The sequence below is a fragment of the Pseudophryne corroboree genome, chromosome 6 (assembly GCF_028390025.1).
Source record: "Pseudophryne corroboree isolate aPseCor3 chromosome 6, aPseCor3.hap2, whole genome shotgun sequence".
NCBI lineage: Eukaryota > Metazoa > Chordata > Amphibia > Anura > Myobatrachidae > Pseudophryne > Pseudophryne corroboree.
In genome coordinates this window covers 84,346,609-84,418,697 of record NC_086449.1, presented here as the reverse complement: position 1 = coordinate 84,418,697, position 72,089 = coordinate 84,346,609, and the positions used below count along the sequence as shown (strand labels likewise).

General features: G+C 46.6%; 1 long non-coding RNA gene and 6 other non-coding genes across 7 annotated transcripts; 2 read left to right on the top strand and 5 right to left on the bottom strand.

The window, feature by feature from the left end:
• Positions 1–211: 211 nt before the first annotated feature.
• On the bottom strand, positions 212–284 carry TRNAK-UUU (transfer RNA lysine (anticodon UUU)). Its single transcript has one exon. It is a non-coding gene; the product is annotated as a tRNA-Lys (tRNA).
• A 4,625-nt stretch (positions 285–4,909) lies between these two features.
• Positions 4,910–10,199, top strand: LOC134934837 (uncharacterized). The gene is made up of 2 exons (XR_010179826.1): positions 4,910–5,208; positions 9,862–10,199. It is a non-coding gene; the product is annotated as an uncharacterized LOC134934837 (long non-coding RNA).
• On the bottom strand, positions 8,217–8,357 carry LOC134938465 (U4 spliceosomal RNA). The gene has a single exon (XR_010181014.1). It is a non-coding gene; the product is annotated as a U4 spliceosomal RNA (small nuclear RNA).
• Positions 10,200–31,216: 21,017 nt separating the features above from the next.
• TRNAK-UUU (transfer RNA lysine (anticodon UUU)) lies at positions 31,217–31,289 on the top strand. The gene has a single exon. It is a non-coding gene; the product is annotated as a tRNA-Lys (tRNA).
• Positions 31,290–37,146: 5,857 nt separating this feature from the next.
• LOC134938625 (U4 spliceosomal RNA) lies at positions 37,147–37,287 on the bottom strand. The gene has a single exon (XR_010181149.1). It is a non-coding gene; the product is annotated as a U4 spliceosomal RNA (small nuclear RNA).
• Positions 37,288–39,687: 2,400 nt separating this feature from the next.
• On the bottom strand, positions 39,688–39,828 carry LOC134938556 (U4 spliceosomal RNA). The gene has a single exon (XR_010181091.1). It is a non-coding gene; the product is annotated as a U4 spliceosomal RNA (small nuclear RNA).
• A 1,688-nt stretch (positions 39,829–41,516) lies between these two features.
• Positions 41,517–41,657, bottom strand: LOC134938475 (U4 spliceosomal RNA). The gene has a single exon (XR_010181022.1). It is a non-coding gene; the product is annotated as a U4 spliceosomal RNA (small nuclear RNA).
• Between the last annotated feature and the right edge of the window lie 30,432 nt (positions 41,658–72,089).

The following is a 72,089-nucleotide window of genomic DNA, read 5'->3' as shown; positions in this document are numbered from 1 at the left end:
TTATTAATGTCCTTATTACTGAACAGACTATGCTGGTGCTATATAAGTAACTGTTAATAAATATAAGCAACTAAATTATATAGGAAGAAGTTTGAAAAACCCACTTCCAAATACACTAGACTATTATTTGTGCATTTATCTGTGATTTAATAAATTGTACTGTATGATGGGAGGGTTTTGTAAATCCTGTTAAATATAAACTAAAGGCAAACGCCCGAACAGGGACTTGAACCCTGGACCCTCAGATTAAAAGTCTGATGCTCTACCGACTGAGCTATCCGGGCTCTGAGTAACTGAGAACAAGCAAACAACATCTGTTGGAAGGCGTCCATTTCTCTGTTATGACATCATTGTCTTTCATTAGCCTCATTTTCATAGTAAGTTTTTGGTTCTGGTTTGGTTGTGTCTATGTTGCCTTCGTGCAAAGGACCTGGACGTGACAAAACGAGTGGGCAGGAGACAACTTCCGCCCTTACAGCTCCTAAATGTTTCCTTCGTTCTCCGTTCGTTTAGGGTATTTTTTTTTTCTATGCAGCATTGGACCCCTCGCGGGCTCGGTGTCTCGCTTCGCTCGCCACACTTTTCTATTCCAAATAGATTGTGACATGGACCCAGGGGGTTATGGGAAAGGTCCTTAGCGCAAAGAGAATCTAGACGCAACCGTTCTGGTTTCCTCTGACATGCAGTGTAGGTATGGAATGATATGTTAGTGTGTACTGCCACCATGTGGTGACACTATACTATAGCATGAAAGAAAGATAAAGTTTTTTCTCTTGCTTTAAAAGACAAGTTAATGTAAAAGCTTACAAGATTAAAGTCCCAGTATCACAGGCGTGCGCAGAGACTGACTGGCGGGTGCCGCTCCGGACTTCCCCCCCTCCACGGCATTATAGTGTTCTCTCACCTCCCCTGTTCTGGATATAAACTGCTCACCTGGGCGGCCCAGGTGAGCGGACCAGGTGAGCAGTCTATATCCAGGACAGGGGAGGTGAGAGAACACTATAATGCCGTGGAGGGGGGGGGAGTCCGGAGCGGCACCCGCCAGTCAGTCTCTGCGCACGCCTGTGCCCAGTATGATAATTCTTTGTGCAGTGATCAGTCTGCAAAGCTAGTGACTAAGGCCGTGTACACACGGTGAGATTCGGACTTATCCGATTCTCACTGTGCGACGGGGGGCCGGGTCGGCACTTAGCCAGTATCGCAAGCACATAATGAGTGTGCTTGCGATCCTGGTTCTGTGCGATTTTGGCTAAGTGTCAATCCTGACTATCTCTTCTATAGAGATAGTCAGGATTGACTTGCCTGCACAGCCTATTTTTTCGGCCGATGCCGACCGCGCGGGGCCGCGCATCGGCATCGGATCGTGATCGCAAGGTGACTGTCACCTTGCGATCTGCACTATCTTTTCTTCCGATTCTGACTATATAGTCAGAATCGGACGAAAAGATCTTACCGTGTGTACACACCTTAAGGGAGTAATTCAGATCTGATCGCAGCAGCAAATTTGTTAGCTAATGGGCAAAACCATGTGCAGTGCAGGGAGGGGCAGATATAACGTGCAGAGAGAGATAGATTTGGGTGGGTTATATTGTTTCTGTGCAGGGTAAATACTGGCTGCTTTATGTTTACACTGTAATTTAGATTTCAGTTTGAACACACCCCACCCAAATCTAACTCTCTCTGCACATGTTATATCTGCCCCCCCCCCTTGCAGTGCACATGGATTTTCCCATTAGCTAACAGATTTTGCTGCTGTGATCAGATCTGAATTAAGACCTAGATTCCTGCTGCTGCTTGTACTGTTCTACCACTCCACCCCTCCTCCTTCATCTCCAGTCTGCACAGAGGTGTCACTGTGTCTAGTGACACCCGGTGCTCACTCTGGATCACCCTGCATGCCGAACATGGGAGGCAGCCTTACATAAAGGTGGGTATCCCGATGGCATCATTCTGGGGGCATGCCCAGCATCTCCAGAGACAGTCTGCCTGCGCTGTTGGCTCCTCCTCTATGGGAGGAGCTGAGTGCTGCGGGAGAATATCACAATGTAGCATCCAGCTCCTGTCACTGCAGAGGAGCCACCATTTTGATGTCACCCCCTCCAAGGGGGCCAGCACCTCCCTTGTGACGTCATTGAGTCTCCACCTCTGAGTTCCCTGTCACCAATGGAATATGCAGTATGATTCTTTGCAGAAGTAAATTGTACAAACAAGGGTATACAATTTGTTTGGGACCTCTATGTTGAGAGAGGTTCAGTAGGGAAAGTCGGCGCAAGGGATCCTGACCTTCAAAATAACGTCAGGATCCCAATTGTTGAAAAGCTGACAGAGATGAGCAAGGGGTGTTATCTTCTCTCCCCTACCACCCTAACTGCAGCCTAACCCTAACCTCCTCCCCTTAGTGCCTAATCCCCATCCCCGTTGCCTAAACCTAACCCTCCCCCCGCAGCCTATCCTTTGGAGGGGGGTGCCTAGCCCCTCCGGGGCACAGCCTAACCATAGCACTCCCCCCGCTGCCTGAACCTAACCTCGCCCCCCCCCCCCCCTCCCCCGCGGCTTACCTCTCCAGTGCCGCGTTGTCTGGACGTTTGGCATCCCAGCTGTTGGGAATCTAGAGCCGGGATGTGTACCTATTCGGTATGCCATTTTCGGCATTCCGAATCGTGTCAGGATTCCAACGTCGGTATGCCAACTGCTGGGATCCCAACGGGTGGGATTCTGACTGCGTCCCGTTGAGAGAGCACAGCACCCACAGCTGATTCTGAGGCTTCCACATACAGAATAAATGGGTCTTGTGGATGGGAATAACATTACTGGAGCAGTCTAGAACACCTTTTTGAGCTGACCGAAGGCATTTTGTGTTTGACCAGGTGCAGATGAAAGGTGAAAGCTGTGAAGGGCTGTACAGTCTTAGGGGAGATTTCCTATAATAATTGTCGGAGCCTATGAAGTGCTGAGTTTCCGTAACATCAGATGGAATCGGCCAATCTTCAACTGCACTGTTTTTTTTCTTTATCCGTTCAATTAAACTGTTACACATAGATTAAATGCATCTAAACCCTCAGTCAGATACAATCAGGGCCTGATTAAGGGTTCCGGCTGCCCTAGGCCAATACAGAAGTGGCTGTATTGGCCTAGGTTGATCAGGCCCTGGAGCCAATTTCACACCCTCAGTTCAACAAACAAAACCTTATATCAAGTACTTCAATCACAGAACCATAGATAATGATACAGAATGCGGAAATGTTCACCTGCAGTGGGTGTGGTTTGCCTGACAGCACATAGGCAGAGCCAGGATAGCTCAGTGGGTAGAGAATCAAGCTTTTAATCTGAGGGTCTAGGGTTCAAGTCCCTGTTTGGGCGTCGACTTTTAGGTTACATTTATAGGGAACAGAAGAACATTCCTCTATATTAAACTAAATGGGGGAGATTCAAATGTTTGAAAAGTCAGTTGGGAGTCTGTTTTTTCCTGTCTATTAGATAGGAAAAAAACAGACACCCAACCGACTTTTCAAACAATTGAATTCCACCCATTAAATCCCAATTAAATCAATAGACAAGAATATAGGGTTTTTAGGCACCAGATACTTATTCGAATAGCCTCATTCACTGAAATCAGTGCCAGGTCAGAAAAAAAACCTACCAGTGCCATTTTTACATAGATGAAACAGCCTGGATCAGCCATTTGAGAGTGCTTTAGCCCATTTGACTGCAGAGCCAGAACTCCATCATATGTTTTGGTAATAGCTTAGAGATGGACATTAATCGCCAATACAGCTCAGTGGTCACTTGCCAATACATTGTGATTTTGGATCGATTCTCAAGACATGATGTATAGGGGTACATTTACTTAGCAGTGATAAGAGCGGAGAAGTGAGCCAGTGGAGAAGTTGCCCATGGCAACCAATCAGCACTGAAGTAACATCTATAATTTGCATACTATAAAATGATACAGAGCTGCTGATTGGTTGATGGGGAAATGTCTCCACTGGCTCACTTCTCTGCTCTTATCACTGCTTAGTAAATGTTCCCCATAGATAGAATTGATCCAAAATCACGAATCCGCAGCAGCGATACATTTACCTGTTCCACAGTGTCCCTGTTCCACTGCACATTTTTTACTGCACATGAGCAATTTTAATGGCTGTGCTAACTGTGCATTCAGAAAAATGAATATCAATTTTAAGAAAGGACGACGTATGTGCAGCGGGAGGTGGCGGTGACCGTGTTTTGTGGATCGATTCTTTCAATACATTGTCTCCAGATTATTTGTATCTGGAATGAAGATTAATCTGTTTAAAAGATTGAATTCCTAATTGCGTTAACAAAAAATTTAATAATATTCCATATAATCCATCATAAAGATTGGCACAGTACATCATTTAGCATATGCCTAAAAAGTCTATAGATTGTAAGCTTGTGAGCAGGGCCTTCCTACCAGTGACATGCGGTGAGGCAGAGTTTTTCCTGTCATACTAACATATAAACCAGAGTTTTGACTGTATAAAGTAGGGATGGACATCGATGGTCGATGTTTCCGAACCATCAATGTTTTTGTTTCCATGGTAGTGGTTTTAGCATTTAATGGTGCCCCCCCCCGATGTTTTTCACCATCGAATGATAGTGATTCGATGGTCTTCCGATGGTGGCTTGTATTTTCTAATTCCCAATAGCTATGCCTCCCCTTGCTGCTGTGTCTGTATCAGGGAAAGCTCCTAAATTCGCTGGAGGCTGTCTGACACTCTCTCTGCTTCACACATGAGCCTGCTCAGCCAGTCCCCTCTCCCCCTCCCCTCTCTAGGCTGCTGCTTAGCAACAGGGCCCACTGCTAGCTCTGATTGGCTCTCACTGACTCAGAGAGCCAATCAGAGCACAGACCTCACCCTGCAGCAGCAGCAGCAGAAGCCACAGACATACGGAGCTGAGGAGGATTCAGGGGAGGAGACAGAGTGACCTCACTGATCTTTATATCACCCCAGCTATACACCACCGTTTTGGACTGTGGAAAGAACCAAGAGAAAACACAAAAAAATGGAAAGAACACACAAACTCCACACCATAATCATCAGAATTGGTCCCATGTGAGACAGCAAAGCAAACCGTGCCCTGAGCCAGCTGCCATCCACATTATTGTTAATGGGTACTGAGTCTGAACCTCATGTACCAAGCTCCAAAAAGGGTCCCAGGTTACCGACATCTGGCTCTGATGGTGTGAGTCGCTTTATGCCTATGAAGGAATTTTCAGAGGTGAAGGCTATTATGATTTCTCTCCTGCAGTCTTTGTCCAGCACTGAGGAGATGCACATGGCGCAGTGTCAGTCACTGTGCAGGAGTCTTGCTCAGCGCTGAAAGTATGGCGGTACGGGGCAGTACGGCGTACCAGTAAGAAATTCCCAGCCTGTACGCCGTACCATCCACCATACTGCAATGCTGCATCCCACTGGCTTCGTTCTGTGTGAGGGGAGGAGAGCGCAGCCCCTCTCCTGCCCCTCAATTCTCTTTGATGCCCGTTCTCACTCTCCATCGGCGGCGGCTAGGTCAATCTGAATAAGGCACCGGTTTGCTAGCCAATCAGAGCTCGCGGACCGGCAGCTGCGGCTCCTGATTGGCTGCCGGTCCGCGGACTCTTGATTGGCTAACGAACCGGCGCCTCATTACAGATTGACCCCGCCGCCGCTGCTGGAGAGTGAGACCAGGCATCAAAGAGAATTTAGGGGCAGGAGAGGCGTTGCGCTGTCCTCCCCTCACATAGAAGAACCAGCCAGCGGTAAGAGGTGGTGGGGGGGGGGGGGGGGGCAGGCAATGAGCACACAGTGGGGCAATGTATGTCTGGCACTGTTGGGGCATTGTATATCTGGTATAGGGGGGCATTGTATATCTGGTACAGTGGGGGCAATGTATAGCTGGCACAGGAGGGCATTGTAATTGTATATCTGGCACAGTGGGGGCATTGTATATCTGGCACAGTGGGGGCATTGTATATCTGGCACAGGGGGGCAATGTATATCTGGCCCTGTATCTGGCACCGTGGGGGCATTGTATATCTAGCACCGTGGAAGCATTGTATATCTGGCACTGTGGGGGCATTGTATATCTGGCACTGTATCTGGCACCGTGGGGGCATTGTGTATCTGGCAGCGTGGGGGGCATTGTATATCTGGCACAGTGGGGCATTGTATATCTGGCACAGGGGGGCATTGTATATCTGGCACAGGGGGGCATTGTATATCTGGCACAGTGGGGGCAATGTATATCTGGCACAGTGGGGGCAATGTATAGCTGGCACAGGAGGGCATTGTGATTGTATATCTGGCACAGTGGGGGCATTGAATATCTGGCACAGGGGGGCAATGTATATCTGGCCCTGTATCTGGCACCGTGGGGGCATTGTATATCTGGCACCGTGGAAGCATTGTATATCTGGCACAGGGGGGCAATGTATATCTGGCACTGTATCTGGCACCGTGGGGGCATTGTGTATCTGGCAGCGTGGGGGGGGCATTGTATATCTGGCACAGTGGGGCATTGTATATCTGGCACAGGGTGGCATTGTATATCTGGCACAGTGGGGGCAATGTATAGCTGGCACAGGAGGGCATTGTGATTGTATATCTGGCACAGTGGGGCATTGAATATCTGGCACAGGGGGGCATTGTATATCTGGCACAGGGGGGCAATGTATATCTGGCACAGTGGGGGCAATGTATATCTGGCACAGGAGGACATTGTATTTGTATAGCTGGGGGCATTGTGTATCTGGCATTGTATATCTGGCACAGTGGGGCATTGTATATCTGGCACAGTGGGGGCATTGTATATCTGGCACAGTGGGGGCATTGTATATCTGGCACAGGGGGGCAATGTATATCTGGCCCTGTATCTGGCACCGTGGGGGCATTGTATATCTGGCACCGTGGAAGCATTGTATATCTGGCACTGTGGGGGCATTGTATATCTGGCACTGTATCTGGCACCGTGGGGGCATTGTGTATCTGGCAGCGTGGGGGGCATTGTATATCTGGCACAGTGGGGCATTGTATATCTGGCACAGGGGGCATTGTATATCTGGCACAGGGGGGCATTGTATATCTGGCACAGTGGGGGCAATGTATATCTGGCACAGTGGGGGCAATGTATAGCTGGCACAGGAGGGCATTGTGATTGTATATCTGGCACAGTGGGGGCATTGAATATCTGGCACAGAGGGGCAATGTATATCTGGCCCTGTATCTGGCACCGTGGGGGCATTGTATATCTGGCACCGTGGAAGCATTGTATATCTGGCACAGGGGGGCAATGTATATCTGGCACTGTATCTGGCACCGTGGGGGCATTGTGTATCTGGCAGCGTGGGGGGGCATTGTATATCTGGCACAGTGGGGCATTGTATATCTGGCACAGGGGGGCATTGTATATCTGGCACAGTGGGGGCAATGTATATCTGGCACAGGAGGACATTGTGATTGTATATCTGGCACAGTGGGGCATTGAATATCTGGCACAGGGGGGCATTGTATATCTGGCACAGGGGGGCAATGTATATCTGGCACAGTGGGGGCAATGTATATCTGGCACAGGAGGACATTGTATTTGTATAGCTGGCACTGTGGGGGCATTGAATATCTGGCACAGTGGGGGCATTGTATATCTGGCACTGTGAGGGCATTGTATATCTGGCACCGTGGGGGCAATGTATAACTGGCACTGTGGGGGCATTGTACTGTATATCTGGCACTGTGGAGGAAATGTTACTTCATCATTGGGCATTGTGTGTGTATATTATATATGTATATTATACACACAATGTTCAGTGATAAAATATGTTGCCCAGAGTCTGGCCCTGCCCCCGATCCCAATTCCCATCTTGCAAAACGGAAATGCAAGCTTTTACGCATGCGCTAGTCATATAAATAGTTTTCACCATCGAATACTTTTGATGTGATGGTTATAACCATCGCATCGAAAGTTTCAATGGCGGAAGCATTGCCATCATATGTATAAAGTATATGAAAAATACAAGGAATATCTTATAAAAAATCTTCTTTGTATTGTTCTAATCATGGATTGATAAAAGGCTAATTTTAGATCTTAAAAATCCTCTGCCTAGCCTACAGTAACAATGAGTTCAATCAGATGTTTCTGTAAAAATTAACTACAGTATGTGGCGTGGCTCAATGATCTCCCCTATTTCATAATCTGTTATTAAACACGTTATTCAGTCTCCAGAGAGACTGTCAAAAATTGCCGATGCTGACTATATTTCAAATCATCATGGCGGGGTATTGGGAAAAGTTTTCAATAAGCAATAATCACGCCTCGGATAAACCTCATTGGCTATGATACTGCCACTGCGCAAAGCTAACTTTAGGCTTGTCAAGCAGGGATCACCTTTCATAGGATGCTGACTAGTATTATGGAGAGACACAGTCACCAGCTCATGTGGAGATGGGTAATGTGGGAGGGAATATGCTAATAAACCACTCCCCCCAAGCTCAAGCATTTCCTTTTATAGCACATGGTGCCTCGGGCCATTGACGAGGAGGTTGTGTCTATGTTACCTTCGTGATGAGGACCTGGAAGTGACATAACGAGAGGGCAGGAGAGAACTTCCGCCCTTACAGCACCTAAATGTTTTCTCCGTTTGTTTGAGGTTTATTTGCTTTTCTATGCATCACTGGACCCTCGGGGGCTCACTTCGCTCGCCACGCTTCCGGCTCGGTGTCTCGCTTCGCTCGCCACAGGTTACTATTCCAAATAGTTTGTGACATGGACCCAGGGGCTTATGGGAAAGGTCCTCTCCACGAAGGAAAACTAGACGCTACCTTGACGAGAATGACTGCAACAACCCATCAGGAGAACCTTTTCTTTTTTTTTAAATGTCTTTATTGGATTTTTCAAAAAAGTACAAAATTTGTATACATTAAACAATATAAGACTAGCATACATTGAAATATAGATGGAATATAATATACATTCGTAAACAGTAAGATGTTGAAGGATGAATAATAACTCTAAATTATAGAATGTTAGAAATAAATTAATATTCTATGATATTCTCACCTCAATCACCCCATATCAGGAAACCAAAATAAATCCTTGCAGTGGTAATATACTGTGTCATAATTTTTTTCTGAACAGTAGGTTTCCACTGAACTGTCAAGTAATCTCATTCAAACATGCTATTGTAGATGTAAAAAGAAAAAGAAAAAAAAAAGAGAAGAAAAGAAAAAAACGGTGTCATCAAAATAGAAAACAACTAGGAGAGGGTAGAAGCATAGAGAAGGGGGGAGATTAGAAAAGAAAAGGGTGGGAAAACAAGATGGGATGCAGGGGGTGGGGGCAGGGTGGAGAGCCACCCAAACATTATTTAGCTATGCATATTAAGTGCGTCGTTGTAGAAAGCCAGTAAAGATAGGAATATATTAGACTTTAGACGTCTATCACCAATTAACATCAAAATGAATACCAAGTCCATATATATAATTCCCACTTCAAACAGTAGTTTAAAAAATGTCACATATATGTGTTTGCTGTTCTATAAGCCTAGTCTTTATATAATAACTCCATTTTACGCTGGGTCTCTGGAACATTTTCGTATCTATCAAAAAACATATATCTGTCTATAAGAGATTCTACCCCGGATAGAGTTGGGGAGTGTTTGTTAATCCATGAATTAAGTATTACTTTCTTTGCTGTTGTAACTAGAATACTTAAAATGGGAATTAAATGTTTCTCAGTTAATGAAAAGTTCCATACCTCAAAATTGGCAAACAATAGAGCTGCAGACTTAAGAATATTCGTAGTGAGAAGGAGTTGGTAATATAGATTATGATTTTATACCAAAACTTTTTGATATGTCCACAGGTCCAAAGGTTATGGAGAAGAGTTGCGGGTGAGTATCCACACTTTGGACATCTACCTGATCCATCTGTTACACAGTGACTTCTCTGGCTCTGGGAAACATATGCCCTATATAACGTTTTAATGTGAATTTCTTGCAGAATTGAGGATCTCGGAATACGCAGAGTTGTACCATAATATTTGAATAATGTGTCCTCTTGTATCAATAAAGGGAAATCTTTACTCCAATTATCTGTTGAAGATTTCCAAAGATTTTTTTGTCCATGTTTTTAAAATTTCTGCATAAACAAGTTTGGGTTTGTATTTGTTTTGTTTAAATTTAATAAAAATCTTCTGAATCGGGTCTAAAAATTTATTAGAGAATGTCTATCTGGGTAAAGATGTTGCATAGTGTGTTAACTGAAGATAAGGAAAGTAGCTGCCTATAGGTAGATTATATGTTCCCTGTAGAGTTTTAAAAGAAATGAGGGTCAAACACCTGAGATATAAGTTTTAAACCTTTTTGATGCATTCGAAGAAATGCGGAACTATCCATGTCTGGGGTAAACATTGGATTTCCTCTTATTGGTATACATTCTGATTGAAGAGGATTTCGCCCTAATCTAAGATTAACCCATCTCCATGCCTCATACGTGTCTCTAAAAAATATATTATAAAGTATATTACTGGGTATCATATGTTTGGGAGTGTGCAACAAGGCTCCTGGGGAAAAAGGAGCTAAGAGTGAACTTTCCACATCGTAGTTAGAATAAGTACTATGGGGGTCATTCCGAGTTGATCGCACCAAGCATCTTTTTGCTGCTACTGCGATCAACTAATCTCCGGGGGAGATTAGTTGATCTATGGGGGAGTGTATTTTAGCATAGCAGGGCTGCAAATGCTTGTGCAGCCCTGCTATGCTAAAAAAAAAAGTTTCCTGCAAAACAAGACCAGCCCTGGACATACTTACCCTGTGCGACGGATCCAGCGATGATCGGCTCGGCTTTGAAGTCAGATATCCGCCCTCCATTCACCTGGACACGCCTGCGTTTTTCTTACCACCCCCCGTAAACGGTCTCCAACGGTCAGTTGACGCCCCGGAACGCCTTCCTGCAGTCAATCTTCTTGCAATCGCGCTGCTACCGCTTTTTCCGCCGTCAGCGTCGTTGCCCGGCGATGGCTGTCACCGGGTAACGATGCACATGCGCATTATGGCCCATGCGCAGTAGTGAGCCGGTCACAGCTGTGCAAACGAAAGCATGCTGCGATCGGGTCGGAATGACCCCCTATGTTCCATCAGCCAATCCAAGGCATACCTAAATAATATAGCACAAGAGTAGTATGCCAGGTCTGGAGCCTCCCTTCTTTTTAGATAATTTCAATTTTTGATGGGATATATGTTTTTTTTTGTAATTTCTATATAAAATTTTGTATATAGCTTGGTGATTAGTTTAATATCGCTCGAAGACCGTTTCAAAGGTAACATCTGCATTATGTATGTTAGTTTTGTCAGGAGAACTACCTCCACTCTACCTAGCTAAGGCAGAGGTAGGTCATGCCATGTTTCTAGAGATTTAGGGGTATATTCAATTGAAGTCGAAAGCTGCCGTCTGTCGAAAAGACGGCAGTTTTCACCTTTTTAAGGTCGGAAGGGGTTCCGACCTATTCAATATAACCCCAAATTATTCGACAAGTCGAGGAATTCGACTTGTTGAAAAGCACGTGGATCGGCGGAATAGCTGCCGATCCGCGTGCTTGTGTCGAAAACGGTGCCAAAACCGTCAGGTTTTGGCCCCTTTTCGACCATCTCAATTCGACTTTAAAAAATGTCGAAGTGAGATGCAGGAGCACAGACGGGGAAGAGACGCAGGCAGATGGGGGAGAGCAGCACCGGAGGAGACGGGAGAGACGCAGGCAGAGTGGGAGAGCAGCGCCAGAGGAGAAGAGGTGGAGACGGTGGGGGCAGATGGGGGAGAGCAGTGGGCAGCGTAGCTGGAGGTCACAGCCGCTGCTCACAGCAGCGTCCACCCGGTCTTCAGCAAGCGGGACCTCGTTTGCTGGAGCCGGGTGGATGCTGCAGTGAGCGGCGGCTGTGACATCCTCCGGCTACGCTGCCCGCTGCTGTAGCACTGCGCTCCCACATCTGCCCGTGGCTGTCCCCCCCCCCCCCCCCCCCTCAGTCTCCTCCGGCGCTGCTCTCCCGCTCTGCCCGCATCTCAGCTCCTGCATCTCAATTCGACTTTTTTAAAAGTCGAATTGAGATTGCTTTGAATAGCCCAGGTCGGATCCATTCCGACAAATGAATGTTGGAATGGATCCGACTTTAATTGAATATACCCCATAGTGAAGTGGGAAATAGCTTGGGTAAAGTTACACTTGTATAAGTTCTCCGTTGTATTTGGGATTTGAAGTCCAAGATATTTTATCTGAGATTTCCCTATTTTTTTATAGAATTTAAATTATTCACTGATGGTAAAGTGGGGGAGGGTCCTTTTAGTATTAAAAGTTCAGATTTACAAGTATTTATTTTGTAGCCGGAGAAAGAACTAAATTGTGCTATAATGTCAAAGGCTATTGGAATTGAGTGAGACGGGTGAGAAAGCAATAAGAGCATATCGTCCGCAAAGAGAGATATGTGCAGATCTTGATTGCCTACCATAATACCTTGGTAAAGAGGGGATTGGCGTGAAGCTATGGCTAAGGTTTCAAGTGCCAGGGTGAATAGGAGTGGCATCCTTGTCTTGTCCCTCGGTGTATAAAAAAGGGATCTGACATTAACCCATTGCATATAATTCTCGATGCCGAGTCCCTATATAATGTTTTAAGTATACAAATAAATTTATCTGGAAAAGCAAAACATTTCAAGGTGTCAAAGAGGTGATCCCAGTGCACCATGTCGAAAGCCTTTTCGGCGTCCAATGACAATATTGCTCTGGGAGTCACCGGCAAAGCGCACTGAGAGTCATATACTGTAGATCATAGGTCTGCAAACTCGGTCCTCATTACCCTCACATAGAGCATGTTTTGCAGGTAACCCAGCAGGTGCACAGGTGTATTAATTACTCACAGGCAAATTTTAAAAGGTCCGCAGGTGGAGTTAATTATTTAACTTGTGATTCTGTGAGGAGACCTGCAAAACATGCACTGTGTGGGGTAATGAGGACCGAGATTGCAGACCTATGCTGTAGAAGTAGATAATACTCGGCGAATATTCGTTACTAGATTCCTGCCTGAGATGAAACCCGTCTGATCCCGGTGTATTAAGGCTGGTAGAATAAGTTTCAGTCTGTCCGCCAGTATCGTAGTTAGAATTTTATAATCAATATTAAGAAGAAATATTGGGCGGTATGACCCAGGATCAGACAGGTCCCTGCCAGGTTTCGGAAGAATCCACAATGAAGCTGTTTTGAAATAATTAGGCATTTGGCCTGATGACAAGATGGTGTTATAAACTCTTACTAATACCAGGGCTACTTCCGAAGCCATTAATTTGTAAAATTTGGGGATGAAGCCGTCTGGGGCCAGGGGCTTTACCTAGTTTGAGGCGAGAAATCGCAAGTGAATCTTCTTGAAGGGATATATCAGCAACCAAAGACTCACCATCCGAATTGAGGTATTTGTAGATCCGAGAGCAGTGTTCCTATCCGAAATAGGGGATGAATATAAAGATTCAGAGAAATCTTTCAAGACTGAGGCTATCTGTTCGTTAGATGTAGTGAGTTCACCATCTTTCTTTTTCAATGGGTGAATGGTAGAGGGAGTACGATAACCTTTGAGAAGATTCAACATTAGTTTGCTAGATTTCTTGGCATACTTATGTAGTTTAAATTTTTTAGCAAAGAATAGGATGCTTTGATTTTAACAAATATACCCTCAAATTTTGATTTAGAGTCTTGGTAGGTAGTTCTGTTAGCGGGGGAGGGATCAGATTTATAGCTTTGAAAAGCTAGAGTGAGCTCGGCTTGGGCCTGTAAGAACTCTTGAGTAATTTGCTTCTTATGAGCTACTGTATGTGATATTATTTTTCCTCTTATTGTGTCCTTATAGGCTTGCCAATAAAGAACTGGGTCTTCAGTCATTGAATTTAATTCTGTATAGTTATTCCACGCTGTTTTTACCGCCCGTTTTAGTCTGTTGGAGGTATATGCTGTGGCTGGGCATCTCCAACTTATAAAGTTGTCTTTTTCATGGGAAGTTTGCATGACCGCGCAGACTACTGCGTGGTCAGATATATGGATAGGTTCCATGCCGGAGGAAATGATTTTGGGTAACAAAGAGCTTGATAATAGAAAGTAATCGATTCTGGACATGGTTGCTTTTGAAGCAGATAAGCCAGAGTAGTCTCTATCTGTTGGGTGCATAGTCTGCCATATATCTAATAAATGTAGTTGTTTAGTAAGAGAAGGAATTCCTAGTTGCGGGAAGATTGTATCTAGGTGGCGGCGCAATTTGTCTATCTAAATATAAGGATGAGGTCAAGTTAAGATCTCCACAGAGAATAATTGGGAAGTGCATCAGTGGGGTGAGCATTGAGATTCTATTCAGAAAAAATTGCTTAGAATATAGATTTGGTTCATAAATATTAGACAAACATATTTTTGTGTCTCAAAGGTTATATGACATAAAACATATCTTTCTAAAGGATCAGATACAATATCCGTCACTACTAAATTCAAGTGCGATCGTGCTAACATAGATACTCCTCTGGCCTTTGAGTTGTAAGAGACCGAGGCTAGGACCTACCATTGGAGTAAGTTAAGTTTAAGAGTCTCAGTAGGTGTTAAGTGTGTTTCCTGTAAACATATCAAATCTACTTTCAATTGCTTCTGATACATAAGTATACGTTTTTATTTTTGGGGGGAGTTTATACCCCCCACATTCCAACTACCGACCTTTAGCGTCATATTATATCAGTACTGGAGAAGGGCTTATGCCCATCGGAATTATACCATATTACAGTTGAGAATAGAATCTGAGAAACCACAGAAAGCATAGGCTCAATACATTTTCAGACGAGTGTGGGTGGAAACAGAAAAGGATAGCATCAAGTTTGGGGGAATAAAAAAAAGCAACAAAAAAAGGTATATCTGGAAACAACAAAACAAAACATGTCGAACATTAAATAAACTTCCATGGCAGTAGTTACTGCTCTTGTGGAGAAGCATAAATGTAATAATTTGAACATTGCTTCTGCACAACAAGTAATAAACTATAGCTACATTTTCGAATATACTCAGCGCTCGGTAAAACAGCATGAATGGTTTCTAAAATCTTATGAGATGTAATCAGAGGGCGAGCGGTAAATGGGGGCTACTACTTGCTCATGCATGAAAGAATTGTCATTTCAAAGCAAAGAAACATACAAGAACTTACTGAACAAATATATATAACAGGTAGTCGTCAGCAGTGCTACTTTCAGAAAACACATATCGCTGCTGGCAATCAGTCACACTCCATCATATGAGAGTCAGTAGATACTGTATATCACCCTCACATTACTGAAGATACGCCTCTGCATCTTCAACTGTGAGGAAGTCTTTAAACAAGGATCCCTCATAGAGCTGTAGCCTGGTCAGATAAAGGAGAGCAAATCTGCGATTATCTTGAATAAGGCGTGAGCATAAAGGTGCAAAGTCTTTTCTAGCTTTGGTCAGTTCCACCTAATAATCCTGGAATAGTAGGATCTTATGACCATTCCATGAAGTATTTTTTATTTTACAAGAAGCTACCTACAGAAGTTCCTTATGGAGATAATTGAGGGATTTGAATACCACCGCCCTACGGTCCTAATTCAGACCTGATCACTAGTAAGCGATTTTTGCACTGCTGCAATCAGATAGTCGACGCCTACAGCGGGAGTGTATTTTAATTTATTTTTATATTTATTTATATAGCAACTCTGGATCTGTGTAAGGTTAAATATTACACTGCGTCTTAGATGCTACATGTGGCGTGCATTCCACATATAGATTGGAAGATAATGCTGGAAGGTGTTGTTCCACAACTCGTCAGTAGGGGTCACTGGTAATGCTTAAGAATCAAAATGATGGTCTCTACTTGTCAACTAAACTTTAAAGACGAGGACCTAAAGTATATATACATATGAGTAGCCAAGATAACCTGGTAGTGCGTCTGCGCTGCCAAAGGGGATTTCTGGAACTTGATGGGGGGCTGGAGTGGTTAATATTATATTGTATTGTATTGCCGGCTCTGCAAGAAATGTAATGCCAGACTCAGTGCCGTAACTAGGCATTTTAGCGCTGTGTGCAAGAAACGTCATTGGCGCCCCCCATGCAAGATAGGGGCAGTGCGCACCGTAGGCAAGCAAAAGATATATAGGGCGTGGCTTCACAGGGAAGAGGCGTGGACACAAAATAATACCAATTCATACTATGGTGCACAGTAGTCTCCATTATTCAAATTACGCTGCACAGTAGCGCCACTACACCAGGTAGAGTCCCTTTTACACATTACAGCAGACCGTCCCCCTTTTTACACATTATGGCAGACAGCGTCCCCCTTTTTACACATTACGGCAGACAGCATCCCCTTTTTACACATTACGGCAGACAGAGTCCCCTTTTTACACATTACAGCAGACATCGTCCCCCTTTTTACACATTACGGCAGACAGCGTCCCCTTTTTACATGTTACGGCAGACAGAGTCCCCTTTTTACACATTACGGCAGGCAGCGTCCCCCTTTTTACACATTACGGCAGACAGCGTCCCCCTTTTTACACATTACGGCAGACATCGTCCCCTTTTTTACACATTACGGCAGGCAGCGTCCCCCTTTTTACACATTACGGCAGACAGCGTCCCCCTTTTTACACATTACGGCAGACAGCGTCCCCTTTTTACACATTACGGCAGACAGCGTCCCCTTTTTACACATGACGGCAGACAGCGTCCCCCTTTTTACACATGACGGCAGACAGCGTCCCTCTTTTTACACATGACGGCAGACAGCGTCCCCTTTTTTACACATTACGGCAGACAGCGTCCCCCTTTTTCAGAATAGAGAGAGAGAGAGCGAGAGAGAGAGAGGGATACTTACCATCGCTCCTCGTGCTGGCAGATCCCTCGGTGCAGGCAGGGGAGAAGGAGGAGGGGGACTGGAGTCGCAGCAGCGCTATGTAATTGGTAGAGGTGCCGCTGCAGCAGTCCCCTCTCCTTCCGTATTGGCTGCCCGCCGCCGCTGTGAATGCCGGGATGAAGGAACCGCATCCCAGCATTCACAGCAGCGCCGGGCAGCCAATATGGAAGGAGAGGGGACTGCTGCAGCGGCGCTACTACCAATTACATAGCGCTGCTGCTGCTCCAGTCCCCCTATCTCCTCCTCCTTCTCTGCTGCAGCTTTCCTCCCCAGCGCGGCGCACACAGCAGAGGCGGCATGTAATGAGTCAATTTGACTCATTACATGCCGCTGGCCGTTACGCCCTCAGGGCAACTGCGCTGTGTGCCAGGCACACCTGGCACACACGTAGTTACGGCCCTGGCCAGACTCGCTCTCTGATAAACATGGGCAACTCGTGGTGGCGTGGGGCTTCTGGTGAGGTACTGCAGGAGCTGATCTGATCAGGTCACGCTATGTGCTGTGCCAGGAGTACCTGTCAGAGAACTGTGCTGGGACCCGGGAGCGGCTGTGAGTGCGGAGTCATTTTTCAAGATGGCGGCCGCGTCTCTTCAATGCTAAGTCTCCAGGGCAGCAGGTGAACGGCGTCCATGGTGAGCTACAGAGAGGAGGCTCACGGTGGTGTGGAACCGCTGTGAGGGGACCTCGGATGCGTCACCGGCCGTTAGTGAGCATTTAGGGGAGAGAGCAGGGTGTGATGAGTGGCAGTGCTGGCGGGACCTCCATTACAGCAAAGTTCGCTACCTCTCAGCGTTGCTGCCGGTTTGGGAGGGAAGGTGTTAGGAGGTTAACAGCTGAGTATGAGAGGCTCGGGAGCCTTGTAATCGCTAATATATAGCTTGTGAAACGGAGCTCCTAAGCGCTGCTTCCCATCATGTAGCAGCCAGAACCGGAAGTCCTGGAGAACTTTTATAGATTTAGCCTGAACAAAACCTGGGGGCCTATTCAGACCTGATCACGGCTGTGGGTTTTCTCACAGGCTGCGATCAGGTCTGAACTGCGCATGCGTATGCACCGCAATGCGCAGGCGCAACGGACCGCAGTAACGGGTATCGCCGGTCAGCGATGGGATGGTGCAAAAATTCCGCAAGCACCAGCGATCGCAAGCAAATTGTCAGGACGAGGGTGTTTGTGGGTGGCAACTGACCGTTTCTAGAGAGTGTCCGGAAGGAGGGACCCGGCGTTTTGTGGGAGGATTTCTGACACCATGTCTGGCCCTGATCATCGCAGCCTGTGAGTCCTGGGCTGTGCAGAGACTGCACAAACTGCTGTTTGTGCAGCTCTCCAGCACAAGTGATCGCACACCTGCACACACACACACACACACACACACACACACACAATACCCTCCCCCTGTAGGCGGCGACTACCTGATCGCAGGGATGCAAAAAACGCACCCTAGCGATCAGGTCTGAATTACCCCCTTGATTTCCTAGTGTAGTGTTTGTACTAGTTAAGGGGGACATTTACTAAGCAGTGATAAGAGCAGAGAAGTGAGCCAGTGGAGAAGTTGCCCATGGCAACCAATCAGCACTGAAGTACCATCTATAATTTGCATACTATAAATTGATACAGAGCTGCTGATTGGTTGATGGGGCCACTTCTCCACTGGCTCACTTCTCCGCTCTTATCACTGCTTAGTAAATGTCCCCCTGAATCTTATATTGTAACTTATTAATATGAATATTGTCACAAGAGCATAATGTTGTCATTTTATCTTATAGCCACCTAATGGTAGCGTCTTTCTCCTTCATGACCAATTTTCACGTCACAGTCTAACAGGGAAAACTTTTTTTTGATTAGTCTACTAAAGGTGTTTTATAGGGGGCATATATAGCAATAAATATGGTAATAATACATATCAATAAATACAGCTTTATTTTATTATATGCTATATAAGGATATAGGATCAAAATGACCATTTACAGTTTTTCCTTGTTTTCACACAATTATTTTTACTGTATAAATCATACCCTAGCTATTCTTTTCCTTTTATCCTATATACAGGGAAACTAAGGCTGGGAACACAACTGGGCGACATATCCGCCTTTGCACTGACAGAGCAGCAATTTAGGTAAGCTATACACACCAATCAGTTACTTGATATGTCGGTTCATTTGAATTTGCCCGCCGAGCTGTGATGTCAGTTCCTGCAGTCAGTGTATGTGCAGACAGCAAATCACCCATACACACAGCCAAACATGCCAATATTGTATCAGCCATGCTGTAGGGCCAGCCTGATGTGAACAACGGGTACAACAAGATCCTACCCAGTCTGCAGTACCCTGAACATGCCTGGCCTCCTTTGGTCACGTTCTGCAAGGCCATCACAAGGGCAGTGTATCACTTCATCTGGGGCTCCAAGATGGACAGAGTTAAACGGTCAGTTATGTGCTGTACAAAAAGCCCTCAAAGGTGTAAAGGGAATACAAGATATCCCCACCATGCTGCAGGCCTGCTTTGTTTGTAACTGAATCTGCAGGACTTTGTGTGAGAACTTTAAGGACTCTACAGGAATCTCCATTTCCCCGCTTGTTATGCCCCCTTTGGAGGGTCCTAGGCTGGGACAACTGGGACAGCTTCATCCCTTACAACTGTAACACTCCCTGGTTCTACCTGGATGTGTCCAAGGTTGTGAGGGAGCACCAACTGGAGTGAGTTAAACCTGACTTGTGGAAACCTAAGACTATCCGTAAGTTGATCAGAGCAAAAGACGTTATGGAACCTATTCCAGGGCTCCCTTCAGCAACTGCCAAACAGGTTTGGGAAAATGTGGCCTCCAAAAGGCTCACAAATAGACACAAATACATGTCATGGATGGTCATCCAAGGGGGCTTGCCCCTCAGGTCATTCATGCACTCCCGAAACCTGTGCAGGTACAGACATTGCCCCTGGTGCATCATACTGTAATGCTATGTTTTGTCTCCCTGTACTGTCCTTTCTACGGCGCTGCGAAACACATGTGGCGCCTTATAAATAAAATGTAATAATAATAATAATAATACTCAATGCTGCTGCACGGCTCATTTTCCTCACGAAACGCACTACGTCCACCTCTCCTCTCTTACAAGACCTTCACTGGCTTCCCTTCCCTTTTAGAATCCATTTCAAGCTTCTCACACTCACTTACAAAGCACTCACCCACTCCTCTCCCATCTACATCTCTGACCATATCTCCCTTTACACTCCCAGCCGTCCTCTTTGCTCTGCTAATGCACGCCGACTCTCCTGCCTACCGATTACTTCCTCCCACTCCTACCTCCAAGATTTTTCACATGCTGCTCCATTTCTCTGGAATTCCCTACCTCTCCCCCTTAAACTCTCCACCTTTCTACAAAACTTCAAACGGGCTCTCAAGACCCACTTCTTTACCAAACCCAGCCAAATCTCATCTTAACCCTCTGTTCCACGCTCTCTACGTACCCTGTCTGTGTCACCCCTGTCTGTCTACCCCTCACCTTTAGAATGTAAGCTCTCACGTGTAGGGCCCTCTTCAATCATGTACTTATCCTTTTTTTTACTTTAATAATCTTCAACTGCATCAACTCCAGCAGTCTTCTGCCACCTGATACTTATTCCAGTGTCATCTGCTGATGTAGCTATGTTTATTTACCCTGTACTTATCCTACATTGTTTTCCTGTTTTGATTATTTGTTTATGTACGCTGTAATTGGGCGCTGTGGTACCCCTGTGGCGTCATATAAAATAAGAATTTACTTACCGATAATTCTATTTCTCATAGTCCGTAGTGGATGCTGGGGACTCCGTAAGGACCATGGGGAATAGCGGCTCCGCAGGAGACTGGGCACATCTAAAGAAAGCTTTAGGACTATCTGGTGTGCACTGGCTCCTCCCCCTATGACCCTCCTCCAAGCCTCAGTTAGGATACTGTGCCCGGACGAGCGTACACAATAAGGAAGGATTTTGAATCCCGGGTAAGACTCATACCAGCCACACCAATCACACCGTATAACCTGTGATCTGAACCCAGTTAACAGCATGATAACAGAGGAGCCTCTGAAAGATGGCTCACAACAATAATAACCCGATTTTTGTAACAATAACTATGTACAAGTATTGCAGACAATCCGCACTTGGGATGGGCGCCCAGCATCCACTACGGACTATGAGAAATAGAATTATCGGTAAGTAAATTCTTATTTTCTCTAACGTCCTAAGTGGATGCTGGGGACTCCGTAAGGACCATGGGGATTATACCAAAGCTCCCAAACGGGCGGGAGAGTGCGGATGACTCTGCAGCACCAAATGAGAGAACTCCAGGTCCTCCTCAGCCAGGATATCAATTTTGTAGAATTTTACAAACATATTTGCTCCTGACCAAGTAGCTGCTCGGCAAAGTTGTAAAGCCGAGACCCCTCGGGCAGCCGCCCAAGATGAGCCCACCTTCCTTGTGAAGTGGGCATTTACAGATTTTTGGCTGTGGCAGGCCTGCCACAGAATGTGCAAGCTGAATTGTACTACAAATCCAACGAGCAATAGTCTGCTTAGAAGCAGGAGCACCCAGCTTGTTGGGTGCATACAGGATAAACAGCGAGTCAGATTTCCTGACTCCAGCCGTCCTGGAAACATATATTTTCAGGGCACTGACAACGTCTAGCAACTTGGAGGCCTCCAAGTCCCTAGTAGCCGCAGGCACCACCAATAGGTTGGTTCAGGTGAGACGCTGAAACCACCTTGGGGAGAAACTGAGGACGAGTCCTCAATTCTGCCCTGTCCGAATGGAAAATCAGATAAGGGCTTTTTCAGGATAAGGCCGCCAATTCTGACACGCGCCTGGCCCAGGCCAGGGCCAACAGCATGACCACTTTCCATGTGAGATATTTTAACTCCACAGATTTAAGTGGTTCAAACCAATGTGACTTTTGGAACCCAAAACTACATTGAGATCCCAAAGTGCCACTGGAGGCACAAAAGGAGGCTGTATATGCAGTACCCCTTTTACAAACGCCTGAACTTCAGGGACTGAAGCTAGTTCTTTTTGGAAGAAAATTGACAGGGCCGAAATTTGAACCTTAATGGACCCCAATTTCAGGCCCATAGACACTCCTGTTTGCAGGAAATGTAGGAATCGACCCAGTTGAATTTCCTCCGTCGGGCCTTACTGGCCTCGCACCACGCAACATATTTTTGCCAATTGCGGTGATAATGTTTTTGCGGTTACATCCTTCCTGGCTTTGATCAGGATAGGGATGACTTCATCCGGATTGCCTTTTTTCCTTCAGGATCCGGCGTTCAACCGCCATGCCGTCAAATGCAGCCGCGGTAAGTCTTGGAACAGACAGGGTCCTTGCTGGAGCAGGTCCCTTCTTAGAGGTAGAGGCCACGGATCCTCCGTGAGCATCTCTTGAAGTTCCGGTTACCAAGTCCTTCTTGGCCAATCCGGAACCACGAATATAGTGCTTACTCCTCTCCATCTTATCAATCTCAGTACCTTGGGTATGAGAGGCAGAGGAGGGAACACATACCCTGACTGGTACACCCACGGTGTTACCAGAGCGTCTACAGCTTATTGCCTGAGGGTCCCTGGACCTGGCGCAATACCTGTCGAGTTTTTAATCATGTGGAAGACTTCTGGGTGAAGTCCCCACTCTCCCGGGTGGAGGTCGTGCTGAGGAAGTCTGCTTCCCAGTTGTCCACTCCCGGAATGAATACTGCTGACAGTGCTATCACATGATTTTCCGCCCAGCGAAGAATCCTTGCAGCTTCTGCCATTGCCCTCCTGCTTCTTGTGCCACCCTGTCTGTTTACGTGGGTGACTGCCGTGATGTTGTCCGACTGGATCAACACCGGCTGACCTTGAAGCAGAGGTCTTGCTAAGCTTAGAGCATTGTAAATGTCCCTTAGCTTCAGGATATTTATGTGAAGTGATGTCTCCAGGCTTGACCATAAGCCCTGGATATTCCTTCCCTGTGTGACTGCTCCCCAGCCTCGCAGGCTGGCATCCGTGGTCACCAGGACCCAGTCCTGAATGCCTAATCTGCGGCCCTCTAGAAGATGAGCACTCTGCAACCACCACAGGAGGGACACCCTTGTCCTTGGTGACAGGGTTATCCGCTGATGCATCTGAAGATGCGATCCGGACCATTTGTCCAGCAGGTCCCACTGGAAAGTTCTTGCGTGGAATCTGCCGAATGGGATTGCTTCGTAGGAAGCCACCATTTTACCCAGAACCCTTGTGCATTGATGCACTGAGACTTGGCTCGGTTTTAGGAGGTTCCTGACTAGCTCGGATAACTCCCTGGCTTTCTCCTCCGGGAGAAACACCTTTTTCTGGACTGTGTCCAGGATCATCCCTAGGAACAGAAGACACGTCGTCGGAACCAGGTGCGATTTTGGAATATTGAGAATCCAATCGTGCTGCCGCAACACTACCTGAGATAGTGCTACACCGACCTCCAACTGTTCCCTGGATCTTACCCTTATCAGGGAATTGTCCAAGGAAGGGATAACTAAAATTCACTTCCTTCGAAGGAATATCATCATTTCGGCCATTACCTTGGTAAAGACCCGGGGTGCCGTGTACCATCCATACGGCAGCGTCTGAACTGATAGTGACAGTTCTGTACCATAAACCTGAGGTACCCTTGGTGAGAAGGGTAAATTTTGACATGAAGGTAAGCATCCTTGATGTCCCGAGACATCATGTAGTCCCCTTCTTCCAGGTTCGCAATCACTGCTCTGAGTGACTCAATCTTGAATTTGAACCTCTGTACGTAAGTGTTCAAAGATTTTAGATTTAGAATCGGTCTCACCGAGCCGTCCGGCTTCGGTACCACAACAGTGTGGAATAATACCCCGTTCCCTGTTGCAGGAGGGGTATCTTGATTATCACCTGCTGGGAATACAGCTTGTGAATGGCTTCCAAAACTGTCTCCCTGTCAGAAGGAGACATCGGTAAAGCCGACTTTAGGAAACGGCGAGGGGGAGACGTCTCGAATTCTAATTTGTACCCCTGAGATATCACCTGAAGGATCCAGGGGTCTACTTGCGAGTGAGCCCACTGCGCGCTGAAATTCATTGAGACGGGCCCCCCACCGTGCCTGATTCTGCTTGTAAAGCCCCAGCGTATACTGAGGGCTTGGCAGAGGCGGGAGAGGGTTTCTGTTCCTGGGAACTGGCTGATTTCTGCAGCCTTTTTCCTCTCCCTCTGTCACGGGGCAGAAATGAGGAACCTTTTGCCCGCTTGTCCACGAAAAGACTGCGCCTGATAATACGGCGTCTTCTCATGTTGAGAGGCGACCTGGGGTACAAACGTGGAATTCCCAGCTGTTGCCGTGGCCACCAGGTCTGAAAGACCGACCCCAAATAACTCCTCCCTTAATAAAGCAATACTTCCAAATGCCGTTTGGAATACGCATCACCTGACCACTGACGTGTCCATAACCCTCTACTGGTAGAAATGGACAACGCGCTTAGACTTGATGCCAGTCGGCAAATATTCCGCTGTGCATCACGCATATATAAAAATGCATCTTTTAAATGCTCTATAGGCAAAAATATACTGTCCCTATCTAGGGTATCAATATTTTCAGTCAGGGAATCCGACCACGCCAACCCAGCACTGCACATCCAGGCTGAGGCGATTGCTGGTCGCAGTATAACACCAGTATGTGTGTAAATACCTTTTAGGATACCCTCCTGCTTTCTATCAGCAGGATCCTTAAGGGCGGCCATCTCAGGCGAAGGTAGAGCCCTTACAAGCGTGTGAGCGCTTTATCCCCCCTAGGGGGTGTTTCCCAACGCACCCTAACCTCTGGCGGGAAAGGATATAATGCCAATAACATTTTAGAAATTATCCGTTGTTATCGGGGGAAACCCACGCATCATCACACACCTCATTTAATTTCTCAGATTCAGGAAAACTACAGGTAGTTTTTCCTCACCGAACATAATACCCCTTTTTTTGGTGGTACTCGTATTATCAGAAATGTGTAAAACATTTTTCATTGCCTCAATCATGTAACGTGTGGCCCTACTGGAAGTCACATTCGTCTCTTCACCGTCGACACTGGAGTCAGTATCCGTGTCGGCGTCTATATCTGCCATCTGAGGTAACGGGCGCTTTAGAGCCCCTGACGGCCTATGAGACGTCTGGACAGGCACAAGCTGAGTAGCCGGCTGTCTCATGCCAACCACTGTCTTTTATACAGAGCTGACACTGTCACGTAATTCCTTCCAACAGTTCATCCACTCAGGTGTCGACCCCCTAGGGGGTGACATCACTATTACAGGCAATCTGCTCCGTCTCCACATAATTTTTCTCCTCATACATGTCGACACAAAAGTACCGACATACAGCACACACACAGGGAATGCTCTGATAGAGGACAGGACCCCACTAGCCCTTTGGGGAGACAGAGGGAGAGTTTGCCAGCACACACCAGAGCGCTATATATATATATATATACAGGGATAACCTTATATAAGTGTTTTTCCCCTTATAGCTGCTGTATAGTTAATACTGCGCCCAATTAGTGCCCCCCTCTCTTTTTTTAACCCTTTCTGTAGTGTAGTGACTGCAGGGGAGAGACAGGGAGCTTCCCTCCAACGGAGCTGTGAGGGAAAATGGCGCCAGTGTGCTGAGGAGATAGGCTCCGCCCCTTTTTCGCGGACTTTTCTCCTGCTTTTTTATGGATTCTGGCAGGGGTTAAATGCATCCATATAGCCCAGGAGCTATATGTGATGCATTTTTTTTGCCATCCAAGGTGTTTTTATTGCGTCTCAGGGCGCCCCCCCCCAGCGCCCTGCACCCTCAGTGACCGAAGTGTGAAGTGTGCTGAGAGCAATGGCGCACAGCTGCAGTGCTGTGCGCTACCTTGTTGAAGACAGGACGTCTTCTGCCGCCGATTTTCCGGACCTCTTCTGCCTTCTGGCTCTGTAAGGGGGCCGGCGGCGCGGCTCTGGGACCCATCCAAGCTGGGCCTGTGATCGTCCCTCTGGAGCTAATGTCCAGTAGCCTAAGAAGCCCAATCCACTCTGCACGCAGGTGAGTTCGCTTCTTCTCCCCTTAGTCCCTCGATGCAGTGAGCCTGTTGCCAGCAGGTCTCACTGAAAATAAAAAACCTAATCTAAAACTTTCACTAAGAAGCTCAGGAGAGCCCCTAGTGTGCACCCTTCTCGTTCGGGCACAGAGATCTAACTGAGGCTTGGAGGAGGGTCATAGGGGGAGGAGCCAGTGCACACCAGATAGTCCTAAAGCTTTCTTTAGATGTGCCCAGTCTCCTGCGGAGCCGCTATTCCCCATGGTCCTTACGGAGTCCCCAGCATCCACTTAGGACGTTAGAGAAATAAAGGATAATAATAAAAAATAATAATACATGAAGAAACCTCTTTGCACCTCTTTTGGGACATAAACTCAGAGACTGTGTACCAAGGAACCGTCTTACATACCACTCTGTACTTTATGGACTATTTCCTGGCACCTGTGGGGCAATCCAGGAGGTCTGGAGTCTTTTAAACTGTGTTAATGCTTTGTGGCTTGCCAGGAACTGCCTCATTCTGAGGAGGAAGATGTCTATCCAGGACTGTCACAGGCTGATCCACAGCCTACTAAAAGACTATTCCATCCCAGACAGTCCTGAGGAAGAAGAGGATTAAACCCCTATTCTGCCCTCTCCCCATGTGTGACTGTCCAACATAGACTTGGGACTGTGACCCCCATCCCCCGTTTCACATTGTTTGATATTTTGTTGATGTGTCTTTCTATGTAGTCACCCCTCCCTTATGTATGCCTGATTATGTTTTGGTGTATATTGTGTTTTGGCAGTGCTGCGACACAGTACACTTGAATGTAATGTTTATGTATGTTTTTTGCTGCCTTTATGCAAATAAGGAATGCTTTTTCAATAAAACAAAGGAGAAATCACTCGCCGATGAACTACAGATACATAATTCATTGCTAGAACGACATATCTGTCTAGTGTGTACCCAGCCTAAGGGGCTGGTTCAATTTAGCAAGAGATCCAGCATGCGCCTTGGGTGATGTTTAATTCCAAGTAATCCTGGGTATTGCAGTAACTAAAAACATCTTTTATTTCTGCAAACATAACTGTTGTGCATTACCTGTAATATTGCGGGAGGATCCTATAGTTCCTCGCACTGTATTGAATCCACCCTTTAGATGCATACACACTTGCTGAAAAAAATGAGCGTCATTGCTCATTTTCACCCTTCCTGAGCGACTTACTCACTAACTTGGCAAATGTATATGCCGGCTCCGCCGTCCAGCATGCGCAGCCCGCGGGTCGTTAATGACCCTTGCTGTCGGCCGTGCAGGCAGCTCAATTTGGACTGTCATCCAAAAACTGCCTACACAGCCCGGCCGCTGCGTGACATCACTGAATGATATGAACGTCATTTCGCTCAGTGTGTATGCCCGGCCACCCCGGCCCGGGAGGGGAAACCCTATGCGACGTCGCTCATAGAGCACCTCGCCTAGTGTGTACCCACCTTTACGCATACGTACTGTCACAAAATATTACAACATTAGAAACAAAGGTGACTATTTTAGGTTTCTGGCTAATGGCCCTATATAGACCAAGTGCCAGAAATGCCAAGTGCCAGAACTCCACTAACGTAGCAGGCATTAGACAGGGAACTTCCCTGGCATTCACAGGTGCTGTTCTGCCAATTCCAATGCTACCATGTTAAACATTAAGCAAATAAATATTGTTTTAGCAATGCTGCGCAAATGTGTATGATCCTGGTCCTATCAATATAACATAAAAGGGGGAATTTAAATGTTTGAAAAGTCGGTTGAGTGTCTGTTTTTTCCTATTAGATAAGAAAAAACAGACACCCAACTGACTTTTCAAACAATTGAATACCCCCCCCAAAGACTCATTTTCAGCTATAACATACCTCCCAACTTTTCCAGGTTCCAAGGAGGGACAAGATTGCGCACCTTCGGTGTGCACCCTAATTTAGGGGGCGTGGCCTCACAGCTAGGGACCCTAACCCGCAATCGCAGCACTTCTATGAAGCGGCCATGCCCCCATTTTCACCGCTGAGGGGGCATGCCTAGCACTCTGTGAGCTGATGGCATGCCTCCTGACCCTCTCTCCTACTGAACAGATGCTGTGCGAATGTGCACAGCGTCTATTCACCACTGCTGTTAAGTAGAGCAGCTAGTGAGAGAAAATCTCCCAACTGCCCTCTCCCCCCCAAGGCGGGACACTGCCATCTGCAGGTGGAACAGCGAGACAGTTCCAGAAAAACGGGATTGTCCCACTAACATCGGGACAGTTGGGAGATATGGCTATAAGGACTTCTGATGTCACCAAACAGATCTTTCAGGAATCTCACAAACTGGTTCCCTAATGTAGACAGAAAATGAAATCACACACATAAAGGTCAGCGCGAGTTTGTGAACAGATGCCGACTCACAGACACATGTAAGCCCTATTATTTGTGGGTGATTGGGACACGTGCTAACACTGGTCAGCACAAACTGCCTTTGTCTGGCTGATTGCGAAGGGACTGCTGACAGTACAGGAGGCTTTCCTGTGCATTTATATTGACTTGTTCAGCAGGTGGTTAGTGGAGATGTCTAATAACAAAACAAATGGGTGAAAAGTAAAACATGGGTGGAACCTGGCACAAAGGCTTCTGGAGCCGACCTGTGCACGTCTTGCTATGTGTATGTCTCGGCATAAGGACATGCATAAAAATAAGATATCAAAATTTACATCTTGAATAGGCAAAGCAAATGCATAAGGAAGGCTTGGTCAACTTCCAAAAGTTATCTGTGAGCACGGAAGAGAGCCCGGATAGTTCAGTCGGTAGAGCATCCTATAACTGTAGCCTAACATTATACAGACCTCCAAACTGTCCCAATTTTGGCGGGACAGCCCCGGTTTTCTGGTGTCGCACCCGTGTGGCGCAGTGTCCCTTAGTGGTGGGGCAGTAGGGAGGCCTTCTGTTGCTTGCTGCTCTGCAGTGAAAAGATGCTGTGCACATACACACAGCATCTATTGACGGTACCCCCAGTGATGAAAATGGGAGCATGGCTTGCAGGCATGGAATTCCTGGGAAGCCACGCTCCATTTCATCAAGACCACGCCCCTTTTCAGGAGCAAGAGGAGTCCCAAGTTGGGACTTATAAGTGATGGGAGGTATGAATATAGCAGAATTAAAAAGGCTTTCACCCTGGACCCTCAGAATAAATGGCTGATGCCCCAAAGAGGTAAGAAATACATAGATATTAATGGGCTGGATTTACATTTGTATTGCCCACATGTATGTTCTATGGAGATGTGTTACTTGCGGCACCTTATGCTTGGGGTGAAAGTAGAATGGCTGAAGAACTCAGCATGCAAATATAAGCCGAGTACAGTATAATAGTATTGGCATTAATACTAATGGGGCAGACGTTTGCAGACGCAGATACTATAATCAAAAGCCGTATTGTGGGTGCCTGTGGACTGGTGCATATATACGATGATTATGATTGCTGTCAGCACTATGGGGGTCATTCCGAGTTGATCACGCGCTGCCGTTTTTTGCAGCGCAGCGAACAGGTTACTACTGCGCAGGCTTGTTGTACAAGTACAAAGCGGATCGTTGCTGGGCAATGGATTTAACGAAGAATCCATTTGCACAGCCGAACGCAAGGTGATTGACAGGAAGAGGGTGTTTGTGGGTGGCAATTGACCGTTTTCAGGGAGTGTTTGGAAAAACGCAGGCATATCCAAGCATTTGCAGGGTGGGTGTCTGACCTCAATTTTGGGACCAAAAAGACTGAAGTGATCGCAAGGGCTGAGTAAGTCCAGAGCTACTCAGAAACTGCTAAAAACTTTTTCGTCCCGCTCGGCTCGGCTGCACACGCGTTCTGCACACTTGCAAAGCGAAAATACACTCCTCCGTGGGCGGTGACTATGCGTTTGCACGGCTGCGAAAAGTAGCTAGCGACCGATCAACTTGGAATCAGGAATGACCCCCTATGTGCCTACTTTCGATTGGAGATTCATGTCTGAAGCAGATAGGTCTTTTTCCCCTGAACACGCTTATGTTATATAGGGGCAGATGTATTAAGCCTGGAAAGTGATAAAGCAGTGATAAGTGAAAGGTGATAACGCACCAGCCAACCAGCTCCAATATGTAAATTGACAGTTAGGAGCCGACTGGCTGATGCATTATCACCTTGCACTTATCACTGCTTTATCACTTCTCCAGGCTTAATACATCTGCCCCATTATTACATAAGTGGATTTAACCCCTTACTGCTGAGGAATGAGTGGGGCTCATCCTAAGCACTGCAGGGGTTCAAATAGTGATGGAAACCTACCTAAAAGTTCCACCCCTTGCAGTGGCTTGAACTCAGAAGGGGAGGCGGGGCATAATAAGGTCACCATGCCAGTAAGTCACTAATGTCATTAAGCCACACCCCTTCCAGGTCAACATGTCTGTATAGGGATGGCCATCGGTGGGTTATCCATCGATGGTACCATTGATGGATAACCTCGATGGTGTGAAACCATCTGTAAGGGAGCCATCGATGGTCACCCCCTACTATAGTACTCAGCGAGCAGCGTGTCAATCAGGGCACGGGTGTGTGGCTTCGTGGGTGTTGGGGCAGAGCTATGCTCTATGTCCCGCTACCTGGTTAAAAAAATAAATTGGTTATGCCATGCCATCGATGGAGGGAAATTATCTGGTTCTCCCCCATCGATGGCAAAAGTATTCTACATTGGCCAAAAACCATAAATGATTAGGACTCATTGATGGTCAATGGCCATCCCTATGTCTGCATCCATTTTCAAAAGCCAGGAAATAGCTTCTCTATCACCCCCAACCAGCTATCCACAGACTTTGGGGTACCCTTGTTTGAAATAGTTGAGCCCCCAGAGGAGTTATACTTTGGTGATATCCAGAGAATGCCAATGCACTGCAGAAACCATTATAAAGCTCAGTAATGAGGGAACATTTATTCCATCCTGTCTTCAATAAATCCCCTCTTTTATATGATGTGGCCACATCCTGGCACATACACTTTACCCAGTATCAGCTCCTGAATGTTGATATAAATGCTAATAAGTATAGAAACATGTCATAATGCCACCTAGTGGCTGGATACATTATTTATGTCTGATAAACAATTGCAAGCTATCACAAAGAAACTGGAACAAAAACTTAAATCCCATAAATGTGGTAATAAAATGCAGAAGAGTGTTATGGGCGTTTTCCAGCACCTGGTGGTTATTTTAGGCAGAGCAAAAACAGAGCCCGGATAGCTCAGTCGGTAGAGCATCAGACTTTTAATCTGAGGGTCCAGGGTTCAAGTCCCTGTTCGGGCGTTTGTCTTTAGTTCATATTTATATTAAATGAAATAATCACAAAAAATGCAGAAATGGTAGTACAGGTTGAGTATCCCATATCCAAATATTCCGAAATACGGAATATTCCGAAATACGGACTTTTTTAAGTGAGAGTGAGATAATGAAACCTTTGTTTTTTGATGACTCAATGTACACAAACTTTGTTTACTACACAAAGTTATTAAAAATATTGTATTAAATGACCTTCAGGGCTGTGTGTATAAGGTGTGTATGAAACATAAATGAATTGTGTGAATGTACACACACTTTGTTTAATGTACAAAGTTATAAACAATATTGGCTAAAATGACTTTCAGGCTGTGTGTATAAGGTGTATATGAAACAAAAATGCATTCTGTGCTTAGATTTAGGTCCCATCACCATGATATCTCATTATGGTATGCAATTATTCCAAAATACGGAAAAATCCGATATCCAAAATTCCACTGGTCCCAAGCATTTTGGATAAGGGATACTCAACCTGTACATGAATTGGCCCATGTGCCAGTCAGTCAAAGAACAAGGGTGACCATCGGTTGGTGAAACCATCAATGGTCATCAATTGCATAGTTGTCAAACATCGATAGCCACTTGCTTTATCGCCACTGATGGTAACCACACCGACGGCCATCCCGAATAGGGAAGGTATAAAAACAGTAACGCCCTGTTTGTAGAGAACATCACATACTGAAGATGAAGGCCCTGCTCTAGACAACACAACTGGAGTTCAATAGCTACAAGTGTCCAACGCATACCATTACATTTGGGTAAATATAACAGTATAATTTTAGAGACTCTCATTAAACATTTTCAAAATATCAAGACATTTTTCTGCAGTCACTGATCTGTGGCCTCTGAAAGATAATATTCATATAGCTTTTATTTGCAGTACTGGTCTATTATGAAATACACCCTCCCCCGCCCCCCCCCCCCCCCTCCCCACACACACACCATCACCCCCCACACACATATACACACCATCAAACCCACTTACACACACACACACACACACACACACACACACACACACACACACACACACACCACCACCATCACCCCCCCCCCCCCCCCCCCCCCACACACACACACACACACACACACACACACACACACACACCATCAAACCCCCTTCCGTACACACACACAAACACAACTATCATTTCAAAATGACTTTTTTTCCCGGGTGAACTTTGATTTGATTTACAGGCATAATCCACAACTCTAAATCATATGGCAGGTAAATAATCAATCAATCAATCAATCAATCAATCAATCAATAATCACCTTAAATCCTGTGTGTAGAAAACATGCGGAACTCCAGTCCATTTAAAGCTGAAATTGTATTTAGTGATGGATTCTCTGAAGGCCCAAAATAATAGGATTTTTGTATTTATTTCATAGCCAGACCTTAATAAACAATTAATTTGACTTGAACTTGGTATAACCATGGCCTCTTTTGGTGTTTTTCTTTTACTCAGTACTCAGTACTCAGAGCCCGGATAGCTCAGTCAGTAGAGCATCAGACTTTTAATCTCAAGTCCCTGTTCAGGTGTTTGCCTTTAGGTCATATTTAACAGGATATACAAAACCCACACATAGTACAATTGATAAATGCACAATGAGTGGTCTAGTGTATTTGGAAAAGTATTTTTCTACCGTTTTCCCATACATTTTAGTTGTGTATTATTAACAATTACTTATATAGTGCCGTACAAATTCCGTTGAGCATTACAATTAGGAACAAGCAGTAATAAGAACAGTAATAAAACAAGACTGTGTAATAGACACACAGAGCAGTAAGAGGATAATGCTAATAAGCCTCCAGCCTATAGGCAAGCTCAGTCTATATTACTTTATTACACATTATTTGAAAATTGGTGTGAACTGGGAGCGTGTCATCTGTGCTTTCGGGGGGGGGGGGCTGCCGCTCCAAACTAAAAAATGGTGGCGGGATTCCAGCCGCTGCATCCAGGCTGCACCGACAGGAGGCATACACTATTTCAGCGATCACGCTGTATTTGCGGCGTGATAGCAATTTCAGCGTGATCGCAGTGTCTGGGCAGTGGGCTGCATGCTGGGCGGCCTTGCTCTGTGATGGCCGGCCCCCTGCAAGCGATTCAAAGGATTGCAAATTCTCCTAAAAAGCTGGATTTGCAGTCCTTACTAATACCCCTTTTCCACTAGCTTTTTTAAACACGGGTAAATGCGCGGGGGAGCGCATTTACCCGTGTTTTTCCCTAGTGGAAAAGGGTTCCCCGGCAAATTCCCGGGAATCCTTCCCGGGTAGCTAGCCGGGTTGAACACCTGTTCAACCCGGCTAGCTGTCTAGTGTGAACGGGAGCCGCGTCGAGGCGACACGGCTCCCGTTCACAGTGTATAGGGTCGGTGAGCGCTGTCTACAGGGGGCTGTAGCACGGGTCGCAGCCGTGTCAGGCGACAGGGCTGCGACCCGTGCTACATAATGGAAAAGGGGTATGAATAACCCCCTTATCTGTAAAACCTTGACTCTTAAGCATGGAGGATCACTCTAAATCCTGGACTGTTGCCTCAGTACCGATTTTAGAGTCACTCTGAGTGACAGACTTCTCCACCAATAGACAGGACAGTCAGCGGACATTTTAAAATAAAAACAAATCTTTCCAAAATCTATTTTTCCTATTTTTAGAACATGCTAGGCTGTTTTACCAGGCCGCCGAGCACTGCCCAATTTTTTTTTTTTTAAATTAGCCCTTTACCAGTTCCCTATAACAGCCTGCTCAGTGCCTATATGCCTCATGGCATCTATTCCTATTAAGGGGAGAGATTGCAGGAAGCCCAGCAGTCTGTAAGTACTGCACACGCCCCCAGGATGTGATGCCGCACCTGGGCACGCTCCCAAGATGTGATGCTGAGAGGGGGCCGCACCGCCCAGAACAGTGATGTTGGCGGGGCATTTTTACTATGCCTGCACCGTAGCGCCCTCCCCTCCCCACATCCTTGCGGGAGCAATAGGTTTCCATAAAACATGGGTTGGAAATCTAATTAGGTGTGAGTTAAGAGTTTGTGTTATGAAACTCGCAGACTTTGCACAAATGCGCACAAAACCATGAATGTAATTAAAATTCCTTTTTGCAGGATTCACGTGCGCGCGCGCGGGGGGGGGGTGAATTTCCTTCAATATGCGATGCGGGAGGGGTGCATGAAAACGTGGGGAGACTTTCCTGGACCCCAGAAAAGTGACAATTTTGTTAGCAGAATCAAATAGATAGATGTTAGTGGGCAAAAAAGGTAAATAATACCACTTCAGACGTAAGACCTGGGACATACATGGGTACGACCCAGGTCTATCAACCCAGGAATTTTCTGGGTTTCAATCTGAGACCCCATTCATACTACACCAAAAACCCTGTTCGGATGCACTCACACTGAACCCGTGTCTGCCCTTGAATTTAGTGCATATTAAAAGAGGACGCTTTCATGGGAATACATACTATTTACCGGTGGGCGGGATGCTGGCTGACAAGATCCCCACAGCGGCATCCTGCCCACCAGTATACCAGCAGTGGGGCGAGCTGTAAATGTCCCCTTGCGGGCTTGCTTTGCTCGTCGCGCTGCGGGCTCGGTGGCTCGCTACAGGTTCTATTCCCACTCTATGGGTGTAGTGGACACCTACGAGTGGGAATAGCCCCTGTGCGCCGGGATTCCAGCTGTTGGCATTGTTGGCTGTCAGGATTCTAGTGTCGGTATCCTGACCGCTGGGATCCCGACAGCCGGCAAAATGATTGCATCCCCTTTCATGGATATCATTCAGTCTCTGATATTTCTTAAAGGCAAATTTGTGGTTTTATTTCCTATTTAAATACATTTTTATTAATTTTGTGCTACTTACTAGGTAATTCTTTTTTCTTAGTAAGGTGCTCCCAATTACCCCCTCGCCCCCACCACACACAAACACAGGTATCACCCTTGTCACCCATCTGGATGACAAATCGATACATTTGTGCCCGGACCAGCCCTGGGTCCCATGCTTTCTTCAAGGCGAAACTGAGTGAATTCATTCAGAAATTACAGGAGTAAACCAGGATTCACTACCGTGCAATTTTGAGGATTCCCACAGAAGTATATCATCATTGACATTTCCTCTAACGGACACCCGGTAAATATTACCTGCTTCTTGGACAATAGAATCACCAAAAGTTACTGACGCTGTTATACATCAAATGAGAACCACTTATAAAGGGCTTAAATAGGAACGGACACTGCTTTAACTATATTGTATCCAGTCTTATATATGATTGCATAGCCATTTGGATGACTATATATATATATATATATATATATATATATAGTTATCATAATTCATGCATGAAAGGGTTGGAATCATGGCCATAGTGGACTATGCTTGTGGCCCGTATCGAGATGTAGTGATACTTAGGAAACAAGGATTTGTAAAACTAGGACAATATCTGGTCCCCATTGCAGTCCCAAGAAACTGTAAATAAGTGTTGTCAAACAAAAAATAATGTCATAAAATATAAGTTATAGACTGAAGAAAATGCCATTCCAATATTGCCATTCCCTCGACATTCCCATGTACACAGATATACATTTTTTTACTGCTTAAAATATCTTTAAACAGAAGTATCCCCATAAACAGAATTGTCACAATATAATAAAATTGTGTGAAATCAGGGGAAACAAAACAATGACTTTCTCATATTTTTCCACTATATACAGTACTTCCATAGTATTTTTTTTTTAAATAGTATTTTGCAAAATACCAAAGTACTATGAAATTGTACTAATAATCTAGGAAATAATACAAGTATTAGCTGTGATTTATGTAGTAACAATAATGAAGGTGGAAAACCTTCTGTCTTCAGGTAGTAATTATAATTTGGAAAACCAATTACCACACTCTTGACAAATTAACTTTGTAGTTTAATCCAATCACCATCAACTATCATTTGTTTACAATTTGTTCAAAGCAACAGGAAGTAAGAATGACAATTCTGTGGTCCAGCATTAATCTTTTGTATTGCTATGTTTGTATCTAATACAGAAAGTTATCAGGAAAATAATATAAATCTTTCCCAATATTGATATTATTTTGATCCATGCACAGTTAATAAAAGGAAAAAAATAGGGAGCAGCGTCAGACTCCCGGTAACCGGAATGTTTATTGATGCTTCCACATCATGATTTTTTGATCAATTTTACCAATACATTTTGTCTCCAAAATTGAATCCCCTCCTCTACGATTCCTGATGTATCATACATGAACATCAATGTATAAATATTTTTTTAAATATCGGAGATAGATGCCCGTCACTAGTTTAAGGACCATTCGCTTCAGCCACAATATAAATTTTCACTCTCGGGTTGGTGGCCCCTTTTTCTCAGCAGACTACTAGAAGCTCAGTCTGTGGTAATAAAAACTTCACAAATACAATACCACCATAACATAAGTTAAATATGTACCATTGACTGTAAATTAGAGATGAGCGGGTCCGGTTTTACTCGGTTCTCAAAACGGCATCTTATTGGCTATCCAAAACACGTGACACCCGTGAGCCAATAAGATGCCGTTTTGAGAACCGAGTAAAACCAAGTAAAACCGAACCCGCTCATCTCTACTGTAAATACTAGAATTTCTTTATTATTATACATATTAATCAGCCTCCAGAAAGACTGTCACAATTTGCCAGTGAAGACTAAATATCAAGTCACCAGATATTGAGGTGATTGGCCATTGATGGTTTCATGTCATCAATGTTAAGTACCAATGGTATTATTGATGGTTAATGCCTCAATGTTCATCTTTACTAAATAATCTATTATTAAATACAGTATTCAGTCTCCAGAGAGACTGTGAAAAATTGCCAATACTGCCTATATTTCAAGTCATCATGGCGGGGTATTGGGAAAAGTTTTCAATAAGCAATAATCACGCTTCGGATAAACCTCATTGGCTATGATACTGCCACTGCGCAAAGCTAACTGGTCACTTGCGAAGCAGGGAACACCTTACATGGAACGCTGAGGTTGTGGAGACATCATCAGTAGTTCCTGAGGAGCAGAGGATTGTGGGAGTGAATATGCATTTCCTTTCATGGCATTTACCACCTCAGGCCATTAATGAGGTGACTGAGACAGAGTATCCCAGCAGGAGGATTTTGTCACTACATTTAAGGGGTCATTCCGAGTTGTTCGCTCGTTGACGATTTTCACAACGGAGCGATTAAGGCAAAAATGCGCATGCGCATGGTTCACAGTGCGCATGCGGTTAGTATTTTAGCTCAAAACTTAGATTTACTCACGTCCGAACTAAGATTTTTCATCGTTGAAGTGATCGTAGTGTGATTGACAGGAAGTGGGTGTTTCTGGGCGGAAACTGGCCGTTTTCTGGGAGTGTGCGGAAAAATGCAGGCGTGTCAGGGAAAAACGCGGGAGTGTCTGGAGAAACGGGGGAGTGGCTGGCCGAACGCTGGGCGTGTGTGACGTCAAACCAGGAACGAAACTGACTGAACTGATCGCTATTTGTGAGTAGGTCTGGAGCTACTCAGAAACTGTTAAGAAATTTCTATTCGCAATTCTGCTAATCTTTCGTTTGCTATTCTGCTAAGCTAAGATACACTCCCAGAGGGCGGCGGCTTACCGTGTGCAATGCTGCTAAAAGCAGCTAGCGAGCGAACAACTCGGAATCACCCCCTTAGTCTTCAATTGCTGTCCCTTGTACCTGAGAGTGACAAAGAATAATTATCAAGAAACTATCCAGCATATTGCAAATCTGCCATGTTTGACTATCTGTGAGGGAGCCGGGCCTCTTATAACACGTTTCTACAATGTTATAAGAGTTGACAAATTAGGATTAACCTTCAGAAAAGTGATCTCTAATTGTCTGTCTTTTTAATTCATGATAACAAATACTATGGGCCTGATTCATAGTTGCCAGGAATTGCACAGCCGCAAGGATGTGTCGGTGTAATTCCTTCTAATTAAAATGTGAAGGCAGCAGGAGGCATCTGTAGGACAGACGTCTCCTGCATGTATTTGTAAAATCCACGTGCTGCGTCTGAGGATGCAGCGTGAGATCACCATCGGTTGCCATTTGCAATGTTTGTAGGTACCGGGCAGCTAAGCTGAAGCTTACTCAGGCTGTTAGTCAGATCCGGACACCTGGGCCTAGGAATTGTGAGTCCGACAACACAGACATTGGACATATCACACCGTCAAAATGGCGGCATGTCAATCAAGTTACGGCTGCCGGGGCTTTGAGCGACAACACAAGACCCGTTCTGCACATGCGTAGACCCCCAAACATCATATTTGTACACAAACCATCGGGTTTGCGTACAAATACAAATCAGGCCCATTGTGTCTATCAGCTAGGAGAATTACACATGTATGCTGCCACGAGGGATGCCGGGAAAATGAAACGTCACCAAATACTTATAGTAGTTCTCCTTTCCTGGTGTCCATATGTGGCAGCATAATAACAGAGATTGTTACACAAAATGCAGCACGATTAGGATATTAAGGGGCAGATTTATCAAAGCTTGGAGAGATATAGAGAGACATAAAGTACCAACCAATTTAGCTTCTCCTCATACAGCTGGTACTCGTCAGTGAAGCGGGTGCAGGTGGCCATGATAGTGCCAGGGGAAGCACTCTCACATCGGGCAGAGCGGGCCTGTTATAGTGCCCATAAACTTGTGCGATGCCCCGCGACGCAACATCGCAGGGCATCGCACCGGCAGTTCAGGTGCAATGAAATCGCACCTGAACTGCCAAAGTGATTACCATGCGATCATGTGATAGATCGCATGGTAATCACGTGATGGGCACGTCACCGCCGAGTGGGAGCGGCCTCTGGCCACTCCCGGCGGGTGCTTATCGCACATCGCAGTACGATATATAGCATGTGTTTTTAAAAACACATGCGATCGCACTGCGATTCGATAAATATTAAGTGCAGCACATACTATCTTGAGACGTGAGATTCGACCGGCGTGCCCGCGCATTGCATCGAAAGGTACCTAAAATGTGCATACAATCCTTCGATTTCCCTCACAGATGCGGTACAAATCGAAGGTTAGCTCCGATTATGTCACAAGTGTATGGGCACCATAAGTGAGAAGACAGTAGGTGGAGCGAGATCTCACCCTCCTCCAGGGTGGCTCCTCCCCTCAGTGCAGGCAGCAAACTCTGGGAGTATGAGCGGGTCTGCCGCATGATGTCCTGATGGGGCATGACTGAGGTCCACTGCACGTGCAAGGCACCACTGGGAACAGATGTCATTGGCACCCCCAACCCACTGCAGGGGTTATTGCTACACTGCTATGATTGCCCATTGATAGTTTCAGGTCATTATACTATTATTAAATACATTATTCAGTCTCCAGAGAGACTGTCAAAAATTGCCGATGCTGACTATATTTCAAGTCATCATGGCGGGGTATTGGGAAAAGTTTTCAATAAGCAATAATCACGCCTCGGATAAACCTCATTAGCTATGATGCTGCCACTGCGCAAAGCTAACTGGTCACTTTCCAAGCAGGGATCACCTTACATGGAACGCTGGCTAAGGTTGTGGAGACACATCATCAGTAGTTCCTGAGGAGCAGAGGATTGTGGGAGTGGATATGCATTTCCTTTCATGCCATTTACCACCTCAGGCCATTAATGAGGTGACTGAGGCAGAGTAGCCCAGCAGTAGGATTTTGTCACTACATTTAGTCTTCAATTGCTGTCCTTTGTACCTGAGAGTGACAAAGAAAAATGATCAAGAAACTATCCAGCATATTGTAATTCTGCCATGTTGGACTATCCGTGAGGAAGCCGGGCCTCTTATAACACGTTTCTACAGCGTTATAAGAGTTGACAAATTAGGGTCAACCTTCAGAAAAGTCATCTCTAATTGGTTGTCTTTTTAATTCATGATAACAAATACTGTGGGCCTGATTCAGGTGTACTACGTTATGCTGGCTGTCAGGATCCCCACGCTCACCATACCGGCACCGGGATCCCGACTGCTGGCATGCTGGCAGCGGGGCGAGCGCAAAAGAGCCCCTTGTGGGCTTGCTGTGCTCGCCACGCTATTTATTCTCCCTCCAGGGGTGTCGTGGACACCCAAAGAGGGAGCATAGTTTTCGGTATGCCGGCTGTCGGGATCCCGCGCCGATATGCTGAGCGCCGGGATCCCGACAGCTGGCATATCAAATGCCTCCCCTGGTTTATAGTTGTAAGGAAATGCACAGCCACAAGAATGTGTCTGTGTAATTCCTTCTAATTAAAATGTGAAGGCAGCAGGAGGCATCTGTAGGACAGACGTCTCCTGCATGTATTTGCAAAATCCACGTGCTGCGTCTGAGGATGCAGCGTGAGATCACCATCGGTCGCCATTTGCAATGTTTGTAGTCACTGGGCAGCTAAGCTGAAGCTTACTCAGGCTGTTCGTCCAGGAAACCTGCATCCGACGACACAGACCTTGGACCCATCACACCTTCAAAATGGCGGCATGTCAATCATGTTACGGCTGACGAAGCTTTGAGCGACAACACAAGACCCGTTTGGCACATGCGCAGATCTCCAAACATCATATTTGTACACAAACCATCAGGGCTGTGTACAAATATGAATCAGCCCATTGTGTCTATTAGCTAGGAGAATTACACATGTATGCTGCCACGAGGGATGCCGGGAAAATGAAACGTCACCAAATACTTATAGTAGTTCTCCTTTCCTGGTGTCCATATGTGGCAGCATAATAACCGAGATTGTTACACAAAATGCAGCACGATTAGGATATTAAGGGGCAGATTTATCAAAGCTTGGAGAGAGATAAAGTAGAGAGACATAAAGTACCAAACAATTTAGCTTCTCCTCATACAGCTGTTACTCGTACGGTAAGCGGGTGCAGGTGGCCATGATAGTGCCAGGGGAACCATTCTCACTTCAGGCGGGTGGCAGAGCTGCCTGTTAGTGAGAAGACAGTAGGTGGAGCGAGATCTCACCCTCCTCCAGGGTGGCTCCTTCTCTCAGTGCAGGCAACAATCTCTGGGAGTGCGAGCGGGTCCACCGCATGATGTCTACCGTACGTGCATGGCTCCTCTGGGAACAGATTTCATTGGTGCCCCCAACCCACTGCAGGGGTTATTGCTACATCGCTATGATTGCCCATTGATAATTTCAGGTCATTAATCTATTATTAAATACATTATTCAGTCTCCAGAGAGACTGTCAAAAATTGCCGATGCTGACTATATTTCAAGTCATCATGGCGGGGTATTGGGAAAAGTTTTCAATAAGCAATAATCACGCCTCGGATAAACCTCATTAGCTATGATACTGCCACTGCGCAAAGCTAACTGGTCACTTGCCAAGCAGGGAACACCTTACATGGAACGCTGGCTAAGGTTGTGGAGACATCATCAGTAGTTCCTGAGGAGCAGAGGATTGTGGGAGTGGATATGCATTTCCTTTCATGCCATTTACCACCTCAGGCCATTAATGAGGTGACTGAGGCAGAGTAGCCCAGCAGGAGGATTTTGTCATTACATTTTGGGGGTAATTCCAAGTTGATCGCAGCAGGAAATTTTTTAGCAGTTGGGCAAAACCATGTGCACTGCAGGGGGGGGCAGATATAACATTTGCAGAGAGAGTTAGATTTGGGTGGGTTATTTTGTTTCTGTGAAGGGTAAATACTGGCTGCTTTAATTTTACACTGCAATTTAGATTGCAGATTGAACTCACCACACCCAAATCTAACTCTCTCTGCAAATGTTATATCTGCCCCCCCCCCCCCCTGCAGTGCACATGGTTTTGCCCAACTGCGAAAAAATTTCCTGCTGCGATCAACTTGGAATTACCCCCTTAGTCTTCAATTGCTGTCCCTTGTACCTGAGAATGACAAAGAATAATTATCAAGAAACAGTTCAGCATATTGCAATTCTGCCATGTTGGACTATCTGTAAGGATATAAGAGTTGACAAATTAGGGTCAACCTTCAGAAAAGTGATCTCTAATTGTCTGTCTTTTTAATTCATGATAACAAATACTATGGGCCTAATTCATAGTTGTAAGGAACTGCACAGCCGCAAGGAAGCGTCTGTGCAATTCCTTCTAATTAAAATGTGAAGGCAGCAGGAGGCATCTGTAGGACAGACGTCTCCTGCATGCATTTGCGAAATCCACGTGCTGCGTCTGAGGATGCAGCATGAGATCACCATCGGTCGCCATTCGAAATGTTTGTAGTCACCGGACAGCTAAGCTGAAGCTTACTCAGGCTGTTCGTCAGATCCAGACACCTGGGTCCAGGAAACCTGCATCCGACGACACAGACCTTGGACCCATCACATTGTCTGACTGAATCAGATTGTCTGAAATTGTCTGACTGAATCAGAACCGGTTGGTCGTGAAGCAGGGTCTCCGCTTGACTTAGGGCGTTGTATATGGCCCTTAGTTCCAGGATATTGATGTGAAGGCAAGTCTCCTGCCTTGACCACAGCCCTTGGAAATTTCTTCCCTGTGTGACTGCCCCCCACCCTCGGAGGCTTGCATCCGTGGTCACCAGGACCTAGTCCTGAATGCCGAATCTGCGACCTTCGAGAAGGTGAGCACTCTGCAGCCACCACAGGAGAGACACCCTGGCCCTGGGGGATAGGGTGATTAATCTGAAGATGTAACCCGGACCACTTGTCCAGTAAGTCCCATTGGAAGGTCCTCGCATGGAACCTGCCGAAGGGAATGGCCTCGTATGATGCCACCCTCCTTCCCAGGACTCGAGTGCAGTGATGCACTGACACCTGTTTTGGTTTTAATAGATTCCTGACCAGTGTCACGAGCTCCTGAGCTCTCTCTATCGGGAGATAAACCCTTTTCTGGTCTGTGTCTATGATCATGCCTAGGAGAGGCAGATGAGCTGTAGGAACCAACTGCGACTTTGGAATATATAAAATCCAGCCGTGTTGCCGTTACACTTCCAGAGAAAGGGATACGCTGTTCAGCAACTGCTCTCTTGATCTTGCTTTTATGAGGAGATCGTCCAAGTACGTGATAATAGTGACACTTTGCTTTCGCAGGAGCACCATCATTTCCGCCATTACCTTGGTGAATATTCTCAAGGCCGTGGAGAGACCAAACGGCAACGTCTGAAATTGGTAATGACAATCCCGTACCGCAATTCTGAGGTACGCCTGATGAGGTGGATAAATGGGGACATGAAGGTATGCATCCTTTATGTTCAGAGTCACCATAAAATCTCCCCCTTTCAGGCTTGCAATGACCGCTCTTAGCGATTCCATCTTGAACTTGAACCTTTTCAGGTATATGTTCAGGGATTTTAAATTCAATATGGGTCTGACCAAACCGTCTGGTTTCGGGACTACAACGTGGTCGAATAATAACCCCCTCCTTGTTGAAGGAGGGGAACCTTGACCACCACTTGTTGAAGATACACTTTGTGAATTGCAGTTAACACTGTTTCCCTTTCGTGGGGGGAAGCCGGCAGGGCCGTCGGTGAGAGGGCATCTTCTCAAAGTCCAGCTTGTATCCCTGAGACACAATATCTATTGCCCAGGGATCTAACAGGAAGTGAACCCACTTGTGGCTGAACTTACGAAGGCGTGCCCCCACCGGGCCTAGCTCCGCCTGTGGAGCCCCAGCGACATGCGGTGGATTTTTGTAGAGGCCGGGGAGGACTTCTGTTCCTGGGAATTAGCTGTGTTGTGCAGCTTTTTTTCCTCTGCCCCTGCCTCTGGCAAGAAAGGACGCACCTCGGACTTTCTTGTTTCTTTATTCGAAAGGCTGCATTTGATAATGTCGTGCTTTCCTAGGCTGTGCAGGAATATAATGCAAAATATCAGAATTACCAGCTATAGCTGTGGAGACCAGGTCCGAGAACCCTTCTCCACACAATCCTCAGCCTTCCATATGCCTCTTAAGTCGGCATCATCTGTCCACTGCATATTCTACAGGACACGTCAAGCAGAAATCGACATAGCTTTGACTCTAGGACCCAGTATACTCATGTCTCTTTGGGCATGTTTTATATATACATATCTCTTAAGACAGCATCTTTAATATATATATCTCTCTATATATATACATACATACATATATCTATATACATACTAGGGTCTCAATCTCTGCTGATAAGGTACCTGTCTACGCTGCCACAGCGCTATAAACCAATGCCGACACAATCGCCGGTCTGAGTAGTGTACCAGAATGTGCACGCTATCTGCAGGATCCCTGAGAATAGCTGTAACGTCAGGGCTACCTTTTGGGCAAACGTGACACCCTAGGGGAAGATTCCCATCATATCCTGGCCCTATCCTTTGTGGGAAACTGCAGTCTCTTGTCTGGAGATTCCCGCTCTTTTTCTTCATGAGAGGAGGGAAATTTACCTCAGCTTTCTTCCCCTTAAACATGTGTACCCTTGTGTCAGGGACAGATGAGTCATCAGTGATATGCAAATCATCTTTTATTACAATAATCATATATTGAATACTTTTCTGCCATTTTGGCTGTAACTTTGCATTATCGTAGTCGACACTGGAGTCAAACTCCGTGTCGATATCAGTGTCTATTATTTTGGATAGTGAGCATTGAGAGACTCTGAAGGTCTCTGCTACATAGGGACAGACATGGGTAGATTCCCTGTCTGTTCTCTAATCTTTTGTGCAATAAATTCTCCTTAGCACTTAATTACACATATCCAAACAGGTGTCGGCGTTGTCGACGGAGACACCCTCTCACACACACATTTGCTCCATCTCCTCCTTAGGGGAGCCTTTTACCTCAGACATGTCCACACACACGTACCGACACACCACACACTCAGGGAATGCTCATCCGAAGACAATTCCCCCATAAGGCCCTTTGGAGAGACAGAGGGGTATATGCAATTGCGGTCGAATTCCCGAAATTGTCGAAAAACGGGACTTTTTCGCCCAAAAAAAAAAATCGACAATGCAATTCAGTACTTTCCGTCAAAAAAACGGACTTTCAAAATTCGACTTTTTTAAATTCGACATTTGTCAAATTCGACATTTCTGCAATGGTACAAATGCGGCAATTCGCCAAAAGTATATTCAATTGAAGTTTGGAAATTCGACAACAGTGCTTTTAGACAGTAAATTCGTCATTTTCAATCCGCCACACTTTGGTGGGGGAATCTAATAAAAAAAATTTAAAACATGTTTTTTTTTAGTGTTTTTTTTTATTGGTAATAGCATATCTATTTATATCAGAAGGGATTAGGTAATTGGTTTGTCTATTTTGGAGGCACAAGTATTATTTATATATTTTTAAAAAATATTTTTTTTTTATTTTTTTTTAAATGGAATGGTAAAATCCCGAAAAAAAAATGGCGTGGGGTCCCCCCTCCAAAGCATAACCAGCCTCGGGCTCTTCGAGCCGGTCCTGGTTCTAAAAATCCAGGGGGAAAAATGACAGGGGATCCCCCGTATTTTTAAAACCAGCACCGGGCTCTGCGCCTGGTGCTGGTGCAAGAAATATGGGGGACAAAAAGAGTAGGGGTCCCCCGTATTTTTTACACCAGCATCGGGCTCCACTAGCTGGACAGATAATGCCACAGCCGGGGGTCACTTTTATACAGCGCCCTGCGGCCGTGGCATTAAATATCCAACTAGTCACCCCTGGCCGGGGTACCCTGGGGGAGTGGGGACCCCTTCAATCAAGGGGTCCCCCCCCAGCCACCCAAGGGCCACGGGTGAAGCCCGAGGCTGTCCCCCCCATCTAAGGGCTGCAGATGGGGGGCTGATAGCCTTTGGAAAAATGAAAGAATAATGTTTTTTTCCAGTAGTACTACAAGTCCCAGCAAGCCTCCCCGCAAGCTGGTACTTGGAGAACCACAAGTACCAGCATGCGGGAGAAAAACGGGCCCGCTGGTACCTGTAGTTCTACTGGAAAAAAAATACCCAAATAAAAACAGGACACGCACACCTTGAAAGTAGAACTTTATTTCACACCTGCTGACACACACATACTTACCTATGTTGACACGACGTTCGGTCCACTTGTCCAAGTAGAATCCGAGGTACCTGTGAATAAAATTATACTCACCTGATCCAGTGTCCAGGTTATAATCCACGTACTTGGCAAAACAACAAAACGGCAACCCGGACCAAACGGACTGAAAGGGGTCCCATGTTTACACATGGGACCCCTTTCCACGAATGCAGAGACCCCCCCCCCCCCGTGACTGCTGTCACAGAAAGGTCTCTTCAGCCAATCAGCGAGCGCAACGTCCTGGCACTCTGCTGATTGGCTGTATGCGCGTCTGCTGTCAGACAGCGCATCGCAAAGCCTTTCCATTATATTCAATGGTGGGAACTTTGCATCAGCGGTGAGGTCACCCGCGGTCAGCGGCTGACCGCGGGTAACCCCACCGCTACCCGCAAAGTTCCCACCATTGAAACTAATGGAGGGAGCTGTGCGATGCGCTGTCTGACAGCAGACGCGCATACAGCCAATCAGGTGAGTGCCACAAAGTAGCGCTTCCTGATTGGCTGAAGGGACCTTCTGTGACAGCAGTCACGTGGGGTCCCGGCATTCGTGGAAAGGGGTCCCATGTGTAAACATGGGACCCCTTTCAGTCCGTTTGGTCCGGGTTGCCGTTTTGTTGTTTTGCCAAGTACGTGGATATAACCTGGACACTGGATTGAGGTGAGTATAATTTTATTCACAGGTACCCCGGATTCTTCATTGACGAGGGGGGCGTGGCAGTCGGCGGGTCAACATAGGTAAGTATGTGTGTGTCGGCATGTATGAAATAAAGTTTTACTTTCACGGTGTGTGTCTCCTGTTTTTATTTGGGTATTTTTTCCCCAGTAGAACTACAGGTACCAGCGGGCCCGTTTTTCTTCCGCATGCTGGTACTTGTGGTTCTCCAAGTACCAGCTTGTGGGGAGGCTTGCTGGGACTTGTAGTACTACTGGAAAAAACAATATTCTTTCATTTTTCCAAAGGCTATCAGCCCCCCATCCGCAGCCCTTGGATGGGGGGGACAGCCTCGGGCTTCACCCCTGGCCCTTGGGTGGCTGGGGGGGGACCCCTTGATTGAAGGGGTCCCCACTCTTCCAGGGTACCCCGGCCAGGGGTGACTAGTTGGATATTTAATGCCACGGCCGCAGGGCGCTGTATAAAAGTGACCCCCGGCTGTGGCATTATCTGTCCAGCTAGTGGAGCCCGATGCTGGTGTGAAAAATACGGGGGACCCCTCCTCTTTTTGTCCCCCGTATTTTTTGCACCAGCACCAGGCGCAGAGCCCGGTGCTGGTTTTAAAAATACGGGGGATCCCATGACATTTTTCCCCCCGGATTTTTAGAACCAGGACCGGCTCGAAGAGCCCGAGGCTGGTTATGCTTTGGAGGGGGGACCCCACGCAATGTTTTTTCGTTTTTTTTCCCGTTTTTTAAAAATCGGAACAAAATCCGTCAAATCGGCCGTTTTTCGTCAGCGGGACTGTCGAATCCGTTTTTTATTGAATATGGTCAATTTCGGCACCCACTTGCCGAAATTAGACGGTCGAATTGTGTCGAATTAAAAAACGGCCGAAAAATTGCCGCGATTCGCCGCTAATTGCATATACCCCAGAGAGAGAGTATGCCAACACACACCCCAGCGCTATAAACCCAGGAATAACACAGTAACTTAATGTTAACCCAGTAGCTGCTGTTTATATTGATTTTTGCGCCTAATTATGTGCCCCCCCCTCTCTTTTTTACCCTCTTCTACCGTGTAACTGCAGGGGAGAGACTGGGGAGCTTCCTCTCAGCGGTGCTGTGGAGAAAAAACATGGCGCTGGTGAGTGCTGAGGAAGAAGCCCCGCCCCCTCGACGGCGGGCTTCTGTCCCGCTTTCATGTACAATTTTGGCGGGGGCTCATACATATATACAGTGCCCAACTGTATATTATGCAAACTTTTGCCAAAGAGGTCTCTAATTGCTGCCCAGGGCGCCCCCCCCCTGCGCCCTGCACCCTACAGTGACCGGAGTATGTGGGTTTAGTGTGGGAGCAATGGCGCACAGCTGCAGTGCTGTGCGCTACCTCATATGAAGACTGGAGTCTTCTGCCGCCGATTTCGAAGTCTTCTTGCTTCTGTCACCGGCTTCTGTCTTCAGGCTCTGCGAGGGGGACGGCGGCGCGGCTCCGGGATCGGACGACCAAGGGTGCGATCCTGTGTACGATCCCTCTGGAGCTAATGGTGTCCAGTAGCCTAAGAAGCAGGACCTATCTTCAGTGAGTAGGGCTGCTTCTCTCCCCTCAGTCCCACGTAGCAGAGAGCCTGTTGCCAGCAGATCTCTCTGAAAATAAAAAACCTAACAAAATACTTTCTTTTTAGCAAGCTCAGGAGAGCTCACTAAGTAGCACCCAGCTCGTCCGGGCACATATTCAAACTGAGGTCTGGAGGAGGGACATAGAGGGAGGAGCCAGAGCACACCAGTATCCAAATTCTTTCTTAAAGTGCCCTGTCTCCTGCGGAGCCCGTCTATTCCCATGGTCCTTACGTAGTCCCCAGCATCCACTAGGACGTTAGAGAAAGGTGTATATGAAACAGAAATGGATTCTGTGCTTAGACTTACCATGATATCTCATTATAGTATGCAATTATTCCAAAGTACGGAAAAATCCGATATCCAAAATACTTCTGGTCCCAAGCATTTTGGATAAGGGATACTCACCCTGTAGTATGGTATTCCCAGCTATACAATACACACACTAACCTGTATCTTCTTTGGATATCTGCTCTTCTGCCATGCAGGACAGGATACATGCAGACATTTTTTTTTCAAGTAACTTTATTGACAACTTGCCCAGTGACAGAGATGATTTTACTTCCTCTGTCTTCATTTACAGATTTATAGGGATTCCCTATTGTTGCAGTTTCCAACAACAGAAAAGATCTTTCCTCCCAACATTGGAGGTGAGCAGATTGGGGCAGGGGTTGGGGTGACGTAATATCGAGCACCCTGGAGGTTATTCAGGTTGGATTGTATATATTCTGCTAAATAAAAAAGCAGAATCTGCAATCCTTTCTTACGCATGCTGAGGGCCGCCCATCGCAGGGCAAGGCCGCCCAGAATGCTAAATGGCCTGCCCAGTGGCTGCAACCGCAATTTAATTATTGCACAATTTAATTATTGCGCAATTTAATTATTGCTAGGCTGCACATGCAGGCGGTCCGCCACCTGTTCTTAATCTAAATGGCTGCATGTGACGTCACGCAGCTATCCTGAAAAATGCAGTCGACCCACCCGTTCTCGACGCACCGCCCCCCCGCAACACTTGGTCGCCAACGCCCCGTCTGCCCTGTGAACGCCTCTGCCTGTCAATCAGGCAGAGGCATTCGCAGCAATTGCGATCAGATAGCATTGGCTGCTAGCGCACGTGCAGAAAGAGACCTGCGCAGTGCTGCCGCCACCGGGTATATTGCGGTCGCATTGATTAGCGATGTGACCTGAATAACCCCCTCTGGACGCTTATGCAATTGACTTGCACATAGTATGGGTCTGTCCAGGCCCGGCGCTACCCGCTCAGCAAAGGGATGCAGAGCAGGTAGGCGCCAGGCCAGGAGAGGTGCTGTCTCTGCTCTGCATCCCCGCTGCTGCGCCGGCCTGTCCCCCCCTACTGCTGCTGCCGGCTGCTTTGCCTGTCACACTATATGACAGGCAGCAGCGCTGGCAGCTTGGAACCTCCTCTCCCCCCTCACCTGTGACAGAGGGGTTGGTCAGGGCCGAAAGGGGGCATGGCTACATGGGATGGGGGGTGGAGCTACACGGGACCAGGCTGCTGCTGCTATGGCCAGCCAGACTGTTAGGTAAGAGAGAGAGAGAGAGAGAGAGAGAGGGGGAGAGAGAGAGAGAGAGAGAGAGAGAAAGTGTGAGTGTGAGTGAGTGTGTGTGTGTGTATATGGGTGTGTGTGTATATATGTGTGTGTGTGGGGGGGGTTGTTTGTATAAGTGCCATTTATATGGGCATTACCTATAAGCGTCACTACCACTATGGGCATTACCTATAAGCGTCACTACCACTATGGGCATTGCATATAAGTGTCACTACCACTATGGGCATTACCTATAAGCGTCACTACCACTATGGGCATTACATATAAGCGTCACTACCACTATGGGCATTACATATAAGCGTCACTACCACTATGGGCATTACATATAAGCGTCACTACTACTATGGGCATTACATATAAGCGTCACTACCACTATGGGCATTACCTATAAGCGTCACTACCACTATGGGCATTACATATAAGCGTCACTACCACTATGGGCATTACATATAAGCGTCACTACCACTATGGGCATTACATATAAGCGTCACTACCACTATGGGCATTACATATAAGCGTCACTACTACTATGGGCATTACATATAAGCGTCACTACTACTATGGGCATTACGTAAAAGCAGCACTGCTACTATGGACATTACGTAAAAGCTGCACTGCTACTATGGACATTATGTAAAAGCAGCACTGCTACTATGTGCATTACGTATAAGCGGTGCTACTACTGTGGGCATTATGTTTAAACTGCGCTACTATTATGAACATTACGCATAAGAGGCACTACTACAATGGGCATTACATATAAGGGGCGCTAATACTATTGGTGTTACGTATAAGTGGTGCTACTACTATGTGCATTATGTATAAGGGGCGCTGCTACTATGGCCATTACGTATACAGGGTACTACTACTATCTATGGGTATTATGTGTATAAGCGGCACTACTACTTGCTGTGTAATGTGAATACGATTGTGCTACTGTGTAGTGTTAATTGAAATAGGGGTACTTTGTGTGGCCACGCCCATTCCTTGTGAGACCACACCCCCTTTCCCAGCGCATGCTGTCCCTTTCTAAAGTGTGGGAGGGCGCAAATTTATAGTTTGCAGGAGGGCGCTGAACACCCTAGCACCGGCCCTGGGTCTGTCTCTGTTAAGGGTTTGGAAGCAGTATTCACCGGTTTGTTGTGTACTTAAGGCCTGATTCAGAGACGTACATTGATTCCATGATGACGCATATCTTTAATGTTTTAAGAGCTACACATGCACAGATGCCGTGTGCATACCTCCCAACATGACCCTCTCCAGGAGGGACAAAATGCTCTGCTCCTGGACTTTTCTCTTAATGTATGATTGCCGGCGCCTGTGTTGAACAGGTTAATGAATAAGAAAGGTGTTTCTCCACAGGTGATGACAATCATACATTAAGAGGGAAGTCCAGGAGCAGAGCATTGTGTCCCTCCTGGAGAGGGTGATGTTGGGAGGTATGCGTGTGTGCAGACCAAGTCCTGCGATGTCACTTGAAGTTGTAATGCCCCAAAAGCCGCAGCATGATGAACAGGCTACTGGCTTTTGGGGGTGGTGTTGGGTAGTGCTTTCAGAAAATAAGGGCTTATGTCCCCATTTTCTGGACATGCCGAAGCCAGTGGCTGTTTACTCTGATGCAGCGTCACTAGCTTCGGCAGCGTGAGTTCACCGGGCATCATGAGTAACCTCAGGGATATCTGATTGTCACGCAGTTTATCCAATGCTTCGTCCATGGACGCGTCCAGAATTGGTAGCATACGCAAGTCTGTAGCAGAGGCTCCCTTCCCCATCTTGTACTTGGGTCATACTTGCCTACCTGACCCTCTCCATGAGGGAGAAAATGCTCTGTTCCTGGACTTTCCTGGTAATGTATGATTGCCATCATAAGAAAGACGTTTCACCACAGGTGACAGCAATCATACATTACCAGGAAAGTCCAGGAACAGAGCATTTTCTCCCTCATGGAGAGGGTCAGGTAGGCAAGTATGACTTGGGTCTGTTGCTGCAGGAGTACGACTGGTGGCGCCGTTTCCCTGTGAGTACTGAAAATGCTAAAAAAAAATCACAGTACACAATGGAAAAAGAACAGCCGATAACAAAAGCAGACAATAAGCACCAAAGTGGATTGGACCATTTGAAATGCTAAGCACAGCAGACGCATATAGGAAATCTAATGTTTTTCATCTTAACATATAAATGTATGTGCATGCTTCCCCTTCCCCAACTACGGGGTAGATTTACTAAAGCTGCTAAAACTGAAAAGCCTCTAGCAACCAATCAGATTTTAGCTCTCATTTCTCTATTGCATTCCTTATCTATCTATCTATCTATCTGTGACGTATAGGTAGATAGATATAAAACATGTACGGAAACCCCCCTCTAAAAATCCTGCGTTTGCCACTGGAGAGAGTAGGCAAGTATGGCCCAGCATGGCGCCAAGAGGGGGGCGTGTACTCTTTACCCGGGACTGTTGGAGGGGCCCGGCGGACACCTGGTCTTGCTGCCCCCCCCTTCCCTGTAGACAGTGCCGACATTTGGGTGCTTGGAGAGAGAGCAGTGACTGCTGCAAGGCCAGCCTCTCTCCCCAGCCCAGCATGCACGCTGCTGTGTGCTGTGCCGAGGAGAGTGGCTGCTGCAGAAGCATTCACTGCTCTCACTCCCTGCATCATATACAGGGGCAGTAGCGGATCTTGCCACGGGCAAGCAGGACTTTTGCCCGGGGCGCCGCCTTCCGGAGGGCGCCGGCACCATCCGGAGGGCGCCGCACCATGGCAAGATCCACTGCTGCTGTGCCCCCCGCTGCCCGCTCTGTCCACTGTCCGCTGTGAAGGGAAACTAGACGCTACGGACAATTTTGCAAGGAACGGGCTCTGGGACATGAGCTCCAGTAAGAACTGTTGACAGTCATGTGTAAAAAGTCACGTAATTTAGAAGCTTACTACTTCACTTACATGTTCGGACCCGCCCGTTGTACTGCAATAGCAGAATAGTGCATGCACTGTAAAGTACAATTCCTGCGTTGTGCATTGGGATTTGCTCCTGCACACCTGGGAGGATCAGTGGATCCTCCCGGACAGGACTTCTCGCATAGAGGGCAGGAGTGAGCCATGAGGCCGCGCCCCCTTTTTCAAAAGTTACGCACCCCAATTCCTGCTTCTATTATTTAAAGTATGCTGTCTATCTGTAACTGTCTCTACCTATCTATTGTATGGGCTAGATGCATCACCGCTTGGAAAGTGATAACATGGAGAGTGATAAAGACAATAATAATAATAATAATTTTATTTATATAGTGCTCATTCTCCAATAGGACTCAAGGCGCTTAACAGATACATAGCATAATATAGTACAGAAAATAATGAAGTACAGAACAGCTTTTTCATAAAATACAGAAGCATGAAGATACTAAAGGGACATTATGGAAATGCTTGAGTAAACAGGAAAGTCTTGAGGATTCTATAGTTGGGGCCTCTCGCACTGTGCGTGGAAGTGAGTTCCATAGAGTCGGAGCCGCATGACTAAAAGCTCGACCCCCAGATGAATCATGGGAGATTCTAGGTACTGCTAAAAGTCCTTCATCTACAGATCGCAGTAATTGAGTGGGGCAGTATGGGATCAGAAGCTGCTTCAGGTACCTTGGGCCCTGGTCATGTAGTGCTTTGAAACTCAGTAAGCCAATCTGGAAGATGATTCGCCATCTTACAGGCAACCAGTGGAGGGAGTAGAGGATGGGTGTTATGTGGCTAGAATGGGGCTGGTTGGTTAACAGCCTGGCAGCTGTGTTTTGCTCTAGCAGTAAGCGTTGTAATTCTTTTGCTGTGAGACCAAGGTAGAGGGCATTACAGTAGTCTAATCAAGATGATACAAATGACTTTTGGCAGATCATTTGAGGGAATTAAGTGCTTGATTCTGGCTATGTTACTCAGGTGAAAGAATGAAGATTTGATTGTGTCTGACATCTGATGTTTGAGTGTCAAGCCACCATCCAGGACAACACCAAGATTCCGCACACGATCAGTGGTTTGTAATTCTGAATCCCAGAGTGTAAGTCCAGTTGGTTGGCTATCCTGCAGTCTTGTTCTTTGATGTAGCGGCCCTATCATAAGGACCTCTGTTTTTTCCGGGTTCAGTTGCCACCAACTGGCACTCATCCACTCCTGGAGCTCAGCTAGACAGCCATTTAGGGTTGCTATTGGGTTATCAGTGCCTGGAGCAAAGGACAAGTACAGTTGTGTATCGTCTGCATAGCAGTGGTAGACCAGGCCATGGCACCTGATTATTTCACCCAGCGGGAGCATGTATACTGCAAAAAGCATGGGGGATAGTATAGAACCTTGTGGGACACCACATGGCAATGGCACTGATGGTGATGAGTATACTCCAGACGATACTCTCTGTGACCTGACTGTGAGAAATGATTTGAACCAGCTTAGGATTGTGCCATCCAGTCCACAAAAATGTATCAGTCGCTAAATCAGAAGACCATGGTCCATGGTATCAAATGCTGCAGAGATCCAGAAGAATTAATATTTAACAGTCGCCTCTGTCTCTTGCCATCAGAAGATCATTTAACACACACACCAGGGCTGTTTCAGTGCTATGTCTTCTCCTTAATCCTGATTGGAATGGATCATAAATATCATGGGTTGTCAGGCAGGTTTCCAGTTGATTTGCAACCACTTTCTTAATAACCTTTCCTAAACAAGGAAGGTTTGATACCGGTCTGTAGTTGGTCATGCAGTCGGGATCTAAATTAGGTTTTTTAAGAAGAGGTCTAACAATTGCTTCCTTTAGGGGTCCAGGAAAAATGCCTGTCTGCAAAGAGCATTGAACAATTTTTTCAAAGACAGGACCAATTATATCCATACAACCTATTAGAAGCTTGGTTGATGCAGGGTCCAGATCACAGGTGGTGGGACGCAAAATCTGAGCAATTTCAGTAATATCCTTTACATCCACTGGCTCAAAGCTGGTCCATGAAGGCAGGTGGCTTATATTGGCAGGCTTTGTAGTTTGGCACTCCTTTGATGGCACTGTGGAGATTCCAGCCCGGATGGTGGATATTTTATCTGCAAAGAAGTTTGCAAACTCGTTGCATCTTGACTGGGAGAGGGTTTCATCAGTCTGCAGGTATGCTGGCTTAGAAAGCATCTACACTGTGCGGAAAAGTTGAGCTGACCTATTGTTTGCTACCGTGATCTCATTTGACAGGAACTGAGATTTCTTACGGGTGATTGTTGATTGGTATTCTTCGTTATGCTTTATTAGTTTTATTTTGTCATCCACTAGGTTAGTCTTCCTCCATCGTCTTACCAGTCTACGCCCCCTTGAGCTTACTAACACTGTTGTCGAACCAGAGAGCTCGACGTTGTGGTTTACAAGGTCTTATACGCACAGGGGCGATGATATAAATTGCAGCCATAACATCCCTATTATAATAACAGACTAGGGACCAGGGTTCTTCACAGGCACCCAGTATAGCAGAGAGATCTAGATTTGCTGCAAGAGCATGGGGAGTCATACCCCTCCTTGGACGATACCTGGTCAACTCCACGGGCAGAGATCTTATTTGAGGGGTTGCAACTGAGAACCAAAGGGAGTGGTGGTCTGATCAGATGACTGGGTTCATTTTTAGGTCAGTGACTTCTAATCCAATTTGAAAGATCAAGAATGGGACCACTTTTATGTGTGGCAGAAGGAATGACCTGTGTGAAGCCCAGACCATTCATTGTGCACAGGAGGTCTTGGCCAAGGCGTGAGAGCTCATCATCCACTCATGCATTGAAGTCCCCGAGGATGAGCCATCTTTGATGTTCCAGAACCAGGCCATCAACAGTGTCTGCAATTTCTTGTAGAAATATCTTTCCACCTCCAGGTGGCCGGTAAATGAGAAGTACTCTAAAACCTAATCCTGTCGAACTCCAGGCAGCAATGCACTCGAATGAGCGAGTAATTTCAATAGGGTGGACCCTAAGTTTAAGTTCTTTTTTGAAGCAGATAGCCACCCCGCCACCCCTGTGGTCCAGTCTTGGGTTGTGGATGACAGAGTAGTTTGTTGGGACAGCAGCCTCCAATATAGGTGCTGCATTTTCATCTAGCCAGGTCTCTGTAATACAGGCTAGATCTGCAGATTTAATAAGGTCAGCAATTGTTGCAGTCTTGTTTCTTATAGATCTGGCATTACAAATGACTGACCTGATTGGGCATACCAGAAGGTCTTCAGTTTTCTTTATGTTAGGTCCAGGCGCACTGGGTATGGGGGTCACAAAGCAAGAATTGACAGTTTTGTTCTTCCAAGCACAGGGCCGTCTTTTTGGTATCACTTCTATTTGATTGTTCTTCGAAGCTGGGGTGAGCAGGTGGGCAAAGGACTTAGGTGGTTACCAGACAGCTCCCAACTGTCATTTTTCAAACAGGGCCTGTGACATGTCAGTTAGGAGCTGATTGTCTGCTGCTTTTTCTATCTCCATTTTATCACTTTTGCAAGCGATGACGCATCTAACCCTAAATCTGAAAACTTTTTATTTCAAAGCCTTTTGTACACATGAAACAGTAAAGAATAATATGACAATGCAAATATGTGTAATTAAAACATCTACAAAGCTCAGTTATATTTGTCATTACCAATTTAAATGTTTGTGATGAAGATCCCTAAACCATTCAATCCATAATACTTTTCTGAATCTACTATAGGAAATGTAGATATAAAAATAATATTGGGGGTAATTCCAAGTTGATCGCAGCAGGATTTCTGGTAGCAATTGGGCAAAACCATGGCCCTCATTCCGAGTTGAACGGTCGCAAGGCGAATTTAGCAGAGCTACACACGCTAAGCCGCCGCCTACTGGGAGTGAATCTTAGCTTCTTAAAATTGCGACCGATGTATTCGCAATATTGCGATTACTAACTACTTAGCAGTTTCAGAGTAGCTCCAGACTTACTCTGCCTGTGCGATCAGTTCAGTGCTTGTCGTTCCTGGTTGACGTCACAAACACACCCAGCGTTCGCCCAGGCACTCCCACCGTTTCTCCGGCCACTCCTGCGTTTTTTCCGGAAACGGTAGCGTTTTCAGCCACACGCCCCTGAAACGCCGTGTTTCCGCCCAGTAACACCCATTTCCTGTCAATCACATTACGTTCGCCGGAGCGATGAAAAAGCCGTGAGTAAAATTACTTTCTACATAGCAAAGTTACTTGGCGCAGTCGCAGTGCGAACATTGCGCATGCGTACTAAGCGGATTTTCATTGCGATGCGATGAAAAATACCGAGCGAACAACTCGGAATGAGGGCCCATGTGCACTGCAGGGGAGGCAGATATAACATGTGCAGAAAGAGTTAGATTTGGGTGGGTTATTTTATTTCTGTGCAGGGTAAATACTGGCTGCTTTATTTTTACACTACAAATTAGATTGCAGATTGAACACACCCCACCCAAATCTAACTCTCTCTGCACATGTTATATCTGCCTCCCCTGCAGTGCACATGGGGGGTCATTCCGAGTTGTTCGCTCATTATTTTTTTCTCGCAACGGAGCGATTAGTCGCTAATGCGCATGCGCAATGTCCGCAGTGCGACTGCGCCAAGTAAATTTGCTATGCAGTTAGGAATTTTACTCACGGCATTACGAGGTTTTTTCTTCGTTCTGGTGATCGTAATGTGATTGACAGGAAGTGGGTGTTTCTGGGCGGAAACTGGCCGTTTTATGGGTGTGTGCGAAAAAACGCTACCGTTTCTGGGAAAAACGCGGGAGTGGCTGGAGAAACGGAGGAGTGTCTGGGCGAACGCTGGGTATGTTTGTGACGTCAAACCAGGAACGACAAGCACTGAACTGATCGCAGATGCCGAGTAAGTCTGGAGCTACTCAGAAACTGCTAAGAAGTGTCTATTCGCAATTCTGCTAATCTTTCGTTCGCAATTTTGATAAGCTAAGATTCACTCCCAGTAGGCGGCGGCTTAGCGTGTGCAAAGCTGCTAAAAGCAGTTTGCGAGCGAACAACTCGGAATGACCCCCATGGTTTTGCCCAATTGCTAACAAAAATCCTGCTGCGATCAACTGGGGGTAATTCTGAGTTGATCGCAGCAGGAACTTTGTTAGCAATTGGGCAAAACCATGTGCACTGCAGGGGAGGCAGATATAACATGTGCAGAGAGAGATAGATTTGGGTGTGGTGTGTTCAATCTGCAATCTAATTTGCAGTGTAAAAATAAAGCAGCCAGTAATTACCCTGCACAGAAATAAAATAACCCACCCAAATCTAACTCTCTCTGCACATGTTATATCTGCCCCCCCCCCCCCCCCCCCCCCTGCAGTGCACATAGTTTTGCCCAACTGCTAAAAAATTTCCTGCTGCGATCAACTTGGAATTACCCCCATTGTCCATTACATTATAAAAAGGTCCATGTTACTGTGTGTCTTATATTCAGGTACATAAGAAATGTTCTACATTAATTTAGACTTTGCACTTGTCACTTTCATTGATCTAAAACTATACCTTATAGCCAGGGCCGGCAACAGGGGGAGGTCAAAGGAGACACCTGTACCGGGACCCAAGGATTAGGGGGGCCCAAGGATTAGAGGGGCCCAAGGATTAGAGGCGTCCAAGGATATGCCGCTTAGTGCCAGGCAGGGATGTGAGCCGTCTTGTCCAAATAGGGCAGCGAGCTGTAGGCGGTGTGGCCACAGCCTCAGAGTGACCGGAGCCTCTCACACACAGTGATTGTGCTGCGTGAGTGTGTGCTCGCTCTCCCGGGTCCAGCGATCAACTTGGAATTACCCCCAATATTATTTTTATATCTACATTTCCTATAGTAGATTCAGAAAAGTATTATGGATTGAATGGTTTAGGGATCTTCATCACAAACATTTAAATTGGTAATGACAAATATAACTGAGCTTTGTAGACGATTCAATTGTAGTCGGAAACTGCCGTCTTGTCGGAAAGACGGCAGTTTCCGACTTTTTTAGGTCAGAAACTGTTCCGACCTATTCAATCCCCCTGCTGTTTTTCCGAAAAGTCGGCAACTCTGTCTTGTAGGAAAACACGTGGATCGGTGGATTAGGTGTTTTGTTGGATTCCGCGGCCAAATCCGACAGGTTTTAGCCCCGTTTCCAACAATGTCAATCCGACTTTAAAAAAAGTTGGATGGGCATTGTAAGGAACGCCACTCATTAAATACTGCATTACCGATTCCTTTCCATCTGGATCCGACAAGCATTGAATATACCCAATAGTAGTTATGCATAAGTGGATACCCAGTTCTGCCAGCAGAGGTCACTATTGATCAGGGATATCTGAAGTGTACTCATTAATTAATATCTCTTTGGGAGGTTCTCTCTGAGATTGTTACTGTGTATGCATCTGATTCAGTAATTGCATTTGTGACCTGGCCCCAGGGTCGGACTCAGGGATACAAATGGGGCTGTTTTCTGGGATTTTGCTTTGCCTGCCTTAGGCAGGTGAAACAAATCCCTGATAAGCCACTTCTCATGCCAGCTTATCGGGGCTAATTGAATAGCCCCAGGTGAGACAATTACCCGCAATCAATGATTGAGGGTAATTAAACATATCCCCCTAAGTCTTGATTTCCCCCAGTCTACACCGGGCTCCTGCCAACATACAGTGTTACCCTGTAATACAGACCAATCATTTACCACCTAGTTAACCCATGGTAGCCCGTTTGTGCCATTACCACCCCCAACATTTGCAAAGCAATACATTGGAACACATGTAATTGCCATTAAACATTTCTATGCAATAAGCCTTGTAGAGAGATAAAGTAGCAGCCATTCAGCTCCCACCTGCCATGTAACAGGCTGTGTTTAAAAAATGTCAGGAGCTGATTGGATGGTACTTTCTCTCTCGTGCCCTTTATCTCTTTCAAGGCTTAGTACATAGACCCCACAATCTTTATGCACATATAAAAGCAAAAAATGTGCTATAAACAAGATTAAATGACACAGGGATAGATTGAAATGTACGCATATAGAAAAGTTTAAAGCCCAGTACTCACGGGCCGATCAAGGAGAGATGCGTGCTGAGCGAACCGCTCAGCACACATCTCTCCTGCCGCTCAGCACAGCGCGATCTGTGCTGAGCGTGCGGGGGGAGACGGGGGGGGCCGCTCACTTCACCCAGCGGGTGAAGTGAGCGACCCGCTAGATTGGCCTGCATGCAGGCCAATCTAGCAGCGGCGATAGCGATGTGCGGGGCCGCGCATCGCTATCGCCGAGGGGGCTACACACGGAGCGATCCTGCCGATATTCTAAGCAATCTAGTCAGATTGCTTAGAATATCGCTCCGTGAGTACCCCCCTTTACATTTATAATAAACTTATAGTCCACATATGTTTCTATTACATAATTCTATAAAGAATAATCTTTTTGTTATTAGGGTCTTATTGTGATACATGAGGTAAAAGATCCCCAAGACATTACTTACCCTATGTGCCTGATTATCACCCAGATGTTCTGCCCTGCCACTACAAATACCCCTGAACATCACAGTGAGTAGTCCCGGTGGGACTAGTGCCCCACGCTGGGAACCACTGCTACAGAGGATCCCACCATCAGCAGGCCACCCAGGTGTGGGGTTGCACACTGCCCCAATAGCATTCATAGCTGGGAGGTGCAGGGTGCACACAGAGAAGACGACCACACCACCGCCCCATTTCCTGTTGTGGTCCCGCAGTGGTGTGATGACAGCTGAGAGCTCATGATTATGTGTCATATACATATAAAGTACCTAGAATTAGAGATGTGCATCCGGCCATTTTTGCCGGATTTGGATTTGGTTGGCTACAGTGCGGGTCAGATACAGTGTGGGTTGGATACAGTGCAGTATACAGTGCTGGTTGGATACAGTGTGGGTTGGATACAGTGCAGTATACAGTGCTGGTTGGATACTGTGTGGGTTGGATACAGAGTGGGTTGGATACAGTGCTGATTGGATACTGTGTGGGTTGGATACAGTGTGGGATACAGGACAGGTTGGATACAATGCGGGATACAGAGTGGGTTGGATACAGTGCTGATTGGATACTGTGTGGGTTGGATAGAGTGCGGGTCGGATACAGTGTGGGATATATTACTGATTTGATACAGTGTGGGATATATTACTGGTTTGATACAGTGTGGGATACAGTGTGGGTTGGAAACAGTGCAGGTTGGATACTGTGTGGGTTGGATACTGTATGGGATATATTACTGGTTGGATACAGTGTGGGATACAGTGTGGGTTGGATACAGTGCTGGTTGGATACTATGTAGGTTGGATACAGTTGGGATATATTACTGGTTGGATACAGCGTGGGATACAGTGTGGGTTGGATACAGTGCTGGTTGGATACTATGTAGGTTGGATACGGTTGGGATATATTACTGGTTGGATACAGCGTGGGATACAGTGTGGGTTGGATACAGTGTGGGATACAGTGAGGATTGGATACAGTGCTGGTTGGATACTGTGTAGGTTGGATACAGTTGGGATATATTACTGGTTGGATACAGTGCTGGTTGGATACTGTGTAGGTTGGATGCAGTGCATGTTGGATATAGGGGGTCATTCAGACCTGATCGCTGATTTGCGTTTTCGCACAGCGGGCAATCAGGCCCTAACTGGGCATGCGTATGCACTGCAATGCGCACACGTGTCAGACAACAACAGGCATGGGCGCCTAGCGACAGGATGGTGTGAAAAATCTGAACGCACAGGCGTTCACTAGAGATGAGCGCCTGAAATTTTTCGGGTTTTGTGTTTTGGTTTTGGGTTCGGTTCCGCGGCCGTGTTTTGGGTTCGAACGCGTTTTGGCAAAACCTCACCGAATTATTTTTGTCGGATTCGGGTGTGTTTTGGATTCGGGTGTTTTTTTCCAAAAACACTAAAAAACAGCTTAAATCATAGAATTTGGGGGTCATTTTGATCCCAAAGTATTATTAACCTCAAAAACCATAATTTACACTCATTTTCAGTCTATTCTGAATACCTCACACCTCACAATATTATTTTTAGTCCTAAAATTTGCACCGAGGTCGCTGTGAGTAAGATAAGCGACCCTAGTGGCCGACACAAACACCGGGCCCATCTAGGAGTGGCACTGCAGTGTCACGCAGGATGTCCCTTCCAAAAAACCCTCCCCAAACAGCACATGACGCAAAGAAAAAAAGAGGCGCAATGAGGTAGCTGTGTGAGTAAGATTAGCGACCCTAGTGGCCGACACAAACACCGGGCCCATCTAGGAGTGGCACTGCAGTGTCACGCAGGATGGCCCTTCCAAAAAACCCTCCCCAAACAGCACATGACGCAAAGAAAAAAAGAGGCGCAATGAGGTAGCTGACTGTGTGAGTAAGATTAGCGACCCTAGTGGCCGACACAAACACCGGGCACATCTAGGAGTGGCACTGCAGTGTCACGCAGGATGTCCCTTCCAAAAAACCCTCCCCAAACAGCACATGACGCAAAGAAAAAAAGAGGCGCAATGAGGTAGCTGTGTGAGTAAGATTAGCGACCCTAGTGGCCGACACAAACACCGGGCACATCTAGGAGTGGCACTGCAGTGTCACGCAGGATGTCCCTTCCAAAAAACCCTCCCCAAACAGCACATGACGCAAAGAAAAAAAGAGGCGCAATGAGGTAGCTGTGTGAGTAAGATTAGCGACCCTAGTGGCCGACACAAACACCGGGCCCATCTAGGAGTGGCACTGCAGTGTCACGCAGGATGTCCCTTCCAAAAAACCCTCCCCAATCAGCACATGATGCAAAGAAAAAGAAAAGAAAAAAGAGGTGCAAGATGGAATTATCCTTGGGCCCTCCCACCCACCCTTATGTTGTATAAACAAAACAGGACATGCACACTTTAACCAACCCATCATTTCAGTGACAGGGTCTGCCACACGACTGTGACTGATATGACGGGTTGGTTTGGACCCCCCCCAAAAAAGAAGCAATTAATCTCTCCTTGCACAAACTGGCTCTACAGAGGCAAGATGTCCACCTCATCTTCACCCTCCGATATATCACCGTGTACATCCCCCTCCTCACAGATTATCAATTCGTCCCCACTGGAATCCACCATCTCAGCTCCCTGTGTACTTTGTGGAGGCAATTGCTGCTGGTCAATGTCTCCGCGGAGGAATTGATTATAATTCATTTTAATGAACATCATCTTCTCCACATTTTCTGGATGTAACCTCGTACGCCGATTGCTGACAAGGTGAGCGGCGGCACTAAACACTCTTTCGGAGTACACACTTGTGGGAGGGCAACTTAGGTAGAATAAAGCCAGTTTGTGCAAGGGCCTCCAAATTGCCTCTTTTTCCTGCAAGTATAAGTACGGACTGTGTGACGTGCCTACTTGGATGCGGTCACTCATATAATCCTCCACCATTCTATCAATGTTGAGAGAATCATATGCAGTGACAGTAGACGACATGTCCGTAATCGTTGTCAGGTCCTTCAGTCCGGACCAGATGTCAGCATCAGCAGTCGCTCCAGACTGCCCTGCATCACCGCCAGCGGGTGGGCTCGGAATTCTGAGCCTTTTCCTCGCACCCCCAGTTGCGGGAGAATGTGAAGGAGGAGATGTTGACAGGTCGCGTTCCGCTTGACTTGACAATTTTGTCACCAGCAGGTCTTTCAACCCCAGCAGACCTGTGTCTGCCGGAAAGAGAGATCCAAGGTAGGCTTTAAATCTAGGATCGAGCACGGTGGCCAAAATGTAGTGCTCTGATTTCAACAGATTGACCACCCGTGAATCCTTGTTAAGCGAATTAAGGGCTGCATCCACAAGTCCCACATGCCTAGCGGAATCGCTCCGTGTTAGCTCCTCCTTCAATGCCTCCAGCTTCTTCTGCAAAAGCCTGATGAGGGGAATGACCTGACTCAGGCTGGCAGTGTCTGAACTGACTTCACGTGTGGCAAGTTCAAAGGGCATCAGAACCTTGCACAACGTTGAAATCATTCTCCACTGCACTTGAGACAGGTGCATTCCACCTACTATATCGTGCTCAATTGTATAGGCTTGAATGGCCTTTTGCTGCTCCTCCAACCTCTGAAGCATATAGAGGGTTGAATTCCACCTCGTTACCACTTCTTGCTTCAGATGATGGCAGGGCAGGTTCAGTAGTTTTTGGTGGTGCTCCAGTTTTCTGTACGTGGTGCCTGTACGCCGAAAGTGTCCCGCAATTCTTCTGGCCACCGACAGCATCTCTTGCACGCCCCTGTCGTTTTTTTAAAAATTCTGCACCACCAAATTCAAGGTATGTGCAAAACATGGGACGTGCTGGAATTGGCCCAGATTTAATGCACACACAATATTGCTGGCGTTGTCCGATGCCACAAATCCACAGGAGAGTCCAATTGGGGTAAGCCATTCCGCGATGATCTTCCTCAGTTGCCGTAAGAGGTTTTCAGCTGTGTGCGTATTCTGGAAAGCGGTGATACAAAGCGTAGCCTGCCTAGGAAAGAGTTGGCGTTTGCGAGATGCTGCTACTGGTGCCGCCGCTGCTGTTCTTGCGGCGGGAGTCCATACATCTACCCAGTGGGCTGTCACAGTCATATAGTCCTGACCCTGCCCTGCTCCACTTGTCCACATGTCCGTGGTTAAGTGGACATTGGGTACAGCTGCATTTTTTAGGACACTGGTGACTCTTTTTCTGAGGTCTGTGTACATTTTCGGTATCGCCTGCCTAGAGAAATGGAACCTAGATGGTATTTGGTACCGGGGACACAGTACCTCCAACAAGTCTCTAGTTGGCTCTGCAGTAATGATGGATACCGGAACCACGTTTCTCACCACCCAGGATGCCAAGGCCTCAGTTATCCGCTTTGCAACAGGATGACTGCTGTGATATTTCATCTTCCTCGCAAAGGACTGTTGAACAGTCAATTGCTTACTGGAAGTAGTACAAGTGGGCTTACGACTTCCCCTCTGGGATGACCATCGACTCCCAGCGGCAACAACAGCAGCGCCAGCAGCAGTAGGCGTTACACGCAAGGATGCATCGGAGGAATCCCAGGCAGGAGAGGACTCGTCAGACTTGCCAGTGACATGGCCTGCAGGACTATTGGCATTCCTGGGGAAGGAGGAAATTGACACTGAGGGAGTTGGTGGGGTGGTTTGCGTGAGCTTGGTTACAAGAGGAAGGGATTTACTGGTCAGTGGACTGCTTCCGCTGTCACCCAAAGTTTTTGAACTTGTCACTGACTTATTATGAATGCGCTGCAGGTAACGTATAAGGGAGGATGTTCCGAGGTGGTTAACGTCCTTACCCCTACTTATTACAGCTTGACAAAGGGAACACACGGCTTGACACCTGTTGTCCGCATTTCTGGTGAAATACCTCCACACCGAAGAGCTGATTTTTTTGGTATTTTCACCTGGCATGTCAACGGCCATATTCCTCCCACGGACAACAGGTGTCTCCCCGGGTGCCTGACTTAAACAAACCACCTCACCATCAGAATCCTCCTGGTCAATTTCCTCCCCAGCGCCAGCAACACCCATATCCTCCTCATCCTGGTGTACTTCAACACTGACATCTTCAATCTGACTATCAGGAACTGGACTGCGGGTGCTCCTTCCAGCACTTGCAGGGGGCGTGCAAATGGTGGAAGGCGCATGCTCTTCACGTCCAGTGTTGGGAAGGTCAGGCATCGCAACCGACACAATTGGACTCTCCTTGTGGATTTGGGATTTCAAAGAACGCACAGTTCTTTGCGGTGCTTTTGCCAGCTTGAGTCTTTTCAGTTTTCTAGCGAGAGGCTGAGTGCTTCCATCCTCATGTGAAGCTGAACCACTAGCCATGAACATAGGCCAGGGCCTCAGCCGTTCCTTGCCACTCCGTGTGGTAAATGGCATATTGGCAAGTTTACGCTTCTCCTCCGACAATTTTATTTTAGGTTTTGGAGTCCTTTTTTTTCTGATATTTGGTGTTTTGGATTTGACATGCTCTGTACTATGACATTGGGCATCGGCCTTGGCAGACGACGTTGCTGGCATTTCATCGTCTCGGCCATGACTAGTGGCAGCAGCTTCAGCACGAGGTGGAAGTGGATCTTGATCTTTCCCTAATTTTGGAACCTCAACATTTTTGTTCTCCATATTTTATAGGCAGAACTAAAAGGCACCTCAGGTAAACAATGGAGATGGATGGATTGGATACTAGTATACAATTATGGACGGACTGCCACGGTTAGGTGGTATAAAAAAACCACGGTTAGGTGGTATATAATACAATTATGGATGGACGGACTGCCTGCCGAGTGCCGACACAGAGGTAGCCACAGCCGTGAACTACCGCACTGTACACTGGTTGATAAAGAGATAGTAGTATACTCGTAACAACTAGTATGACGACGGTATAAAGAATGAAAAAAAAACCACGGTTAGGTGGTATATATTATAATACAATTATGGTTGGACGGACTGCCTGCCGAGTGCCGACACAGAGGTAGCCACAGCCGTGAACTACCGCACTGTACACTGGTTGATAAAGAGATAGTAGTATACTCGTAACAACTAGCATGACGACGGTATAAAGAATGAAAAAAAAACCACGGTTAGGTGGTATATATTATAATACAATTATGGTTGGACGGACTGCCTGCCGAGTGCCGACACAGAGGTAGCCACAGCCGTGAACTACCGCACTGTACACTGGTTGATAAAGAGATAGTAGTATACTCGTAACAACTAGTATGACGACGGTATAAAGAATGAAAAAAAAACCACGGTTAGGTGGTATATATTATAATACAATTATGGTTGGACGGACTGCCTGCCGAGTGCCGACACAGAGGTAGCCACAGCCGTGAACTACCGCACTGTACACTGGTTGATAAAGAGATAGTAGTATACTCGTAACAACTAGTATGACGACGGTATAAAGAATGAAAAAAAAACCACGGTTAGGTGGTATATATTATAATACAATTATGGATGGACGGACTGCCTGCCGAGTGCCGACACAGAGGTAGCCACAGCCGTGAACTACCGCACTGTACACTGGTTGATAAAGAGATAGTAGTATACTCGTAACAACTAGTATGACGACGGTATAAAGAATGAAAAAAAAACCACGGTTAGGTGGTATATAATACAATTATGGTTGGACGGACTGCCTGCCGAGTGCCGACACAGAGGTAGCCACAGCCGTGAACTACCGCACTGTACACTGGTTGATAAAGAGATAGTAGTATACTCGTAACAACTAGTATGACGACGGTATAAAGAATGAAAAAAAAACCACGGTTAGGTGGTATATATTATAATACAATTATGGATGGACGGACTGCCTGCCGAGTGCCGACACAGAGGTAGCCACAGCCGTGAACTACCGCACTGTACTGTGTCTGCTGCTAATATAGACTGGTTGATAAAGAGATAGTATACAATACTACTAATATACTGGTGGTCAGGCACTGGTCACCACTAGTCACACTGGCAGTGGCACTCCTGCAGCAAAAGTGTGCACTGTTTAATTTTAATATAATATTATTTATCATGTACTCCTGGCTCCTGCTATAACAACCTGCAGTGCTCCCCAGTCTCCCCCACAATTATAAGCTTTATATACAATACATTGATGTGCAGCACACTGGGCTGAGCAGTGCACACAGACTGAGTCACTGTGTGACTGTGTATCGTTTTTTTCAGGCAGAGAACGGATATATTAAATAAAACAAACAACTGCACTGTCTCTGGTGGTCACTGGTCACTGTGGTCGTCAGTCACTAAACTCTGTCTGCACTCTCTTCTAATCTACAGTATCACAGCAATCTCTCTCTCTCTCTCTCTTCTAAATCTAATCTAAATGGAGAGGACGCCAGCCACGTCCTCTCCCTATCAATCTCAATGCACGTGTGAAAATGGCGGCGACGCGCGGCTCCTTATATAGAATCCGAGTCTCGCGAGAATCCGACAGCGTCATGATGACGTTCGGGCGCGCTCGGGTTAACCGAGCAAGGCGGGAAGATCCGAGTCGCTCGGACCCGTGAAAAAAAAAGTGAAGTTCGTGCGGGTTCGGATTCAAAGAAACCGAACCCGCTCATCTCTAGCGTTCACAAGGTGATTGACAATGAGAGGCTGTTTGTGGGTGGCAACTGACCGTTTTCCAGGAGTGTCCGGAAAAACGCAGGTGGGCTCAGGCGTTTTCAGGGAGGGTGTCTGACGTCAGCTCTGGCCCTGATCAGAAGGAATCAATTGCATGGGAAAATAAGTCCTGGGCTGAGCAGAGACTGCACAAAATCAGTTTGTGCAGCTCTGCTACACATGCGATCGCACACTTGCACAGCAGTTTTACTCTCCCCCTGTAGGCGGAGACTATGTGATCACATTTCAGCAAAAAATACAGCCAAGTGATCAGGTCTGAATGACCCCCATAGTGCGGGATACAGTGTGGGTCAGATACAATGCAGGATACAGTGCAGGGCGTATACACCAATAGTGCACTTACTGTGACAGAGGGTCCTCAGTGCGGGGTTGTTAGCGGTGTCTTCAGTGTGGCAGTGTCGGCAGTGCACGGGTGCCAGCAGTGTCCGCAGTGCGGAGGTGTCAGCGGAGTCCTCAGTGCGGTGGTGCCGGGAGTGTCGGCAGAGCAGGGGTGTCAGCCAGCAGTGTTCTCAGTGAGGTGGTGCCGCCAGTGTTGGGGTGCCAGTGGTGTCCTCAGTGCGGTGGTGTCAACGGAGCCCTCAGTGTGGTAGTGCCGGCAGTGTGGGGTTGGCAGCAGTGTCCTCAGTGTGATGGTGCCAGCAGTGTCGGCAGAGCAGAGGTGCTAGCAGTGTTCCCAGTGTGGTGATGCCAGCAATTTTGGCATTGCAGGGGTGTCAGCGGTGTCCTCAGTGTGGTAGTGTTGCCAGTGCATCGGTGTCAGCAGTGTCTTCATGTGATGGTGCCAGCAGTGTTGGCAGTGCAGGGGTGCCAGCGGTGTCCTCAGTGCAGTAGTGTCAGCAGTGCAGGAGTGTTAGCGGTGTCCTCAGTGTGGTGTTGCTAGCAGTGTCGGCAGTGCAGGGGTGTCAGCGTTGTTCTCAGTGTGGTGGTGCTGGCAGAGCAGGGGTACCAGCGACGGGTTGGCAGTGCATGTCGGCAGTATCCTCTGCGAGATGGAGGCTGCCATTCTGCCCTTTGAAGACAGTGAGGAAGCGCTGATTGGCTGAGTCATCTGTTACGGCTCTCAGCCAATCAGCGCTCAGCCCATTGTTTTCAATAGGAGTTTGAAAATTGCTGCTCCAGGCAATACCGCGAGATTGACAGCAGGATCTCGCGGCTTTGCCTCGGATAGGGTCCGGGGCAGGCAGGGAGATCCGAGCTTCTGGGGGGCTGTCGGGATTCTGATGGTCGGGATGCCGCTGTCGGTATTCTGACCACCGGCATCCCACACATCAGGTTAACATACCGAATGATGCTGAGTAACTATACACTAATAGTGATCACACTGCATTGTATAATGATGATACCAGGGGTTAAAGTGGGCTGGAATAGAGCAGAACTGAGTTCCGTCAACTGTAATGGTAGGCAGGGACATCAGAAAGGGTGTGTGGCCTGCACGCAGGTGTCTCCCTCGGAGGGGGTGACACCAAAATGCCTGCTTCTCTACAGTGACAGGAGCTGGGAGCTGCAGTGTGACATTCTCCTGCAGAACCCAATTTCTGTTATAGATAAGGATCCTACACTGAAGGAACTGGACTCTGGGGGCAGACCAACATCTATGGGGACGCTAGGCTGCCCCAGTAATGACATCACTGGGATTCTTGCCCCTTTAATTTAGGCCACATCCCTTTTTTGGCCATGGTTGCCAGAGGTGCACGATGGAGGTGACAGAGTGCGCACCGGGTGTCACCAGACCCGGTGATGCCTGTGATGGTATGTGGAACTAGTTCTGGATCCTCTATGCACAGTAGAGTCCAACAGAGAAGTCTGCCCCACCCCCCTTCCTCAGGTCCAACCCTGCCTGTGGCCCTCACCTCCTGGTACTCAAACATGCTGTGTCTGTTGGCCAGCATTCATCCCCTCAGGTCCCAACGGCTTCAGTTTCTGGTATTGTGTATGTCATGTCATGTCATCACTGCTGCTGAAGTGAAGAAGAACCATGAACAGGAGCAGACTCTGTGCATGCTAAAGACCAGAAGGTGAGAGGGGCTAGATGGACACAGAGGTGGGTAAGCTGCTGGAGGGACACAGGGCAGGGAGCTGTTGGAGCGACATGGGTGGTGAGCTGCTTGAGTGACAAAGGCAGAAATGTATATAAGGGGCAATACTGTGTGGCATTATGTGTATAATGGGCACTACTGTGGGCATTATGTATATAAGGGGCACTACTGTGGGCATTATGTGTATAAGGGGTACTACTGTGGGCATTATGTGTATAAGGGGTACTACTGTGGGCATTATGTGTATAAGTGGAACTACTACTGTGGGCATTATGTGTATAAGGGGCAATTCTGTGGGCATAGTGTATAAGGGACCCTACTGTGTGGCATAACATGAATAAGGGACAATACTGTGTGTCGTAATGTGAATAAGGTGCACTACTGTTATGTGAATAAGATTGTGCTACTGTGTGGCTTAATTTGAATTGGTGATACTATTGTGTGACCACGCCCCTTCCCTGTGAGACCACACCCTTTTATGTGGCACACACCCTCTGCACTTGTGCCACAAAAAGTATGGGCATGGCGGTCGCAAATTTATAGTTCACAGTGGGGCACCGAAAACCCTAGCGTTGACCCTTGCTACACCTAATGAGAAGGGGGTAGGTGGTGGGGGAGGGGGAAATCATCTCCACCACTTCTCCATGACCACTTTTAAGCCCTGAATGATACTGAATATCTATACACTAGCAGTATTTGCTATATATATATATATATATATATATATATATATATATATTTATGACCACACATCTTCTGGAGACTGGCCAAACCCCAAAACATGGGCCCCTACCACTTGTTTCCCTGGTGTGTCCTTCGTGCCCCAGTCCGACACTGATCCTGAGTATCTGTGCTCTGAAAGTGATCACACCGCGCTGTGTAATGATACTGAGTATCTATACTTTGATAGTGATCACACTGCGCTGTGTAATGATAGTGACTATCTATACACTGATAACACACTGCGCTGTATAAGAATAATACTCAGTCACTGTGATGGTAGCTGGTCACTATCATTGTGATGGTAGCTGGTTGCTCATTATCCAGAATGGCTAAAGTACTTTCAGGATCTGCTTGGAGTTGTAGTTCCACAGCACCTTTAACGTCTAGCATAGAACTCTAAACATGCTAAACGTTGTTTAGTACAAAAGGGTTAACCTCTGTCTGTATGCATATTAAAGTATCTTATTCTCTGAGCAAATTTTGATTAAAGCTTTGTCAGCTCTTTTAAATGGAAAGAAATATCATGAAAAATAAATATTATAAACAGACTGAGGTCATGCGCTAAATTATGGGGTTCTCATCCCAGAAATTCCTCACTTTAGCCACGGGACAGACTTAAATATAGGTTTAGTTAGTTTGGATCCTTAAAGTACATTGTTAGCATCGTGTAAGAAAATATATGATGTAGGGTCATGCATGAGCTGTATGACTATGGTGGCGCTGTGCCCTTCTGCAGAAATATGCCTGTGTGCCCACAGTGCCCTCACACAGGTGCGTGTTACCACGACACTGTCTGTCTGAGCAGATGCCTGTATACAATAGATTGTGAGATTGCTGTCTGTCATATGAATGCACATTCAGTAAAAAGTAAAAACAGTGGGGCTAATTCAGACGTGATTGCTGCTGTGCGTTTTCACACGCATGCGATCGGGTCTGAACTGCGCATGCGCCGGAGCGCAGTGCGCCAGCGCATGCCAGAGATGTTATCGGCATCTCAGCCCAGTGATTGACAGGCAGAGGGTTCGTTGGGCGGGAGGGGGTGGGCTGGCTGCGTTTGGCGACCGTTTTGGGGGCGCA